This window comes from Numida meleagris, chromosome 1 (genome assembly GCF_002078875.1).
Source record: "Numida meleagris isolate 19003 breed g44 Domestic line chromosome 1, NumMel1.0, whole genome shotgun sequence".
In the NCBI taxonomy this organism is placed as follows: Eukaryota; Metazoa; Chordata; class Aves; order Galliformes; family Numididae; genus Numida; species Numida meleagris.
Genome location: NC_034409.1, coordinates 83306971 through 83378636, shown reverse-complemented (window position 1 = coordinate 83378636; position 71666 = coordinate 83306971). Strand labels below are relative to the sequence as shown.

Below are 71666 nucleotides of genomic sequence, written 5' to 3'. Positions count from 1 at the left end.
AAAATACAAAAAATCAGTTATAACATCCTAGGCCCCTTACAGGAAAATAACTTGATAAAAGCTAATACAAAGTTAGCAATAGAACTGAACTCCACTGCAACCTTGCCATTACACTAAAGACCACTGTACACATCCTTGGGGTCATGAATCAAGCCATATACAGTTATCAGAGAACATCTCTCCAAGTGTGGAGGGCATCAGCCCATAATGCGAAGACTTAACCTAATCAGAGGAAAAACTTTATCATTTAGGGACATCTCTATAGTAGCAGAGTTGGATGTTTTACAAGCAATCTCAAAGCTTTTAGATACTTTTTCTGCTTGCTCTGAGCCTAAAGCTAAGGTCAGTCTAGTCAAATATTTTTCCATCTAAGACTTTTTTTCCATTCTACAGCTATAAGACATTAGCAAACCACATCATAGCTGGGAATAAAGCCCTGCAGGAAATGAAGAAATGAAACAAAAGGAAGAGGAAGGCTCTAATCAGAAGAAAATCTCTCAAGATTAAAAATAAATAAATTAATAAATATATGAAAGGAAACACCAAGCATCTGTCTAACACAAGTATCAGTGAAATATTCCGTGCTTCCTCTTCCTCTAGATAAGGTTGTGTACTGACACTGGAGAAACAGTCTATTGAAAATTTCTTCTTATCAATTTTATTTTCATCACTGTTGACCTCAAGGAGGGGGTGGAAGTGAAAAAGGGAGCCAGAGTTCTAGCTTTTTAACCTATCATTTCTCATTTCTATTTTCCATCCCCCTGGGGACGTGGGGCTGAGAGGACTCTATGTCAACAAGTGATACTGAGCCCCATGAGAATGATGACAAAAGCGGTTTCGAAGTTAACGCTTGAGTCTCCAGCAAGCCACTCTGTTGCAAGCACCAAAAAAAGATGTCCAGTTAACAGAATTTCCACTAATTTGCAGTGCCTGGTCCTGCTTTTATTAGGAACCTGACATGAGAACCAGAACAATGAGCACCTGCCAACTCAAGTCAGCAGCCTTAGACTCTCCTTGGGAAGCAGCTCACCCATTAGGGCTCTTTGGGTTTCACTGGACTGCAGGCAATATGGGCACCCCATTCTGCTCAGCTGACCCCACTCACTGGTTGCACTGACCTTGTCTTTAGTGGCATCAATTAAAGGGAAGGTTTTGCCAGAACTACTTATTTCCCAAGAAAAATGGAAGCATAGCTATGCCAGAAGCTATCTTTTCATACGAAATTTAAAAAAAAGTCTAAAAAAGCACAAAATATGTCTATAGAGAAGCAAAACCAGCAATTTTTTCAGCAAAATAATAGAGCAGTTTCTTCCACTTCAATCCAGAAAGCTTATTAAGCAGAGGATGTCATACAAGGTTGTAGCTCCACCTCAAGAATTAACTGGATACAAATATACGTGTGTAAGTGTACATAAACACATTACCCAAGATGGCAGATGTAACTCATTTTCACACATTGTATAATAGTGTTACTGGCTCTCGGTTTCTTTGCCATTGCAGATGTTATGCAGAACTCAAATATTTAACTTGTTGCATGTTATTTCAGCTAAGGAGCTGATAGAAACATCCACTGCGGAGCACAGATGGAGTTTATTCATAAGCCATACAAGTGGATATTTTCCCTTGGCCAGATCACATATGCTGTCCAGCTGCAGAAGCAGACATGTATATCAGTCGTGTAAATGGCTGTGTAGCAAGTCAATAATGCATAGACTCCTAAGGCTAACGAGGAATTATTATGAACAGACAGAAATTAACTAGACTCATACTACAGCAAGAATTCTTAAAAGGCACCAATTTGCTTTCAGACTGGAAACAAGGTCAAGCCATCTATTCTCCACCTTTCCAGGACTATTCAGCAGCACTAGTTTTGACAGCATGGAAAGTATGTGGAGCAAGATCACATCCGCATTGCTCAAAATGTGAAAAGCTCACCCTGCAAGACATAGCTCAACCTCCTGCACTCAGTGATTCACCCCAGTTACAAAGTACAAAATATGTTGGCTCTATCGGAATTGTTCCAAATAAAATTCTGACACGCAGTCAATGGCAGAGCCAGCGCTCCAATGCAACGTTGCGGCCTGTGTTTTCACCAGTCAGCCAGATATTATTTCTGATGCATCTTTCTGAAGCCTCTACCCGACCTGTACATAGCAGCCAGAGCAGGGAGGGAAAAGCCATACTGACCAAGCAGAAACTTGGCGTGTGCCAGAAGCAAAGCAGAGCCCTGAGCCCTTGTAGAGCCACACAGTGGTGGCACAGAGCAGACAGCTTTCCTGCTGTGCCCCCAGCAGCATGACTGGAGGCACCCAAAACTCTCCACATGCTCTCCGGCAGCACAGGCATGAAGAGGAGCCGCAAGAGCAATGCCTTCCTCACAGCACAAGTAGGTGGAGGCAGGGGAATACCCAGGCTGGTAAGAGGAACATCACCCACCTACCCAGAGAAAGATGAATCACCTCTTCCTCCCTCTGTAAACAAAGCATTTGAAACTCTGGTTTAGTGGTAAATTGTGAGAAGCATTCTTGTTCTTCTTTCAACCAAGGCACTTGCCATTGAGGCCAACATCCTGCACGCTATTTGCAAGGTGAAGGCTCACCAGCGCAGAGCTGGTGAGCTCATCAGCAGGAAAGTTTCTTGAAGTGCGATTTTCTGCAGAGCAACTGCAATGCTAAGTTACCTTTCCTCTGTGGGCGCACTGTGCCTGTGTGGGGTGAGTCAGAGTTTAATAGATGCCTTAGGTAGCTGAGATAAGTCTGCAGGGCCAGGCCCAGGCAACAAACTGGGCATGCTCTGTATCCTCAGTTGGTCAGTTTACCCCATTCAGCACAAGCCAGTGGGACACCCTGGAGATCTTGCAGGTGCACTGGTGACACAGCACCCTGGTTTGTCCCAGCAGGCCACAAAACAAAGCCACTTGGGCTACTTGCAGTCGCGTGTTGAACTATGAAGAGCCTGCGACCAGTATCACCTCCTCCCCAAAAGCATCCCCACACCAGGAATGAGCTCACACATGATAATCCTGGTGATGCAGCAAAAGCTACATCTCGTGCAAAGAGCCTTTCATTTTCAACTGAATTATATTTAAAGCAGCTCCTTCTATTGCCTCCTGTTGCTTTTTACCTTGCAATATTCAACACCAAAGCAATCACAGAACGTCTGCAATTAAAATGCAATGGACCCAAAATCTGCTTTACACAACACTAAGAAATTATAATAATACATCACCACAACCTCTTAGCAAAATGGATAGTCAATCCTTGAATGAGAGACGCAGTAGGTTTGGAAAAGCTCTCCCATTTTCTTCGCTCACATGTGCCACATTACAGAACCAGGTTACAATGAATTACAAGATTCCCTCTGAAGCATCAGGTTTGCTCCCCTCCAGACCCACATACATGGGGAGCAGCCTGAAACAACAGATTGGTTTCGTAAAACACATCATGCATAAAGTCAGCTGGAAGAGGAGGGAAAATGCAAGTACCCCAATTTACTCCTTTTCAACTCAAGTGTCCTTCTCGCTCTTCCCCACAAGAGGAGGCAGTGGGATTCTCCAGCTATGTTCTGCTGCTAAACGCCAATCTTATCTGCCATGTTTTTCCCTGAAGGCAGTAGACCTAACACAGAGAAGAAATCCTGCAAAACAGAAGAAAATGCTTGTTGGAGACCTTGTTTTACCACATAGCTCAAATACCTGAAAATACTTGGAAAAATACTTACCCTTGGTTTTTTTTTGTTTTTTTTTTTTTTTTTTTTTTTTTTTTTTTTTTGTTTTTTTAACTTGCAGATAATCCTTCAAGGCTCAAGGAAAACTATTCAGTGTGCTTAGTTCTTCATCAAGTCCTTGAGGATTTTCCAAGCAAATCAAAAGGCACACACTATGTGTTTTTAATGTAGCCCAGTAATCTCTGTCTTAACGCATAAGCTGCCAGAAGTAAGCTGTAGCTTGAGAATGTCATCTTTTATATTTAATTAAAACATTCTAATTAAAGTTTCTTCCCTTTAGAGTTTCTGAAAGAGATGAGCTTGAAAGCAGGATGTGGGAACACCCTAAAAACAGAGGAGAAGAAACAGTGGTCCAAATTGCCTTCTGATGAAGTCACTCTTCTAAACCCCTCAGTTCAAGTTAACCCTGGATTAGCACTGGGTTGGTGAAAGCAGCACTCTGGGAGAGCAGTGAGTCTCCACTTATATTGGAGAACCAAAATGAGCCTATGGACGTGGTCAGATCTGCCTTAAGAAACCAACAACCAATTTTTTTTCATCTTCCACTTGGCTATTCTCTTCTTGGGTGCTCTTTGGAGGACACATGTAATAGCATTATCCACAGCTAGGAGCTCACAAAAATGAACACAAGCTTTGGTCAATGCAGAGGTTGAGAAAAATTGAAGCCCACACATAAGGGCTTTGACATGCTGAGATGTGACACCAGCCTGAGCAGCAGAGGCAGAAGCTGAAGGCACAGATTCCCCATTTCCCTGCCAGAGCAGGAGTAAGGGCTTCAGTCAAAATTTGCCCACTGTGCAGTGCACACAGGGACCAGCCCTATGAATCATGGCATGTGCTTTCCCAAGGGCTTCTCAGGAGATTTGCAAGTCTAATCCTAATCGTAGTTTGCTCCAGAATAGCCATTGGCAGAGCTGCAGGCACACCATCCCATCCTGTGCCACCCTCACACCCCTCGAGCAAAACATTCCTGTTCCTAGCCATCTCTTGTTACCCACATCCCCAAACTCCAGCCCAGCACTCATGCCCACCTCCACCACCTGGGACCTGGCACTGTCTCTTGCTCTGGGAAGCAAGAGCTGCATGCATGTCCCTTGCACCACCTGCCATGACCATCTCTGCAAGAAGGCCCTTATTGGAAAGGCAAAATACTACCAGCCTCTGTCTTGTATGCAGTCAGTCTTGCTGTTGGATCTACCAGTTAACACACTGGTGGAAAGCTAAAATGGCCCTCATGTGGCATGGAGCACCTCCCTTGCCTCCAAAACATGTGAGCATGGTGGTGGTGGCTTGGCTGACAGTTAGACTAGACGATCTTAGCAGTCTTTTCCAACCTTAATGATTCTATGAAAAATGGCCCTGGTCAAAAAATGTCTTCAGAGGTATATGAATGCTTGTGTGATTCTGAACCTTGTTGTCACCCTCTGCTTGGCCAGCCAGTTTGGCCAGAGCTACATAGCTCTCGAAAGGTAATTCAGTACAGTACAAAACTGAGAATAGAGAAGAGCTAGGAGCTCAGGAGTAGCAAAAATAGTTGCTGTAGTTAAGCTTTTCCATAGAAAAACAGATTTCCTTGTAGAAGACGGTTTCATCACAGCTCACATGCAAGATTCTCATGGCCTCCTGCTTGGTGCCATCATCACCTGCATAGTCAATGCCCTCCAGTCAGCCTGGCACTTCTTGGAGATAGGAAAATAACCCAGAGCACTGATGTGGCATTAAGACCTCTTGAACATTCATACAACACACAGCTTTGTGGCTGTTTTGGAATTCATGCCCTGGTCAAGTCTCAGCAGTGGCTACACCAGCACTGTTGAGGAGGAAGGGTCATCACTGAGACCAGATGCCCCAATCTTCAGCCATAAACAGCTTCACATCACCAGATTTGTGGGATGGGAGAAAATACTGGTACAAAGCACACAGAAAAAAAAATCACCCCAAGAATTTGCGCAGACCAGGAAGAGCATACAAAGCCTTTTTCTCTGGAGAAAAAAAAAAAAAATTGGTGTCATTTGTGGAATAACAGCTCAACTGTCCAGATTGTCACTGACCATTCCTATTTTTCAGAAGCATTAGTCATGCAGAAAATTTTTATACTTGAAAAGAGAACCACAGTCATCAGATTATCGCTCATCCAATTAAAACCAATCTAAGTATTTCACACGATACACACAGGATGGTATTCTCATGCCAAACAACAAGATACAGACCGCTTGGGAGTTTGACGTCAGTTTTTCACTTCAGTCAATATTTGCCTTTTAGGTCAATACATATTGATGTTTGCCATAACAGAAGCTAGAACCAACATGCTTATTCTTGCAACTATTTAGCTTAACCCTTTCCATCTTTCGAATAACACTTGCAAGAAAAAAAGGGGAGCTGAACAAAAGCATGCAGCCTCTGTGCACGGCCTTTCTCTCAGTTACATCCAGAAAAATACTACTGCAGTTGTGTTATCTGGAAGAATCGCGTTGTTCCTTGCCAGCGCTGGCACGGGGCAAGCAACAACACTGCCAGTAATATTAAATATCGCTATTAGCCCACCTGAATAGCCGGGAGACAAACATTCAGTTATTAAAAGTGACGGCACAGAATTGCCTAATTAAGCCCGGTAGCTTGCTGTTTACAATGGGCTGGTGCCAGAAGAACACAGTTTTACAGCTTTTATTGCTATTGTTTCAGTGTATTGAAAAAGCAGGCAGTTTCCAGATAACCTCCAAAAAATGATTTTAATCAATGCAAGGTATTTGCACTCCCCTGCCGTCACTTGGTTCAGCCACACCGAGATAAGCAGGAGAGTGAGCACCCGTGTGCTCATCTGCTCAGTTTATACAAGCAGCAAGTACACTGTTTGCTCATGCTCACTGTGTTCCCCTTGCCAGCATTCCCCAGTGCGAGCACTTGCAAGGAAAACAGCATCTGCCCTGCAAGGGTTTGTGCAATATGTGCCACGTAGGCAGATGCATCGCCTGCACAGATGGATGGAGAGACAGACAGCTTTCCCAGTGCTGCAACCATTCTGCAGGAATGCATTCTTGCCTGTGAACATTCCAGCTTCAGATGAGCTTAGGATTGCAGCAGGACACAGGAGTCAGAGCTGGCATTTGGGGTACAAAATGTGCCAGCACAGCCACAGGTGTCCTGACAAAAACATGCATGCACACACACACACAGTAAGCCTGTGGACAGACTCTCTCCTTCTCTCACATGTATATGTACATATGCTTATGTATGTGTATGTATATGCATATGTGTGCATATATATTTTTTTCTTTCTGGGCCACAAGTCTTCCCTGCAAGCCTGGAATTGCCAAAAACCCGCTCCAAGTGGTTAACAAGACCAACAATGGGATGCGTGCCAGAAATAACAGGGAAATGAGGAACAGGCATGCTCTACATAAGGAGGAAAGGGAGAGAAAACCATGGAGAGAATGGCAAACACACAGGAGAGGCTTCACCATCCATGGGTTAAACACAGGATGATGGAGGTGCAGTACTCTTGGAAGGGAGCATCCAGGAGTTTCTAATCTCCTCCTCACACCACCTGCCCCTCGCTCCTTGGACAGGATCCCATCTTCTGCACAGACACCAGCACTGGGCATCTCAGTGGGTGCCATGCCCCAGGCAGAGTCCCATTGCCCACTCCAGCGCTCCTCTGGTGCCATGCCTGCTCTGCAGCACCTGCACCCACCCCACACCAAAAACAGCTCCTCAAGGCAGAGGTGCAAGGTCAGCATGCTCCATCCAAGCCTAAAAACAGAGATAAAAACCAAGCAAAGCGGGCTATTAGTACATGAAAGACAAACACCATTTTCCTTGCTTTCCAGTAACCTGCTGCCATAATGGCAGAAGATTGGCAATTAATAGTGTGTCTTCCGCCTTAAATCGCATCAAGAGCTATGCTTTGAATGCACTTTAAAGAAAGGAGGGCAATGTTTAGAAGGCGTGAGAATTGTCAGGTCGTGCTATCCCTCCTGCCTCATGCAATTGCATGAGGCCTGATGCTGTAGAGAGATTTTAATGAAGGCCTTACATAGCTCCAGGTCAGGACATTTGCATTTGTGAAGATTACATTGAAAGCAGAAGCAGCAAAAGATTCTGAACAAACAGCGATGTTTTCATCTTTAAAAACAACATTCCCTCCGTGGGAACATGGCGCAAGACACTGGGAAACAATGGTTTCTATTTCCAGCTCTGCTGTCAGCTTGCAGGAGTCTGACCTTAAGCAAATCATTTTGCTCTGGAACCTCATTTATCTGCCTCGGGTGTGTGAGTCTCATTAGTACTCTTACTAATGAGCTTCACATAATCATATGCAAAGCATGGCGTTTTAGTAGATTTTGGAAGACTGAGATTTGTAAAGCCCTTTGAAATTCAAGATGACGAAGATATGTAAAGATCTCCCTCTCGCCCTCCCTCTTGCGCACACAAACAGGCACACACCACCCAGCCGATACAGACAGGTTCTGCTTCAGAACCTCCAGGACCCAAGCACAGCCATGCAGCTCAAAGTCCAGTTTTGAAGTTTTATTACTTCTTTGAAACAACACTGCTATGACACTCAGAGTGAACCCGAACAGTGGTAATTTACTGGAATGGTCGGTCTTGAGAGTGCAATAAAGCCTAAACAAAGCTGAACTTTGGACTGCGTGCTTTGTCCATTCACTGAATTTGATAGGTTAATTTATTTCTTTGGCCTGACTTACACGTTGGCTGTGTGTTGCAGAGCTCCTTCTGTTGAGGTGCTGCTCGTAAACATCCTTGTCCTGTTGTAGTGCTAATTGTACCAACACAGCCACCACCACAAGTCTCTCTCTTATTCCACTAATTGATACCTGTGGAAAAAAATTAGTTCTCGTGCCTCCTGTCCCAAAGCAAAGAACCACACTGTTCCCAAAGGACCACCTCAATTTTTTGCAGTGGCAGCTGTCGGCCTAATAAAGGATGTTACCTCTCCCTGCAAATCTCACCCAGCTGACGCCTTGTGAATGGCACACTTTTAAGAAAGCACCAGGATAAGAAATCTGACTTACTTTTCTTCTCAGCTGTTTCTGGCAGCCTGTGCACATCCACAAAGGGCTGGAAACCAGCAGGAGCACTTCGACCAGAGCTAACTACAGCTACTTATGCTGCTTCAGAAAGATTGAACTTTTCCCAAAATTGAATGTCATTGCTTAATGGGAAAATGGAAACAAAACTCAAGGTGGCTTTCATGGAAGGCTGCCAAGTGCAGCAACCTTGCATGAAGCAGGATTTCATTTCCCCCTTCATGCACAGCAACCATAAGATGTACCCTGCCAATTTTTGGTCTCCTTTGGTCTAAGCCAAGGCTCCCTGTGAGAGTCTCCAGCAGAGCGTGCAAGACTCCCCTGCACAGAACCCAGGATTCAAACACCTCTCTGCATTCAAGGAGCTAATTTGGACCCCAGACATCAGGGCAGAGGACCTGTGATCTACCTTGCACAACCAAGGGATGTGAAGCCATAGCACTGGTGCCACCACAGGTTTTGGGACACATGAAAGGCTGCTTCACCCCCACGAGGTGTCCTCCATTGAGTCAGGGCTGGGGCAGAGAATGCGCACACCTGCACAGCGGGCAGGGAGGGAGCCTGGGCATCAAAATTAAAGAGGATGAATAGTTTTGATTGACAGATAGGGAATCCACAAGTGAGGTTTGGTCAGGATGAGGAAGAAGCAAAAAGATCACCATTTTAAAGGAGATGAGATCAGATTCTTATCTCTGATCAGTTTTCTATAATTTGTTTCTCCACTGAACCTAATTGCATTGCTTTGCATTTATCCTTGGGTAAGGAAAAGGAAAGCATATGTAAGGTTCAATTTAAGAGAAATTAGGTAAGGTAAGGTAAGGCAAGGAGGTCAGAAGGCTTTAGTTATACCCTCATCTCACCCTGCTCACTGCTTGTACTTGGCATAACCCTTCAGAAGCACAATGAAAGATCTTTGCTGTCCTGCAGACAGCCCAAAGACCCTCAAAATCCCAGAGGAGCCGCATGGCTCCCTCTGGATTTCACCACATCAAGAGCAGATCTCCAACCATATCCCAGACTCAGAGAGTTGCAGTGCTCCACGAGGAGTCAGAGTTCTGCCGAGAGCATCAGATGGGCCTAAAGGCCCAGTGCCCAGTGGAGAGGGTGCTGCCAGCACCCAGAGGTCTCAGCCTCTCCCACGGGGGCAGAGCCCAGTGCCCAGTCTTGAGCTATCCCCATTAGGTGTTATTTACCCTGGGGGAGGGCTCTCACCCTATCCCCATGAGGCCAAGGGAATGGCTGGTGTAGTAAGAGATGTCAGTAGAACTGGCTTAAGGCATCTCAACCCATCAGCCAGCTGCACCAGCAGTAATCTCCATGCGGCAAATCGGACATGGACTGAAAGAGAGAGGCAGTCCCCTTTCCCCTCCAGCTCCTCCAGCGCAGGAAAGCATCCTTTTCCTCCCAGACAGGGATGAGCCAGCAAGGGGCAGGGCTGCTCATGGTTACAAGCCATTCTCCTTGTCTGCTTCCTGAGCCAGGGCTGATGCTAGGCTGTTTTCTGCCCTAGCACAGGCAGCCAGCAGCCCACCCACTGCTGCCTTGGCAGGAACACTTGTTCCCTGCCTTACACACAAGCTGGCTCTCAATGCATTTGCATGTCTCCTGGTAGTACCCCTCCAAAACCCTCAGGTTGGAGATACCAAGAGTCACGAATTCCACCAAACTTGGTCTCTTGCCTCAGTCACCACCCCACACACCTCCAAAGCAAGGTTTAGCTCATATGGAAGTAAGAAAAACAACATAGAGAGAGAGCAGGGGAGCAGTGCAGAGAGTAGGGCCCCAGCCTGGCATGGGGGAGCAAGCTGAGCCATGCCATGAGAGCTGCTGGGCACAGAGCCGCAGTGCCAAGGTGTATTTCCCCAGGTTTACCCATCCAGCTCTTCAGCTGTTGTGGCACACAGAGTACTAAGCACACAGGCATCAGAGTCAGGCCAGGCATGGATATTCACATAATATGTTTTTTACACTCAGCTCACTCATTCCTGCAGTTGGGCCATCAGTCTCAGCACTGCTCCATCTTCGGCCTAACTAGCCACAAATGGAGCTGCGCAAAGGAGCACCTTACCATGCTGCTCCAGAAATGGCTCTTTCTGAGGAGGTTGTGTGTCATGTAATCAGCATAACCGAGTGCTTCCAAACAGTTCTGTGAGGCCTTCTTGCCTGGTTAACAGGAAAGGAGAGAAATTAGAAAGCAATCTTGGACATCATTGGAGAACAGACCGTTATTGTGGCAATCTCTACAAAACCACACCGGTGATTCCTACCCTTCACCACACAGCCACAACCTTATCAAGGAAGGTACCAGAGGAGGTTGGTACACCATGCACTGGGTACAGGGGTGGCTATGCTGACTTCCCCCAAGGCACCTCTGCTTGGACAGAAGCTCCCAGCTGCACCAACAGACACAGAAGATTAGCTCTACTTAGGAGAACATCCCAACACAGGCTTCCCCCTGTCTTTCTGATAAGGATGTAACAACCAGGATCTGCACCGAGGGAGGTTCCCTGGGCTCACTACAGTCTGCAAGGTCCCTGCTGGCCTAGGTGAAGGCCTGCAATGGCAGCTGCACAGTGCAACATGAACAGAAGCTTCGGAAAACTGTGCATCCTGCTCCAAGACATTGCAATGTTTCTACATCTTATGTCAGGCAACGCATGCGTCTCAAGGGGACTTCTCTACAACCTGGTGACCCCAGATGTTAGCAAACAGGAGAGAGGAAGAGCAAAGGCAGACAGATAAAGGGACAGACAGATAAAGGGAATACATTGTTTATGAAAAAAAAAAAAAAGGCAGGAGAAAGTATAACGTTCTGTGGGAGACGTTCTCCCCACAGGAAAAAGTAGAGGCTTGTTTTAAGTGGGTTTATTTTTTTGTAACATTACAAGTATTTTGTTTCAAGGAATGGTGTTTCACCTGTAAAACCAGAGTTCATTTTATCTCCACCCACTCCTCATTAATCAACCTCAAAGCCTCTTTTTACAATAAAGAGATACAGTATTAGTTAAACTAATGACTTTGGCAGAACCGTTCCCTCGATCTTGCTGATGGCTTCGATCGAGTAGTCCTGAGAACCAACAGTTCTGGCCAGGCACAACCAGATCCTTGAAGGAGGCCGGCACTGAGGGGACGCTGTCAGCCTCCACTGACAGCATTGATGAGGAGCACAGCATAGACCATAAGGATGTGACATAGCAAAGAATGTGCTTCTGTGTGTGCACACAGCACAGCTGGAAGTATTCAATAGCCAACGTTAGGGAAAGAAATGGCAAGGTCATTGCAACTGCTGGACCCTGCATTGGGAGGCGAGATGCAAAGCATGCCTGAGTGGATACTGCTGAATATATCAGTAAAGCCCTGCATGAAGGGTGGCAGGAGGTGGGCTGAAGGCTATGTCTGGCCCCCAGCATGGCTGAGTTGCAGGGACAAGGGCTGCACAGGCCCAGGGGCCTGCGTACAGAGCACGGAAGCAGACACTCAACCTTTTAGCAATGGGTGATGACCATACAAACTTGGAGAGTAAGGTTGTAGGATGGATTAATGCTAGGTAAATCAGCAAGGTTTGGCTGTTTCTTCTCAGAAGGAGTAGTGAGGCACTGGCACAGGCTGCCCAGGGAGGTGGCAGAGTCACTGTCCCTGGAGGAGTTCAAGAGCTGTGTAGATGAGGCACTGAGGGACATAGTTATTGGGCACGGTGGGATGGGTTGATGGTTGGACTAGATGGTCTTAGTGGTCTTTTCTAACCTTAATGATTCTATGATTCTAGTTTTGACCACTTTTCTTTCCTGTTCGATTCAATTTCCCTTCTTCATATCCAGCACTTTGATATGAGCAGGCACGAAAGGAAATGCATTGGTGGTGCTGGAAAGGAAAGCTTAATCCAGTAGGACTGGCACAAAAGGGAAAACGGACAAGGGAGACAACAGCTTCAAAGGTCAGGCTGGGGAGGGATATGACAGGGAGCAGCAACACAGAACACTAGAGAGGGGGTGGTGCCTGAGAACTGAACGCTGTGGCAACGCAAAGCCTTAGACAGCAACAAATGTAGACAAGCAGGGTGGCCAGGATGGAGAAATGGGTCTGATGAGCACCCAGGTGGAACCAGCAATGGACAGAGGTGAAGACCTCAAAGGCAACAGAAGAGGCAGGACTTGCCTGCACGAGCACAGGCATGGCGCTCCAAAGAGACCGAGCAGGAGATGGGAAAAAGCAAGTACCATGGCTAGATATGGCTGAGTGCAACAGGAGAGCTCTTGGGAGCTACCCAGGAAAAGAGGCACCAAGGAGCTGACAGCAGCAGCCTTGAGTAGAAAAGCAAGTCTCAAGATAAAGTGTTGCAACAAAAGGGAGGAAATGTTGCAAAGCATTTCCACCAAAGTGAGCAGCACACAATAAAACAAAACAAACAAAAAAAATACCACGCTGGAAACATGAGAAGTAGGAGAGATGGGGGAAATTGGACAGGCAGAGGACATCAGAACATGCATAAAAGCAGAAAGAGAGAAGACAGCAGAAGAAATACACCAGCCCTGAGAAAGGCAGTAGGGTGCAGGCTGCGGAGGAGAGAAGAGGGATGCAGTGAGATCAGAAATGCCCTCAGTAAAGGATGGGGATAAGGCTCCATGATACTCTGCACAGCATCGAGGCAGGGAGATGTGGAAAGCAGGGCAGGGAGAGATGCAGCCCAAGCAAGCTGAAAGCAAAGCTAATGGCTTTAGCAAAGGCAAGGAGGCGTCTACACCAGTACAGGAGCAATAATTAAGAGGATGTGGCACCAAGATATGATGGCAAGTAATTAAAGGTTGGTAAGAGGCAGTAATTTAAGGCTAATAAGAGGCAGCAATTTATCAGGAGCCAACAAGAGTAAAGAGTCCAGGAGCAATACATTCAACAATGGAGTAAAACTAAACAGGCAGAGCAAGAACCAGAGCCATCAGTGTGATAACAAGGACCACAGCATAGCAGCATGCAGACTGTACAGAAACCAAGCCAGAGGCTGATGGAGGCCCCATGGGGCAGCCAGGCCTCCTCCCTCTCCTTATTCAGATCTCCCCATGGATGCCGGAAGGCCTTTTGGAAGAGTCAAGCAAGCAGCCGGGGAAGACTCATCTGTTTGATGCATGCTCGTCTTTGCTCCCAGTGTCTAGACCAAGAGCACTTCAGGGCAGAGGCTGTCACAAGATCTCAGCAGTGCGTGGGGGCAGCGGGAGATTGCAGGGGTGGGCAGCACCAGCAGGCCCCTGAACGGAGGTGCATGCTTCTTCCATAGAGAACCACACTACCTTCCCTAGAACTTTTGCTGCATTGTTCTCATAGCTTCCTAAAAAGCAAAAAGATGAAAAAAAGAGTTTATTAGTAGCGCCCCTGCCCCATCCATGCTGACAGAGGATGGCTGTCAGTGATCCTGCAGCAAGAATACCTCTTATTGGCAAAGGGCACACTGCTGGCTCTCACGGCCAGGACAACCAGGCGGTTGTGCTGTGCCCCAGCACATCCTCATCCGCAGCAAGATGTGGAGCTGGTTAGTGCCCAGCCACCTCAGACAGGTCCCCTCCGGCCCTCCCTGCCCGGGCTCTGCCCAAATGTAGGGCTGAGGCCATCAGGTGTGGAAAGGCAGTGCTACCCTAAAATCAAGGAAAACGTCCCGAGACACTGATGCAGAGAGCGTGGGAAAGAGGCTAACGACATTCATGCTCATCAGGAGACAGATAAAACCACTTTAGTAACAGAATTTCATTATGACAACTAAGGAAGAAGAAACAAAAGTTCTTTGTACTTTATTACAGACACAGCGAACAAAGGCATCTGCCTTTGCACTACTGGTTCATGGGCAGGCTGCAGTCCTGGATGAGGGCTGGAAGCTTCTGGATCGCACTGTGTCATGTTCCAAGCAGCACATCAGACCCTTGCCATTTTGACTCGGCCATCCCACCCCACCCCAGCCAAAATGTGCACACAAACCACCTTTTCTGGGGTCCTCCTCTTCCACACTGGAGCAGAGAGAAGAGACAGCAAGGCTTACCAACTCACACAGACTTACTCTATTTATGGAGGGAGACACAACCAAGAGGGAAACAGGGAGCACACGAGGGTCCTCACCAATCACAAAGGACACACTTCATCTTTGTCAGGCATGGGAGAGTCTACGTTGGCGTTCATTCTCAGGACAGAAAACCATTAAAAACCTGATGTTATTCCACATAGAGCTTTGTTATTTTGCTACAGGTTTTTACTAGTGTATTCCATTTGCAAATTCAAGAGAACAGTATGGGAAAAGTTTCTATTTTTAACAAAAGAACTTAAAAACTTCTGAAGTAATGAAGTAAACCTGGATTAAAAGATTAATCTTCTTGAAAGAGTTTTGCTGCCTTATGCACTCCCACACAATACATTTTACATACTTAGATTTTGCATGCATACATACATACAATTCTCTTACAGAGTACAAAAATAAATTGATCCATATTCTAAACTTACTCTACATATGCATTTTTCTTCTTCAGACATACGTGAGAAAGTTTGAAGAACTGTACCAGCCTTTGACTAGGGCCAGGGGCAAGGACAGAGATGGATAAAAGCTGCATATTCTAAGCAGTAAAGCATCTTCTCCTCCTGATAACTGTCAAAGACACTTATTTTATTTATTGTTAATTATTTTTAAGAGAGTTTTGTCTATCCTAAGCACCAGACCCAATCTCTTAGTGAGTCAATCACATCCTGAGCTGAATCTTGCCACCCCTGCCCCAAAAGGAAGACTTATATTATACAGCTGTCACAATATTCATGGCAATATTTTAAGCACATTTAAAAACTCCTATAAGCAAAACAAATGGTTATTTCTGTTTCAATCATCTCCATTCTTTTCTAAGAAATACATCAGTGACTAAAACCATGTTTTGTGATCAGCTTTTTTAAAATCATAGAAACATATAAGCTGGAAAAGATCTTGAAGATCATCAAAAGTCCAACCATCAACCTCACAGCACAAGTCCACCACTAAACCATGTCCTAGTGCCACATCCACCAAACTCTTAAATAACTCCTGGGATGGTGACTCACAGCTTCCTCATGTAGCAGCCTATCCACCCTTTCCATGAAGGAATTCTTCCTAATACCCAGTCCAAACTTCCTCTGGTGCAACAAAGTGGAGGCCACTTCCTCGCGTCCTATCACCTGTCACTTGAGAAAAGAGACCAATTCCCACCTTGCTGCAGCCTCTTTCAGGCAGTTGTGGAGAGTGATAAGGTCTCCCCTGAGCCTCCTCTTTTGCAAACTAAACAATCCCAGTTCCTTCAGATGCTCCTCCTGCCTTGTTTTCTAGTCCCTTCATCAGCTTCGTTGCCCTTCTCTTCATACACTCAAGCAAATCAGTATCCTTTTTTAATGAGGTGTCCAAATATATGATTTCACCTAACATAAGAAAAAAGGCTTTCACACTTTTGCCTCCAAAATTCACAAAATGCAGCAACAAGAGACATGGGTAAAGCTCAGAGTTCTCTGTAGCTGTTGCATGCTAGATTTGCTTCAGTGTATTTTTTCCTGTTCCAGGTCTGCTTTTTTTCTTCCTGTTATGGCTACCTGGGTTTAACAAGATGAAACTTTCCTGGAAGAAGTTCGCATCTCCTTCCTGAGCTTTTGACCAGTGGCTGAACAGTCTGGCAATCCCAGCCATACCACTGGCAGGGTCTCTCAAAACAAGTGGAAAACTCGCATTGGCATGACATGAACTAAGCATGAATGACTTATAAAAGGATCATGAATGATCGACAGATCAGTCATTGCTCACCACATCATTCAATAAGTTCAGAAAGAGCAGGCAACTGCAGGAATAACTGCAAGTTTTCACTGCCTTTAGATGAGGTTCTTGTGGTTCTCTGAGTATCTTCAGGCAAGCTTCTTCTTTCTACTTCTGGTTTCTTATCTAGGCGATAGGATAAACGTCTGGCTGCCCTTTGAAGCCACCTGGAAATCTACAGATGAATGATGATAATAGCATGCTGCTATACTGATTGCTTTTCCTCCAGTTGCTCCAACGACCACTCTCAAGATGTATGCAGAGGGGCTGCCATTGGTGACCCTGTTCTTACTCCTACATGCTACACCGAATTTCAACACAGTGCAAAGGACAAGGTCACAGGTAGCACTCTAAGCATCTATTCTCTCAAGATCATTCACTGCTGTGACATCAAATTTCCAGTTCTTCTTACAAGATCTCCAAATTTATTGGCATCGCTTACTGGCTTGTTTTTGTGGAATGAAAGTTGTTGAGAAAAGGCCTGTGGTCGGTCTGAGGATAACAACATGTACCTACCCAGTTCAGCAAAGCTAATTGGTTGACCACAAACTGCAGTGTTTATGCAGTTCCACTCTTCTTGGCAATTTTATGGTAAGCCTGAGTTTGACGTCTATGAAGTGTAAATGTTCTTCTGTCTCTCTTAGTCCAGGGCAGCTCTGGGCCTTTCCAGAAAGGCACCAAGAGACACATGTGCAACAACTGAATGCCATCCCAAGGAGACACAGACTGAGATGAAGCAAGCTCTGCCTCTTTCCAAGGATACGTCAATGGAGAGAGCTCTGCACTGCTGATGAGATCTTTTAGTTGGGGCCCAAAAAGTAATCCCAGGCAGCATTTGTACTGTGAACTATACATACATGACTGAGACCAACTGAACAGGGCTACAAACTTTCATTAAGCGTATGTGAAAACATCTCTGCATTGCATTCATGTAAACATTTCACCAAGACCCACTGTCAGTCCAAATCACACTCTAGGCAAGTTTACAGAAGCAATGAGCTTCCACTCTTAAATCAAAATCACTGCCTTTGTCATTCCTTGAGCTCTCTGACTTGCAGGGGAGAGGAGACGTTTTACCAGAAACTAAGAGGAAAACCACAAGTGTGGTTGTTGCACTAACCAATCTATTTTCTCAGAACAGCTTAGATCAATTTTTCAGAGCTAAGAGGAAGGTTTACCAAGTAAAACCCAAAGAGTTACTGAGTCATTCTCTTAATCAATTCTAAGTGCTGAAAATACACACTAAACAAACACAGGTCCAGATATATCACCTTTCCCCCACAAAACCAAGATATGTGCCTGAAGGTGAAACAAGTGCCCAAATCAAATAATCTGAAAAGAGACAACCCCACACAGCATCTCTACACTACTGTGGTTCCCAATTTCATCAGTGTGATCTTGAGTTTCTGCTAACAGTGGGCTAATCTGAAAATAAACAAAAATAAAACACTAAGATTTGACACAGGTCCATTAGTGAACAAGAGTGTGTAAGTTGTGCCAGGAATCACAGTTGGGCACGTGAGCTTTGTCTAGAGATTAGCATTCCCACGTACCAAGGCTGGCTTCAAACTCCTTCAGTTAAGGGCTAGTTCTGTCTACATTAGAGGCAAGGATATCAGCAAGTCCATCCCTTGAGCAAACTAAACTTCTGTCTTCTCAAACTGGCATACCATTTTCTGGAAAAAGTTCTAAGGTGCTAAGAGAGGCCTCCTCTCAAAGTGGAAGAACACAGCCAGGCGAGCCCTCACTCAGCCCTACAGATATGGAGGAAGGGAGGCAGAACACTTGCTGAAAGGTTCTCTGATTAATGGGGGTGCCAGTCGCATCTCTAAAACTAAACATAGGTCATTCTCATCACTGGCAATGTCAGTCCTTGTCCTAATCACAAGAAGTAGTAGGTAGCAGTGTCAAAATGCTGCCTGATATTAAGCATCCCCATGAGAAGTCAGAGGTACAAGTCATCAGTACCTTGGACAAACACCACAAACACTCAAGAAAGGTAGTAGAGCAGGACAACAGGAGAACTTGCTTTGAATGCTCTAAAAGATTTGATCAATTTTTGTCAGATATTTGATTGCAGGAACCTGCTCTTGAGCTTCCGTTTTTAGGGCACTTGAATCATCCTGCAGAGGAGAGCATTTATGCTTTTTAAAGAAAGGCAACCAGATAAGCAAACAGTCAGGCGAGAAGAACAAGCACTTCATGTTGTATCTTTGAAGTCCCTTCCACCACACCCAACCTCCCTAAGAATGCACTTCCTGGACATGCTTTCTTTTTCTGATAAAAATATAAAATGAGCAATGAATGTGGGAAATGTACTTTTTCCATCCCCAGAAGCAGAATGCATTTCTTGTAAATCATGATTTGCCACCTTCCACAGCTCCAGCCAGATAAATAGTCCACAAAAATCAAAAAAGAACTCGTTCCTGAGGTTTGGCTTACTTAGACAAACAAATCAGAAACATCCTGGGAACAAAGCTCCCTGCATCTTACGATGCTTACTCAGACCAAAGCCAGAGTTTCTTTTGCCTGTATTCTAACTATAGAAACAAATTGCATGCCTACATCCAAGTCAACAAAAGCGATTCTGCACTTTCCCAGCACCACAGGTTTTCAGGTAAACACTACTGGCCTGCTAAATATTTAACATCACTTGCCCTTCAGTAAAAGAAAAAAAAGGATCTTTTCAAATAGCTATTCATGTCACAACAGATACGTCAGAACTTAGCAATACTATAGGACAGATAAATGAGTCAGTTACACTTGAGGTGAGGAAGCTTTCTTGTGAAATTACCTACTGACCTCAAGACAATGAATTAGACTCTGTGCAGATTAAGTTTGTTCCAAACACTTCTGTCTCCCCTCAGGATTTTTTTTAATTTTTTTTATATACTTTTTTTAAACATCGAGTGCCTTCAAGAATACTTACAAATCAACAGCACAAATATAACTGAAAGAGCAGCTGCCGCTTGTTAAATGCCTCTCACCAGCAGCACCTATTTTATGCATAAGCACAGAGTGCATGCTTATGCTTTGCCAGCCTTAGAAGCCCAAGGTGCTTCTATCCCTTTGTTAGATGACTCAGTCAACAACACCCAAAAAGGAGTGCCAGGCAGGCAGATTGGGCTGATGTGAAGGACCAAATCTCATCAGCACTTTTTTCCTTTGTAATCATCTTTTATAAAGAAGGCGAAAATGCAGAAAGCTTACAGTTTGGCTCCTCACAGAAAAAGATAAGCTCACTAGCAGTAAGAGGTATGTTCAGACGACAGCATATCCAGTACAGTCTCAGCCCAACGGGTACCATTTTATCTTCACATAGCCTAAGAGAAATTCAATCCTATTACCACTCTCCATCATCGTTTCATACTCTTAACTACTAAACAACACACAGCCTCCTCTTTCTGGCATTTTTCAGCACAAGCAGCTATTTTTGAGGCCTTTAGGAACCACTTTCTGTACAGAGCAGGAGCAGACCAAACAATCTGCTGGCCTTCCCTTGAAGCACTCAGTTAACCACAAGATGAATTTCCCAGATTTTCCTCTCACACAGATGCAACTGGAATCAACAGAGACAGACTGAAGCTGTGAACCAACCACCAAGACTCCATCTGCAGTGACTTGGAGAGAGGATACGATCTACTCCAGCGTCATATCTGCAAGAGTGACCATTAGGGAAATCCCAGGGGAGATTTAAGAGCAGGGCAACCTTGTGCAATACTACAGAACTTTATCAAGTAGTCCTCCCTGTGTTGAAGGGTGCTGGGAGAGTAACTGACACAGTTCACCTGCTTACTGATCCTTCACAAAGAGGTCTGCCTTTTCAATACGCACCCAGCCCCTCCCCACATCATCAGACATCTTGCTTCTACATTTTTCATCTCAAATAATCACATCCTCTTGTCTGTTGTGCTCTTGATACCTTCATTAATAGCCTGTGGCTCTTGTACACTGGAACACATACTGAGCAGCTAATCCCAGTGCAGTTTCTCTGGCCTGACAATAGCACAGGCCTGTGGTACCTGCTGTCAGTCACCACTCCTGCAGCTGAAGAGTGCTCATCTACTCTGCTCTTCCCTGCAGGGAGGCTCTTCTACAGACCCATACCTCTTCCAATCCCAACACACACTTATCTGAGCAGATACCTGCACTGCATGCAACAGTGGAGGCGGGGGCAAACAACAGGTTTATTCAAGTAGCATAGAAATGATCTTGTTCCCCTCAGTTCCTTTCCTACAGAAAGGGACTTTGTGGTTCACCTGCTTTTTTCACTGTTGCTGTCCACTAGCTCAGTGCTCAGCAAGAACAGTCTGTCATAATAGTTCTCCCCCTGAAAGATCAGTTGCAGTCAGCTCAGAGCCCAACTTTTTACTTGTGAAGTGAGGACAGTCTTTCCCCATGCATATAGCTTCACTTACTTGTATAGACTTTCATCAGTGTTAAACTGTCTGTACCTGAGCTGTCAGAATAGAAGGCAGACAAGAAAAAGTAACGTGGAAAACATGAGATTTTTACAGAATTGATATTCTTTCATACAGGGACAATAAAGGAATAAAAGATCCTCTGTGAGAAATTGTTCAGGTATCAACTTAGAATTTGGGCAACTTAGTGACTAACTCCTATTTGAGGCACAGCTACCAAATACACAGGCAACACAACCACACGGAGCGTGACCCAAAACACATTAGCATCACCCACAACAAAAACAGCATCAAAAGTAAGCATTAACAGCGGTACAGAAGGGAGACTCCATCTCATAACTCACAGAAGGACCTTCACAAATCTCACAGTATTGCTGTGCTCTATCAGTTTTATCTCAAGCTTGATTTTGCTATCAGTATTTATACCACAGACAGTAATCACCAAAATGTGTAATTAACATGTTTATTCAAACACAAGATACATCAAACCCTTCAAGAAACACATCACAGCTCAGCCTCAGCATATTAGATTTTCCCACTTAGCTTGCTTACAAGACATACTTTGTCACAACAGCACAATCAGACTAAATGATTACGGCAGAGAATCACATGTGATGTAAGAACAGGATAAGAGCAAAGACCACAGGGAGAACATATTGCTGGATTATAGCCCAGCAGGGATTGTTCTGAAATTGATGAGAGGAGGAAGCTTTCTCCAGTAGAATACAAGTATACAGTATAATTAGTACACATTTTGCATTAATATTTATAATTATTAAAAATAGAAAAACATTAGCTTCAAATATTATTTGGCTCTCTACAGTACCTATAAGGTAAAGCCATAAACGGACTAACTCTGCTTAGGTGAAAAATGCTAAATCTCTAGAATTGACTAGAGCCCAATTCAGCAGACAACTTCAGCATGTGCTCAAGTCCTACTGACACTAGTGGGGCTTGCAAACATTTAACTATCACAACAAAGAGAGATTTCAACGTGCATCAAGAGCTAAGTACATGCTAATTATTTCCAGTGAGTCAGGATCACAATCCTTAAAATATGACAAAGTTATATACACTATGTAAATCACAATATTTCTCCCTCGATCTACTGTCCAGTCAAAAGAAAAGCCCTCTGCTGGGTACAAAACCGCCCGATACTGTCCCCTAAATAAGCATGGCTCTCAGGCTTTATTAACAGCTCCAAAAGCATGAACACATCAGTGCTAGGGACAATTCATCTTAACCGTTCCTTTGGTCCTCAGTCTTTCATAGTAACAGAACCTGATTTGCACCAGTACAGCGTTAAAATGTCATACGTGATTTAGAATTTCAAGATCAACAAACTTGTTTCTTCTTCAGCTCATTCCCAATCTATTGATAGATGCTCAGAACTATACAACTGTACAATAACACCAATAATTATATACAATCCTGCACAGGATACTGGAAAGAAGCCACAAAGGTATATAAATAAAATTTCCACTTGAAAAAAAATATCTGATTTCTCTTAGACTTAATATTACAGTGTTATCAGAAACACAAACAAAATACTCTGCAGTGTTGTCATGTGTCAGCCCTCTCCAAACAATATTGACAGTAGAATTGTCCTTGTCCAGAAGTTAGTTTGCCGTAGCTATGAAATCCACGTATCCAGGCAAAAGTTTCACATACTTGGGAATGAAACATTCCCATTTGCTCAGAGGAATTTGCTGGTTTGTTAGGTTTCTATGGGGTTTTTTTGTGTGTGTGTGTTTTGTTTTTTTATTTCCTAAACTTATGTAACCCACTATATGATAGTGAACGAAATACTTTTGTTTCATGGAAACAACTAACATTTGCCAACACGAGGCAAATGGTCTATTTACAGATACATTAGGACTGCCTGACTGACAGTGAGTGTACGGTAACTCCAAGTAACATGGAGCTCAAAACAGCGACGCTCTCTGCTGAACTGTCTTCCCTTTTAGAACACGTCTTATCTAGACAAAAGAAGAAGACAAAACCATTAGCATTTATCATCCTCAAGTGAGCCAATCTAAAACAAACAATAAAAACAACACTAGAGGTCTAACTCTGCATTCCTCATTTAGCTGAGTCTAGCTTCCAAGTTCAGTTATACCAGAATGGATCCAACTTTGCAAGATTTGAACCAACAGAATTACTCAGTTGGCTAGGTTATTAGCTTCTTAGCTCAAGAGCCATCTTTTTTTGTTACCTATTTGTACAGCAGCTAGGAATAAGCCATTTCTTCATCTGTTATTCAGGCCTAAGAACTGCCATTCTCATTGCTTGTTGTAATTATTAACATGATCTTACATCACACTGAGACCAACACAAGAAGGGAGGTGACCTCCCATACGCTGCACAGTTATGAAGAAAATACTTCTAAATACTAGTTTCATGGGAAAAAAGCTTCTGAGATGGGGAAAAAAAGCTACAAATTAAATCTGTAATTTCAGGATCGGGAAGAATATGCAAAGACCTAACATTAAAAGATCCCTGAAGAAAATACCATAGGCTAAAAGTTTTCCCTAGAAGTTACAACAGCTCAACACGTGGAAAATTCTGAGAGAAATATAACTTTTGTGCAGGTGTGGGAGGATAGGGGCTAAGAGTTTGGGTTTTTTTGGGGTGGGTTGTTTTAATTTTTTTTTTAATTTTTTTTTTTTTTTTTACCTGTTCTCCTACAAGGCCATCGGGAACCAAGTGAACTGGCTGTTCATTTTCCAAATTTCTGGCACTTGGATCAGCTCCCTTTCGCATTAGCAGGCGAACTGCATCCAACTGACTCACCCGATACTGCAGGCTGGCAGCCACATGGAGTGCTGTGTTGCCATTGTAAGCCTGGAAAAGACAAAGTAACACCGTGAAGAAAATGGTAAGGGGCATGAGTCTCAGTACAGTCACAGTGACAGGTGTACGCATCCTGGATGATATGTACCTACCTTTGCGTTAACAAAAGAGAGGCAGTTGGGCAGCTCCAAGAAGAGACGAATGAGCTCCAGGTTCGCTTCCTCTGCTGCCAAATGTAAAGCAGAGCGACCACTCTTGCGATCCTACCGGAAAAGAAACATTTAGTGTTTCCCTACAGTTGCTTCTTCTACCCAGGGTGAGCAAACAGACCGAAAAAAACAGAAAGGAAACAATGTTGAACAAAAGTACTTATACTATATTTCACTGGAAGTCAGTCTGGACAGGAAGCAATATTTGACAACAATTTACAGTTCAAGAACAGGGTATCATCAGCACCCTATTACTACAGATACCTCATAAGGCTCCAAACATATTCTTAAACTTAAGGCACAACTAATTTCAACCGGCGCAGTATCATTCTTAATCCAGAAATCAGACTGTCACCTCCCTTTTCCCATGGTTCATTTGCATTGATAATACCTCGTTCTTAATAAATGCAACATTCTTATTCCACTTAGGTAAATTAAGCTGTAGGTTGCTTAGGAAGCTTTCAAATGAGTCTACTTCCTCTCTGTTAAGTGGGCTGAGATGTGGCGTGGGAGAAAGGGGTATGATCCGCTTCCATATTTTCTTTGCATCTGGCATTTTACAAAAGTTGTTCTACTTACTTTTGCTTCAACAGAAGCTCCCATTTGTATCAGAGTCTTGATGGTTTCCACCAGGCTCTTGTTTCTCAGCAGAAGCTCCTGAACCTCAGGGGAGTGAGGTGGTTGACAGTTTTGTAGTTCATGCAGCACAGCATTATGGGCCAGAACAGCACAGTGTAGTGCTGTCAAACCTTAACATGAAAAATTCATCATTAATGAATGAATGCAATACAGAATTATTGACTGGCTGTTTGCTTCCAATTTCTAGGTGATAACGACTACACCTGAATGGCTCAGGATTTGGGCTGTTAGTCACTCTAAGTAATAAGTCACAATCAGCTAGCGCATCAGGATCTCTTTTAAATATACCTCTTCAGCAAATTTACTTGAGGAAGATCTATCGCAGGGAAAATAGGTTCAATTAAAACAACTCTACGGTTCTAGAGATTCTGCATTCTGTATCCACTGATACGCCACTGGCACTCACATTTTAAACAATAGCGCATTATCATCTATACTCTCTCCATTACAAACACATCTATCACGTGTAAGAGGGAACAGGGAAAGATCACAAAGGCAGAGGCTGGCCATGTTTTTATTTGACAGACATGCCAACTGCAACGCAATTTCAATTCTAATTGTGAATTTGAATCTGGCAAAGATATAATCCATTTTATTGCTCTTCTCCCAGGATAACATTCATATCAGCAGCTATAAAACACTGCATCATCCAGTAAACTGTAAGCCATAAACTCCAAACTACTCACCATCATAGTTTGTTGCCTCAAGGTCCACGTATTGATTGCTTCCCATGGCTCCCTTTTGGATTGCCTACAGAAGTGGGAACAGGTATGCATTTAGGTCTACCCAAACCACATACTGCCTCCTCAAGCTTGTATGCAGTCTTGCTGTAATGAAGTTGCAACCAATAATAGTATTAAAGATTAATTTATTATTTTCATATACTACACTACCAAATTACTCACTGGTGGGAATCTTACAGCTAGAGTCAACGTCACTTTAAACCATTAACGCAGAGTCTGAGACATATCAAAAAGGCTACACAGAAGATAGATAAGGAGAGGTGCAGTATTTTTGGAGTTCTCCAAAATTGCTAATAGCAAGTTAAGAGCTATGGATAGGGCAGAGCTATGTCTGCCTCTTCCTCACCTGGAGGACCTGGGCATGCCCCTTCTCAGCACAAACATGCAATGGCGTTCTACCCCAGCAGTCTGTGGTGTTGACTTGAGCCCCCAGGCTAACCAAATCCTGCACAATGAGATGCTGGTTGGCAGCCACAGCAACCTGGAAAGCGCTCTGCAAACATTGAGAAGAAAATTTCAACTATTAGTCATCTGATCTCTAACAGGAAAGAGCAACTAAAACAAATAAAAAGCCTAGCTACCCGGTATTATTTAAGCAGTGATTATGAATACCAGGAAGCCAGGACAAAAAGTCGAGTGTATAGTTTTACCAGCTCAAGGTGATCCCAAGAAGTATTAATAGCTCAAGGTTAATATTAGTATGCACACTAAATCTCGGGGTTAATATTAAATAAGCATTTCACCACATTTTCCTCAGGGTCCAGACATCAGAGCACTAAGGTGCTCAGAGCGGGTGGAAAGAGTTAGAGAACCTCACCTGGCCATTGTGCTCTTTAATATCCAACATATGCAGAGCAGCCATTTTCCTCGCAAGAACGTAGGAGAGTGCTCGTCGGCCCTGGGCAACAGCAATGTGAAGGAAGCTGAGGAAAGAGGGAAAATGGTTAGACAACCACAAAGACTGAGGCTCAAGTCACAACACAAATCCAAATGTACATGGTGGGAAGGGCGTTATACTGGCAGTTTCAGACTTCATCTGAGTGACTAAGATTGAAACTTGGGCACCATCTTCCCAAGGCAATTTAAAGCATCTAAATTGGAATCTTCTTTTCTCTCAATCTACCAGATAAAAATCTAATAAGTACCTGAAATGATACAACTGTCTTATCTACTAAATATGCTGCAACTGCATGCATCACAGCCTATCGGCAAGAGCACGACTGGTGAAACTACTGTACTCATGACACAAGCACCACTAACGAACAGCTTTCATTACAACTCAGTGGTCCACACCAAAACGTGAACAGAAGTATTCTGCAACCTTCTACTTCAGAAACAGTGAGACAAGCACTACTCACGTATCTCCATCTGAGTCTTTTGCGAGGAACTGGTCTTGAGAGATGTTAGCCAATTTGTTTTCCTCCTGCTCCACTTGCCATTGGAAAAACGACTTGCCCAGTTGTGTCGTGTTTCTGGCAACACTTTGGGGTGGCAGAGAGACATTCAATGTCGCCAAAGAGACACTGCGTTCAAGACTACCGCAGACACTACTGGGAGCCAGGCTGAAATTCTGAGCAGGGGAGCCAACGTTAGCCTGCGGGTGGGCACTGGTCAAGGACTGGAGGGGAGCAGAGATGTTCTCCGAGCCTTCAGAATCGTTCAGGAGGGAAGAGAAACTTTGAGATGGGCAATACTGCAGTTCATGGCTCTCGAAGGTGTGCTGGTGGTAGCCTGGAGACTGGTCGTTGGCAGAAAATGGCCTGTACTCCAGAGATGCATCTGAAGCGTAGCTCTGTGACAAATCCTGGTTCTGCGATGAAGGAAACTGGTAATGCTGAGGAGGATCAAGCATATTCTGGGAAGTGTGATCTTGGAATGCTTGGTACTTTTGGGATGGGGAGAAAGCCTGTGTTCCCGGACTGTCGTGGTATTGCTCGCCAGGTGAGTTGTGGTTGGAAACACCGTGCAACCAGCTAACCTGCACTGTATTCAAGGAAACGGGGCTTGACTCGTTCTTAATGTTTATGATGTTCTGAAGCAGATCAGAACTGCTGTCGTGCTTTGGTTCATTTTTATGCGTCTCCTCCATGTTATCCATAGAAGTTGGGGTCTGGGGCGGCGTCTGTCAGAAAAAGAAGCAAAACAAACCCCAAAGAGTCAGAGGTACTGTGTCAGGAGGCAATCTCTGATTACATGAAACAGACACAGAAAAAAATACTACTTCAAGCTTACCAGGAGGTGTGGGTGAACATTAACTTGGCGTTTGAAAGGAGGTCCATCAGAAAGGAGTTCAGGAGCCTTTCTTTTGCCCCCCTGACCTAGAACACTCTTCAACTCTGCTAAAATAAACATATAAATAAATTAATGTAAAACCCCCTCAGAGATTACTCTTACAATCTATTTTTAAAATACTATTGCAGGGTTTTTAGAAGAGTTCAGGTGGGTTTTTTTCTTACCTGTGTATGGTTCGTAGTTCACCAATCCTCCTTGTCCCTTTTGAGGGGGAAAAAAAAACCAACAAAATCCAATTATTCCATCATTACAATGCTATTTCAGTGAAAACAAAGCAAAAGAGACAAACAAAAGCAGAGGTTTGCTTCTATAAACATAGAATACGTCTTAGAATAATCCTGGTACATGACAGTCAAGCCCTAATTTAACTGTTTTTAACTGAGGTTAGAAAACATAACGAGTTCTACGCAACTTAAATGAAAACCACAATTTTTCTATAAGGCTTTTTAATAAGCTATTTGTTATAATACCACGGAAGTCAAGAAAACGTAAAGAAAGATGACATTCCCTAGCAAGGTCTCAAGATTTTTTTTTTTTTTTTAATGTAAATAAGCCTACCAATTTTCTCTAACGCTGTGAACTTTTTTATGTGAAAAGTTTCCAGTGGCAACACTAGTCTAGGAAACTCGAACACGCTCTCAAAAGGCAGACTGCAAGGAAAAACCCTCTCTAATCTTCTCAGCATTTCTCACATCTTCCTGTTTTCCAGGCTGAGGTCTGTCCACCTTTACATAGGGGAGAACGCCACAGACTGCCAAGCAGCTCTCTCTCCTCAGAGAAGACTCTCTGCTCTTAAAATGAACGACCTCGTGTGAGATAACAGGGGTTGTCAAAGCGTAGAATGGAAACCCCATCTTTATCTTAACTCTCTCCCAAAAACAGGGCCCAGTGAGACGCTGCGGTGCCCCCCATCCTGCAGGAGCCGTCCCGCCCGCCTCCCCCCAGCTCATTTCTTCCACGGCTTGTACTGAAAAGGAAGGATTGTGACTCCATCCACATCAGATAACATCAGAAGCCAGATTACCGCTTTATCGCGTGCCTTCGTTCGCCAACCCCAGACGTGGTTAAGCCCCATTATGTCAGCCCTGAAAAACGCCCATTACCTTGCCTTCATCCGCGGCGGGGCCCGAGGACATCTGCTTGCTGCTCCTGAAATGCAGCAGGAGCTCCTTCACCGAGTTCTTCACGCGGACCCCCTGGAACGGCCCTCTGTGCTGCTTTCCTCCCCCCATGTGCTGCTCCACTGTTGAGAGAGAGCACGGGAGACAGCGCTTAAGCCGCGGGGTCGGCTTTGGCAGCAGCAGACAAACCCGTGGGAAGCCACCCAAAGTCGCAGGCGAGAGCTCCTTCGGGCCGCGACCCTTCCACAACCGCCCAGCATCCTCCAGCTTCATCGGGGCCAGCCCAGCGCCCGCTACCGAAAGCCTGGAAAGAACCCGAACGCGGAAACCTCCGCCGCCGTGCCCCCGCCACCCCCCGCAGCCCCGGCCCCACCGTACCTTGCAGCGCGGGGCGGGCGCTGCCCCGGCCGTCCCTCCGGCCGCCGCCGCGGCTGCTCACCGAAAGGTCCGAGTCGGAACCCGGCGAGCCCGGCGCGGAGTGCGCCGGCGAGCAGCTGCCCTCGCTGGAGTGGGGCGAGGCGCCGTAGAAGTAGGCGAGGTTGATGGGGCTGCTGAGGGCCCCGCCGTCGCCGTCGGGCGCTGCGTCCCGGCTGCTGTCCACGATCATGGCGGTGCCGCGGGGCGGCGGGCGGCGGAGAGCGGCGGGCAGCGGCGCGGCGACGGGCACGTCCAGGGCTGAGCGGGCGGCGCGGCGGGGACTGGAAGGCGGCGGACGCAGCGCCGCGCTTATAGCGGCTCCGCCCCGCCGGCAGAGGCGGGACCGGGCGCGGGCGGGGCCGCGCTTCCCGTAAGGGCGGCGGGGGGAGGCGGGACGCGGCCGCGCCCGGGCCGGGGCTAGGGCACGGAGCCAGGCCGAGTCACCTCGCAGCGGCTGCCCAGCGAGGAGCAGGCACGAAAGCTGTTTTGTTTTCGTGGAGCCAGAGCACGGCAGAGAGGGGAAGTGAAGCTGCGCGGTGTTTAAACTAAGCCCAAGCGCAGAGTCTCGCTCGCTTTTAACATCAGCAGCATCGCTGGTCGGCTAGCTGTATTCACAGGGGACACCTCTCCCCTTTCTGCCTCTCAAAAAGATGTTTCTGCTGTCTCAGCTGCCACCGTACTCACCGTCACACAAGCCCGTGTTTGTCCACACGAGGTTGTGATTAGGATGTTGTTAGCGCCTGTGGCTGCCCCAAAAATATGCAGTAAAACACCACTGTATTTCTGAAGTATATTATGCAAATTGGAGGTCTATAATTTAGATTATTATACATGTTTTAATTGTGCTAAAAAAACATGGGACAGGTGCAACATGAAATTATATTAATCAGCTGAGAGGAGGGAGGAGGGAATTACTTTGTATTATTCAAACGTATTGTCCCCCGTCGAGTGAAGAAAGAGTTTCACTTGGCAGTATCTACAGTTTCCTACTCCAAAAACTCTGCTTTTGAGTCACAGATCAAATTTATGTAGTGACAGTAAAATTTGAAAAGGTAACGCATAAAATGAAGTCAAACACTACGCAGCACCAGAAATAGCATAGTCTAATGAAGGAAGAAGTTCATTTGCTCCCTCATCAGCAGCCATCGCCCAGCGCGTTTCAATGAACAGCATTATACAAGCACGGATTTCTGAAACCAGGCTGTATGTTTTAAACATGTGAGATTGCTCTCTTGTTCTCCAAACCTCAAGATCTCAATCACGATACCTTAGCTTTAGGTAGGTACTTTGACTATTTTCCTGCTAAAATGCACTCACTGAGATCCCTTACCTCTAGGACACGCTTTGCACACTGATGGGAAGATTCATAACACGGCTTTCTGAAGACAAATCTGACTGATCTAACCTAATTTTTGCATTGCTGCTCCATAGATGGGAAGCAAATGGTTTTAGTCTCTTCAGAAGGGTCTCCAACTGCCACAGCAAACAGATCTCCTCTTTCAGCAAACAATAGCATGAATCTGAGAAGTATATAGCTGAAAAAAATTAGATTTAGTGTCATAGTGGTCTGTAATTCCCTTAGAAATGCCAAGTGTAAAAGTGGATGTCAAACCAGAAGTGGATTTCACTCATTTTAGCTCTGCTAGGTCACGCAAGGTCCTTAAAACACATACAGGCAGAGTGAGTAACACCTTTATCGCTGCTATTCAGTAATCATTTTGGATCTGATTTAATTGAAGATTAGCCTCTACACGTGAACAAAAACTATCCTTTAAAGCAATATAATGAGGTTTTTACCTTAATGCAAAGAGGTTGCGGAATCTCTATTCTATTTCAAAGTTTCAAGTCTACTGAAGGCTGAATTGTTGACTTGCTCTCATTCTACCACACAAAATCCACTTCAGGCAACGCTCTGATACCTTAGCTCTCGCATGTTTCATCAGCAACGTCTTATTTATCAGGTCTCCTGACATAAATCTGCTCCCCATCAAAGCAGATTAAGACAAGTCTAATTCCACCAAACTCTGTAACAAAAGGCTCTTTCAAAAATACACACACCCATGTTGCACAAGATGAGCCGGCTCCCAACAACCTCTCAAAGCACTCCATGCAAGTTACTGGCAAATTATTGCTACATTTACAAATTTTAATTATTAATACTGCAGACCTCGAACATTTCTCTTGGCCCAACCGCCACGTAACATTTGTGGTGACCAAAGCCCCAGCAGATGTCTTCAGCCTAAGGAAATTCCTGCCAGGCAAGGTAGCAACCAGAAGGGCTCATCACCTCTTCTGCCAGGAGAGCTGGCAGAGCCTGTATGCATGGCCACGAGCTGGGAGGAGGAGGTCAGCAGGGAAGAAGCTGCGAAGGCGCTCACCAGGCAGCTTTGGCTGGCTTTGGCCAAGCAGTAACCCAGCAAAACGCATGGAACTGCAGAGCCAAGAGGACTGTGTAGAGGTGGATGCCTCAGCTCCCTAACCCATGGCCTCCAGGTTCTCATCGCACCATCTCTGTTCACTGTGATGTATCAATAATGCCAACTAGCGGCCAATATTAGCAACATTTGTCCCGAAACCTGTCTTGAACACAGCAGCAAATAGTGAGACGTGCTTATATTCATATCTCAGATAGCTGCTAAAATGGGACGCGGTGTATGGGTTTTCAAATCAAAACCTCAGCTTCTTCCCTGGCTACCAATTAAAAATGCAGATTAATCACTGCAGCCCGTCTCCATGTTGCTATTTATTCACAACCAACACTGAGCAAAGATGCACTGGAGATGCTGTACTGGGCTTTCCCACAGACAAGGCCTGAAATAACTGTGTTCTTGACTCAAACAGCTGACCCACTGCCCAAAGTTGAAGCAAACCAAGAAGCCTGTTCAGTGCTTTGAGGTTTCTCTGTTAAAACACATTTTCATGTTTTCAACACCCTTTCTAATCATAACCATGAGGTTTTCTCTCATTTCTGGGTCCTAGTGCTGAGAGCAGCACTTTAATGATGATAACATAACCTCAGACCAAGAAGGAATTTTTCCTGTCCAGCTTTCAACCATCTCTGGCTTTTCCTTTCACAGAAAATGTTTATAGCCTGAGCTGGAAGGGGAAGGAGACTTCCAGGCCATATTACAACGTGGCATTAAAGAAACCAGGAGGAAATTTTCTGTGAAACTGCATCAATATGGGATGGGGACAACTGATGCAATGAGCTCTGCAAGGCCCCCAGCACAGGAAATGGAGGGGATTGAACACTCCCAGCTCTGAAAAATCTGGGCTGCACAGCCCATGCAGAGGTTTGTACATACTTGCAAATTACTTCCTCCTAGCACCCTATATCATCCTCCTTAGCTTCATAGGTAAGCGATCACCAATCCAACGAAACCAGCCCCTACTTCTATATGGTCAAATGATGTGGCCCCACAGGGTACCCTCACATCCTGGTCCCAGGACTGGTAACAGTGCACATTCGTGAACTCATTTCCGGGATCACCAACTCCTGTGGATGAAACCTGGGCATGGTTTGCTCTAGGACTGCTCCCTACAGGCAGTTGTATGGGCAAGGCTGTGCCAGTTTGCCTCCCGCTATTTTGAATGACTCTCCAAAAGGCATCCTTCCTCATCTTCCCCCTCAGAAAAATCCCCTGGAAGCTGTAGCTCCACGTCAAGTATGCGGCAACAACTTGTTTGAAAAGCAGCACTGTGTTGGCAGTGACATGTTATTTCAGGCACTCAGTGTTGAGAAGGAAAAAAAAAGAACAAAAACAAACCACGCATGGAAAATATATCCTGAGGAGGCCACACGGGGCTCAGAAGAGATCACAGCAAAGGGTTATGCTTTATGAATACGGCCAGTCTGCTGCAGGGAAATGGACAGCCTGTACAGCATCTGTGCCTGCACTGCTTGGTCCCTGGGGCACACACTGGGGTGAATGCAATAAGGGATATCAACTTAAGCCCAGAAAGCAGAGCTTTGCTCTCACTGCACGGCAGTACGCAGTTGTCTTTGCCAGACGTATGACCACTCCAAACAGACTGGGGAGCAATAGGAGCATGCCAGCCCCCAGAGCAGCTCATAGTTTGGTGGGAATGAGAGTGGACTAAAGTCTCCTCAGGCTCTCTTGAGTGGCAGCACAGAACAACACAGAACAGCATTTAGGTAAATTGGCAGGGACAAACTAATAGTGACAAGAATTTGGTTTTGCAACACATTTCTGGAATTGTATGACCTCTGTGGTATTTCTTAAACTGAAAATAAAAATGGTAGTTCACTGTCCAGTTGCTTAATGCAAGTGAATATTTGCTGTATGGATGTCAAATGTTGCTTATTCTCAAATAGGTATAATTAGCCTCCTGCTAGAGGCTTTGAGTCAAGGTGTGTGAATACAGCTGCCACACCTCTGTGCGCCAGGAGCATTTCTATGCAGCACACAAATTCCAAACAGTCCAGCACAACACCGAGTTGGCTTTTAGAACAGCACCCAGAAAACTGGAGATAAAAGCTTAGTAACTACTTCACTCCTCAAGACTGTTCTCTAGGATCAACAAGCGTGTTTGGCATAACAACTTAAGAGACCACGTGTCAGCAGATTGGAAATGGGCCATGATGCATTTTTTCCTCTAAAAGCTAGTACACAGGAGTCTGTGTTCCTTCCCTCTGCTCTACTTGTATTGCTACATTTTTCCTCGACGTTGGTCTCCATGACTGCCATTCTAGGATTAGCCCAAACTTCAAAAGGGAGCATGTATAATTCTTCGTATAAGAGAAAAACTCAGACTATTTACCATGTATCTTCTGGGGCTTGCTCCTTTGATCTGAAGAATGCCCTCAGTTCTGCTTTCTATTCTCACAGGTTGTTTGATATTTAAGAAAAAAAAAAAAGTTGGTTGCTCTCAAGTAGATTCCTTCACACTGTGTATATAAAGCAACTGAAATCAGAACAGAGGGAAAAAAACACCAAACCTGTAAGTGTTAAAAGCTACCTAAGTTGATCTGATTTCTTTACAAGTAAACAGTCTCCCTTGTACGCCTTGTATTTGTGGACATTCCTTTCGGCATACTCACTGCCCTGGTTAGTCATGTTTTCTCATAAGCTGCTCTATCTCATTAGGGCCATGCAGTAGGAACTCATCACTAAGACATACACGCACCACTGATGTCACAGCATGTAAATACGAAACAAAATGCTGTTTCCCCATAGCAAGGGGCAACGTCACATGTCAACTGGAAAGCATACTGGTGTATACATAGATGAGGTAAATAGTGCACGTTCCTGTCTCAAAACACCTTGCTCGTTACAATATTCCAGTTTAGAAAGGGAGTTAGTGCAGTTTCTCGATGCTGTTGAGACCACTGTGGGTTTAAAGATGCAAGCATGAGCTTTCCCCATGACTCATGCTGAAGGTCTTTTTCCTCCTAACTCATGTGACCAACCTAGGACAAAACTTATCATTCTAAGCCCACATTCATTTTCGTTTTCTGCTGCCACACACGGGAACAGTGCTACAACCACAGCAGTGGGTTAGGCTCCAGTGGGCTTGGATTTCACTCTCCTTACCTTCCACAAACAAGGACAACTTTAACCACCACTAGAACAGAATCACATTCTCATATGGGATGCAAAGTTGTCTCCCAGAACGCAGTAGCATCATTCAACTCTTCAGTGCAGGAATATGAGGAAAAAACACTTTATCTCAGCGAGGTTAAACCAAGAAAAATATACTTTTCAAACTGTACTTTGCCCAGGACCTCTCAGTCTCTCAATTTACACATAGTAATGGGCAAACTAAGGCTAAGGTTACTGTACACCCAGGCTTCCCAAACATGTTTTTCTACTCAAAAATGTTGCCCAGGCAGATTTTTAAAAATTACTCACTTCTTGGAGATGATAACCTAGTCATATCTACTTCACAGTAGTTCTGACTGGGCTGACACCTGGCCAGAAATCCCAGTCACAGTGGCAGCATACATGCAGATCAACTGTGCTGTAGTTGTGCAGCGAGACTAACACCTGCAGGGAGCCTCAGCATTGATTTCCACCATCCTACACAGTTTATATGCACGATCTGTTCAGTCTGAGAGTGTGTATCAGCATGCAGGAAATCCCAGGCAGAAACAAGACAATGCTGAGTGTCTCACATCACTGAGACACACACCACGTTAGCAACTCAAAACTCATGGCAGCAAAGCCCTTGCTGTTCGCACGTCTGATGTCTTGACCTTATTTCACTATGATTTTCATACCGTAGATTTTAAATACCTTTAGTTCAGATTTCCAGTTACTAGAGAAATCCCGGCTTTCAAATCACATGGCTATCTGACCCCAGGAAAGTCCCAAAACTCAGCTGTAGAACTGTCCTCCATTAGTCAGACAAAAATTCAATAAACAGGAAATTTTCTCACTTTTTTAAAAAGCACCTAAACCAAGGCAGCCAAGTAAAATTTTACTACTGTAAGGAAAATGTTGGTTTCTTCCAAGCAGTAATATAAAAACTTCCCCGATGCTTGGGATGAAGTTCATAGTCTAGGGCAGGATATATCCACAGTTAAATGTGTGCAGTCATTAAGTAGGACAATATCACTATCAGAATTTCTGCCACGTGTCTCAGCAAAGTAATTCCTACACCTGCATAAAGGGTACTAATATAATGAAAAAAATATTAGTGCCGTGTCATCTTTTGCTGCTATGAGCTCAACAGCCAATTTCTACACATTTAGAAAGAAATCCATGAGAATGGATAGTAATAACACATTACAGTAATATGCAAGTTGTGCAGCAGTTAGCACAAAACAGCAAGAAACTTGAAAAGAAACCCTCTGGATTTAGTGGGGCATCATGCAAAACTCTGTTCTCACACCTTGGCTCTTTCCTTCAGTTCTCAGCTGGGAAGATGTACCATCTGAAGCCAGACACATCCTGTCTCACAGGACACTGCTTTCAACGGAAGCTAGATCATGGATTTTTAAGTTTCCTTTTAGTTTTCTGCCAATTTCTTGCAAAGAAGGCAGGGATAAAAGGCAGCTCTAGACCAGTCTTACATGTTTTGTCTCCTGGAGCTGGTGACCAGGGATGCAAAAATTGCACCTGGGTTTCCTGGCAGCCTCATCAGAAGTGCATTTTGCTGTCCACAAAACCCTGAACTACAGCAGAAGGGAGGACTGGGGCCACCCGTGCCATCCTACTTCTCTGGGAGGCTGAGGATGGGAAAGACATGCCCAGGAAAACATCAAGTAGGCCCAGAGCTTTGCCAGTGGCTAGCCACAGGCACTTGGAGACAGAGGGTGTTTGCTTCCCACACACACCCTCGTCCTATCAACTTCCATTAAATGCAAAGGAAAACGTGTGGCTTTCTGTAAAGAAAGTCAATAAAAGGTTTCAGTAGCCAAAAATTGACTGCCTCGGGAACAAAGATGATACAAGAGTTTAATTTGGAGCAGAAATATGGCTTTCTTCCCAGTGTCCCTAGGTGACATTTGGTCCCCACGAGCTGGTCACACAGGCCGGCTGAAAAAGTAGCCAAGGTTTGGCCCTTTCTCTGGTCCCTAGGTGCCTTGAAGGAAGCCAGGATGTCCCAGCTGAAAATACTCAGCTTCCATCTCAAGTACTCGCATACCTCCCATCCCCAGCCATGCACCAGTCTCAGGTGGCACTGTAGTAATTGTGATCGTACATTTTGTTCTCTCCAAGAAGCTCAGTGCTGAGCTGCCTCCCAACCCACAGACACAGGCACAGGTAGCAAACCAGGATACTGCATAATCAACCTCATGTGCTAAGCCAGAGAAACCCTCAGCAGGCAAAGAAAAGGAGCTTATGGCTTGGTTCATTAAAATTATAGTGTACTGGATTTTAAAGTGAAGCTGAGGTTCATTAAACATACTTCTTTTTATTCCCACAGGTTTTTGCTAAATCTCAAAAAAAAGTAAACGTACATCCCTGCTTTCACACATTTTGCTGTGCTGTCACAGTCTAAACACACCATGACAAGTTTACTCCTGTCCTACTGAATCTGGCAAACTTGTATGCTGATGACATTCTGCTATCCCAAAATTACTCATTAGATTAAAAACAAACAAACAAAAGAACCTGTAATCAGGATACCCAAGTCACTTGCATCCATTACCAATCTCTCTTCCATTCAGAGCCCTCAGAGTTTAGCTGCCCATCTGTCCTAACTCTAGAAACTGATTACACTCTCCCCTTAAAAAACAGATTAGATTCAGGGAGAATTGCCCAGAACATCAAAGCTGTTTTGGGTTAAAAACTGCAGTTATTTCTGTTTGCATTTGGACCCTAGACCCACTGTGGGCTTCCAAAATCCCACTATTTCTTGTGGTTTCTTCCCTCTTGATTATCACCCATTACCCATCCAAAACCCAACCCATCTTCTATACCCAACCCCAATGCAGATGTGGGCTATATGCACATACGTAATACGTAAGTTCCAATCAATCACATTTTTTAAAGAATAAGGCAAACAGAAATAATAGAGTACCTTCATGTCAGAAGAGCGACGTTAGAGCTCTGTGGAATACAAGCCATCTCCTTGTACCCCACTGGCAACCAATCGTCCCTTATGGCCACGTCTGTGAGAATGACTGAAAAGTTCCTCTGAGGTTTAACAATATGAAACAGAGAAGCAATAGCAGGGGAACTACCCTCCAAACATCTCGCTCACTCTGGCTTTTTAGTCATGGGGAGAAAAAACAGTTAAAAAAAAAAAGACACCCTAAATACCTTCCCCCCCCAAGTTTTACAGCTCCAGGCTGACTACCCACAGGGCTGTTTTTATTGCAGCACGCAGGCACCATTTATCTTTTAGCTCCAGTTAATTGGGGAGGGCTGGGGGGGGATGTTATGACATGTGAGAGGAAGCGGGAGGGTGGAGGAAGGCAGCGTGAGAGTGGCTCCCTGGACTTTTTCTGCACAGTGGAATTTCCCAGGCAGGGTGAGCCCCATCAGGGACATTCCCCTGCCAAGGAGGCTGGCAGGAAACCCCAGGCTGGCGTAATCCTGCCAAATAGGGTCTAGAACGTACTGACGTAAGTTTTTACAGCAAGAGCAATGAAAGAGGTCTGTTATAACAATGCAAGGGAACAGAAATCTGCAGTGTGCAACTCTGCAGGATTTCTTTCCTCATGCAGTTTCGTTCCACCTTCTATTTTCAGCACAGAACGTACATCCACAAGCAATTGAGAAGCATTTTGTAACCCTCTTCTGTCACTGCGCTACAGGGTAATATGTACAAGCAGGTGCCTGTACAGCAGCCACAGAGAAAGCAAGTGTCCCATGGATTTAAACAAAAAACTGAACAGCTTGAACCCTCACGATACAGAGCAGGGAACAATACCTCTCTCCTTGGTGAGCATTGGGATTTCAGTGGGGTTTCGCCTTCAGAAAGGCGGAGATGAACTTCACAGAAGCTACTGTCACTTACATCATGCAAACTCCACAGACTCAGAAGCTTGATTAAAAAAATAAAGTACTTCCCCTTAGTCATAGATGCATTGGTTGTAAAGCAGTCATCTGCTTCAGTAGATAAACTAATCTTGAAATCTTCATAATTGGAGCAGTTCAGGATTTTCCTAAAAGGAAAAAAGCTCCTTAAAAATCATTTTGCTTTTCTTCTCCTTTCACCAGTAGCACATGCCAGAACTCTCCTTGCTCATCAAACATCACCAACAAGGAGAGGACACTTAAACCTTCCCAGACCAAACATTTCCTGGCTTCAATGTATTTCATTCACCTTTCTCAAGCACAGTTAGCACACATTTACAAACAAGGTAAGAACATTTAACCCCTAACCCCCTTGTATCCCCTGTGCTTCCCACATCGTAAAGTAGATGTTAAAAAAAAAAAAAAAAAAAGAGTAAAATAAAAAACACACTACCCCACCTTCACCCTGCCTCAGCAAGCTGAAAGACGTAGGAGAAAACTTTTTCTTCCCAAAGGTGATAATTTTGAAACCTTCCGCCTGCAGGCAGGAAATGCTGCGTGGGCTCCATCTTCCTGTTCTCAGTTGTATTATATCACTGGAACACGTTCAACTGATAATCTCAGTGGGCTCAACACTTTTATTCAAAATAAGGGTATTTTCTTCCAGCCAGGGCAAGAATTTGCTTGGCAGCCTGTAGGCCTCGAGTACCCTCAGCCTTGTGTAACACATGGCAGGGCAGTACCCTAGACCAGGCCCTCACCCAGATCTCTCCCACTGCAGCTTTACAGCAAAGTGAGCTGCAACTGGAGACCTGAGTGGCCTCTCAACACCTCCCCACGACAGCAAGATCTCTCTTCACAAAGAAGGGACACGGATGGACCATCATCACCAGTACCTGGAGCACCACTCAGCTCATCCAGCTCTTTCCCCACAGATGTAGCTGCCTCCCAAACCACAGTAGCTCAAGTGCTCTGTGTCCTACTGCCATTATCAGACACTCATTATCAGTTGCAAACTCACCAGAGGTCAGCCCTAGGAGGAGGGCTATCCACTCATTCTAACTGCTGCTCCAAAAACAGAAAGTCCAAATGGGACAAGGAGCAGGAACTGTGGCACAGAAGGGCAAAATAACAAAGCCAAGCACAAAATGTGCAGCAGAACAGGAAGAAGAATCACAATTGTGTTCAAGAAACATTTAGATATAGCGTTGAGAGACATGGTTTAGTGGGGTTATTGGTGGTAGGTGGATGGTTGGACTGGATGATCTTGTAGGTCTTTTCCAACCTAGCTAATTCTATGATTCTATGATTTCAGTCAGAAATGGAAATATCTTCTTGTAGCAGTATTTGTTGGACAGATAAATCAGGGCAATAAGACATTAGGAACAAATCTGTTGACACAAAACCTACATTGAAAATGGTGGATATGAAGTTGGTGGGATTGTAAAATACCCATTTATTGGACACAATTTACAACAATAAAAATAACTGTAGCATTTGTTTACTTGAGTTCTTGAATTTTTTAAATTAGATTGTGAAGACACATCTTCTTTCCTTACTTTTTTGTGTTACTTCTCAAAGGCAAAAGAAAGACACAGCAGAAGCAACTAATAAAACACACACATAAGACAAAAATGTTAGAGATGAACCAGAAAGGAAAGACAAGATCAAGAGGAAGAAACAGCTAAGATAGAAATATCTGCCTTGCCAGGAGCCAATCTGATTCAGGTAGAGAAAAGGGGCAGGCGGTTCTGGGAAACGTGACTCACCTGTCCCAGGGAATAAGAGAGAGGAAGAAGGATTGGAAAGAACTGAGTGCCGAATAGCAAGGGGAAAAAAAAAAAATCAGCATGTCCTGATTATTATGCTTTATAGTCAGGTACTTTTGTGATACCTCACACCTGGCGAGCCCCAAAGGGCAAGTTCCACCTTGAAGCTCTTATGTGATATCCTTCAGAGCAAGACGCCATTTTGTGGCAGAGCAATAGCACTCATCCCAGTTACTGCAAACAACCTGCAGCAGACATTCAGACAGAATAAGAAAGGAGAACCCTGTATCAGGCTGAACCAAAAAGAAACCAGGCTCATACAGATGTACAGAAGGCCCAAGTATAAAGACAGGAGGTAAAATACACTTGTCTAACAAAGGCTGCTCTGGAAATAATGCCTTCTATTTTATTATGGTGGCCCATGACATCAGAGGTGGACAGTAGTGGTACGGCAGTAGAGGTTGAACATCCCCAACAATATTCCATTACATGTTGTTGCCGTGCGACTGATGGCAGCAGATTGCAGTCTGACAAAATGGTGTATAATATGGAAGTGTGGTTGATACAAAGGTGTGTCACTGAATTCCTCCACAGGGAAAAAATGGCACTCACTGACATTTCTCAACACTTGCTGAAAGCTGACAGAGACCATACAGTGGGTGTGAGCACAGCAAGGTGTTAGAAGGTGAATTTCAGCAGGGACAATCAGCAGATCGCCTCCACTAGTATAGACTTTGACAACCATAGCATGTAGGCTCCTGTTCATCGCTGGCAAAAATTCAGAGCTAATGGTAGTGACTGTTTAAAAATAGTGTTGTGTAGTTAAGAATTAGCTCTATCAAATAATGTTATTGTGTTCTTTGTAGCTGTTGTAGTTTCCATGGAAATAAATGGGAGGCACTACTTTCGGAGTGACCCGCATAGAGTATCACCCAGTGGGGTTCGTACCATTCGTTTTTAAGCCTTAGGAATTAGAAAATGAACCATTATCAATGGCAGATTTAAGAGAGCTTTCATTTGAGAGTCATCGCAGGCTCTTTTCCAGTGCCTCAAAATCCCCTTCTAGGTACTTTCATTAATGATTCACTAATCTGTTAAGCCCATCCCAGCTGACACAGCTAAAATGCAGGGCAGAGCGTACTATACTTTCACTTGGGTTTAGTTACATGCTCAGTCTGCATTTAGGGCTCACAGAAAGCTACTTGAACGCTGTTGATTTTCCAGCATCCTCCCAAAAAATCCCTCTGCTCCACTCCAGGCAGAGAAGTTCCTGTGCAATTCACTCTGACAGGATCAGAAAACAAGCCAGTTTATTTTACTCCAAAAGACTATATGCAGTAAAACCAGCAGTAAAGGAGGACAACATTTGAGAGTCACAGCCCAGAAACAGACTGGGTAACCAACTAACATGAGAGCTCAGATCTGTGTGATAGGCAGCAGAATTAACATTTCAGGAGAGACTCAAAGATCCAGTTTTGGAGATAATAAAACATTTGTCTCATTTCAAAGCTTCCTGTACTGTAAGTAGGACAGCTAATGTATTGAAAAATATGCAGAACTTTGCTAACTAAGGATGCAGTGATAAACCATGGAATAAACACAAGACGACCCATATCAACAGGATCAAAAATGCTAAGGTCTCATCTCTTTACCAGACCCAGTGTAGCACCATTGATCTGAAAGTACTAGGCTCCGGCCTTAGTGTCAGAAATTCAGGTTCCAGTTCCCCTTGTGCTAAGCACTTGTGTCATCTCAGGCAAGTTACAGACCCTCTCTGAGTCACCACCAGCACTAAACAGCACATGACATATGATTAAAGCCTGCCTGTGCAGTGCTCCTTATTCTGGCTATATGTTGGGTTTAGTTTAAAAAAGCTCCTCACCTCTTATTTATCACATCTACAAACATGTGACAACCCAGTACACGTGGCTGTATAAACAAACCCTAAGCAGAAGGTTTTACAGCAATGCCTAACAAACGACTGGTATTGCACTACTGTCAGGAAGGGAGTAGAGAAAGAGGTGGCTGAACAGCCTGAGTGAGGGGAACTGTTCATTTTCAACACATTTGGAGAGCAATATATGTATTTCAGGGTGTTATATCCAAGGAGTGACTCCATCCCTCACAATTGCTATTATTGTCAATGAAAACCTTGTCATGACCAACTTCCTTCCTTCCTCTCCTTAGTGCCACAGAAGACCCTTGCATGACGTCCTTCCTTTCCCTCAATCCTGTTATTTTTGCTTCCCCTCTTTTCTATCCCTTACTCCCCCTTTCCTCTCTAAGCATGTCTGAGGCCTGATCTCACATCACTCTGAAAAGCATCTTATGCTTTGCAGCCCCCCCAACTCCTTTTTTGGCTAGATGAGCAGGCAGGACAAGGGCAGTATGCTTCACTTTTTGTTTCCAGAGCAAAAAACAAGTTACTTTGCCATTGCCCTGTTATCTGGCAGCTGTCAGGTGGCATCTCTGAAAGCAGGTGGGGGCTGGAACTCAACTCTGTTTTAGATGAGCAAGCTCACAGAAGAACAGCAGCTTGAAATCACTCCACAGGACATTGCCTCAGACCCTGCCTCCTTCTGGGGTCAGCATCAAATGAAAGGGAAGACAAAAAAACAGAGAAAACACTTTGCAATACTACCTCATTATACTCACTTCCATTTACCAGGAACTTGTAGTTGAGGGATTTTTCCAAGTAAAACAGGGTTGTTGGCAGCACACCCTGCTTACTTGCTTCCCAGCTGTGAATCCTGGCTGCAGTGCAACCCCAAGGCAACCTGATAGCAGTCCCCCACTTCCCCATCCTGGCCCTCAAGCCAGGGGAGGACAAGCACAGCTTATATCCTAACATGGCAGCGGGCACATACCTAGACTACATGATTTCATCCATTACTTGAAGTAATGAAGTGGCTAAAGGATTTTCCATTGGCCAGCTGGGTTTTCAAAGCCCTCGGAGAAAGAAGTCTACATTACATAGAAAGTTTTCTTGTATGTCAGGACTGACACACTGACAACTGGAAACAACATGTTTCAGCATTAGGTTTGGTGCCAGGCTTGAGCCACTTGCGCAGATCACACCCCTCCAAATATACATCATCAGCAAAAAAGTGATTTTAATCTATAAACCACTGTATAAAACTTCTACCCAACACGCAACACAAAATGTAGTAGCTAGGTAAAACTAAGGGAAATGTGACACATTTCTAAAGGAACTATAAAAAGAAGGAAAGTTAAATGAGGTTAGGGCAAATAAGATAAACTGATACCAAATCAGATCAAACATGTTTTGTGCACAAGCTTGCCCATTCTAATAGGGACTTTTTAATCTTCAAGCTTTCTGGCTATTTGAATGGCTTTTCCAATCACATCAGACGATAATACATTACAGCCTTCATTGTACTGTAAGCATTTCAGTATAATACACATAATAGAGAAAAGATACCTGTAAAAACAATCTTTTTTTCAAACATACAGAGTACTCCACTGCTACCAAGAGCCTTCTAAACAGTCTAAATGTGTGGCGTGAGCTAAGTGTGAAGAAGCGATCTGGACTTAGTAATTATGAGCTTTGCAAGTTAAATATGCATTTTGTGACAGGCATTTTTTGCTGTTACTTAACCATGAGCGGAAAGAAGTTTTAGCTCATGTTTCTACAAAAAAAAAGAAAAAGAAAAATGCAATACTCTTACCTTTACCAGTAGAGAACTTCAGATGTTTGTGTTTGTCATGTGTGCATGGAAATTTTATCTGTAGTACATAGAGTCATGCAGACCCTTCTAGTATGCAACGTCCCCATTTTTAAATGCTTACCTTTAACAACAATAATGAAAAATAGTCATTTGAATCTCAAAGTAAAGGTGCAGTGCTGTTGCAAACAGAAGGAATCAGAAACAACTGAAATTGAAAAAAGTTAGGACAATTACTGCTTTTTATCCTCTCTTTCATGAAGAATTCAAGTAACATTTCCACTAATCTTCTAGAATTAAGAAGTCTGCCTAACGTGATTTATGAAAAGGTCAAACCATCGGTAGCAGAAAAATCACTGAGTATCAAACTAACCTGTAAAATGAAGACTATTTATTTTTACAAATTCCTCTGATATCTTCTCATGATCGCCATAAAAATACAAAGTATTTTTCACTGGTATTTAAGTGAGCTGTGCATGGAATAAATAAAGTAATAATGTAAAGAAAACCCCTGTACTGAAAGATTAATAGTCAAAAGGTTCAGGGTTGGGAATAAAGATATCCAAAATAGTAAATTCTCTTCCCTTCATCTGAAGGGAATGGAAAGAAAAACAGAGCTTTGAAAAAGTCTCATGAAAGAAACTTCTACAAGTATCTTCATTTACATAACTGACAACTGCAAAATTCCTTTTGAGTCCCGTTTCGTATTAAGTAACTTGAAAAAGAACCAACCTCTTAAGTCCTCATTAAAATCCATTTAGAAGCTTAAAGGTTTAAAGAAAGTGATTTAAAAATATTTTATTGCTTCTGATTACGCTTCTATATACAGTACATACACAACCAGTGCAACTGGTAGCAAAAGGAGAATAGAAATGAAAATAAGCTTACAGTTGAACTGAATAACAAAAGCATTCTGCCCTCAGTCTTCATCTTTTAACATCAGTAACTCCTCAGTATCTCCCTGTCTATTCCAGAGCACAAAGAAATAAACTATCAGTCCTCATCCCACATTAACAGGCAATTCCCCTCAAGTTCATGACCCACACATTAATCTGTTGTTAAAAAATTAACCTAAAAGGCAGAGTTTCTACCAGGAGGCGATGAGACATCTTCGCTAATAGCAATCCAGTTCTCTTGCTTTTGATTGTCATAACATCCAAGAGAATTTTTCCTCTCTATTTTTTTATGGCTAACAGTGTTGAAAAACTGCTGCTGAAGAGCGCTAGTGAACACCAAGAGAAGAAACATGCTGTCCCAACGCTTTCACACAAGGTATGGCTTTTTTGAGGAAAACCAAATGGCGAGTCCACAAATTAAGTAGTTTCCTTCAAAGTAAAAGTTTGAAGCCTTATTTTCATTAACGTTATTTGGATAGATTTCTTATTCAGGATGAAAGCTTTGTACTCTACCCATTTTAAAAATGCACCTAGAGAAGATTAAATGTCATTTTGCATTGTGGTGGTTTACCTTCCCATGCCTGAATTGGTGTGGTCTCTTATTAGCAGAGGATACATTGCTATTAACATATTAAAGTAAGAAACACTTACCTAAAGCTAATATATGCACAGACACTAAGCAAGGCAGTTGTCAGTAGCAACTGGCAAACTGGACATCCTGAATTCTGATCTGAAAAGGTAAGATTAAACGCTATTTGGGTGTATGCAATTCCTACAGTGATTTTTAAACTTTTTCAATTTAAGCTTAGTGATGGATGCTATTGACTTTTACATGCTAAAAGCATTTACATTTGGTTTTAAGACAGTGTTCCTGTAGCTAGCAGCATGAGCTCTCTTTAGTTTCTAGCAACAAGAGAACAATCTCTCCAAACGTAGCAACAAACCTAGCAGAGAGCAAAACACTTCCGACACAAATACATTTCAGTTACTGCACTCTGCAACCTGCCCCATTTGTTAATTTTGATCTTCTCAGTTCACTCACAAAGAATCGACTCTCACATTCTCTCTAAGCATTATAAGCTTCTTCAGAAGCACTCTACTACGTGTCTTGATGCATTTCTCAGTAAAGCCATGGGTAAAGACCAATTTTGGCTTAAGTGGGACCAGAAATAAGGCAACACTGAATGCTTCCCTACTCTGTAATTTCAGAGCTGAATTTAATCAAAATATTCAGAGTGCTACTTATTAAAACTATAGGCAGGTTCAGTCAAATCAGCAGCAGTGAAAACAGTTCCAGGAAGCCCAAGAGCCACCTGCTTTCACACTGGCAAAACAGCAAACATTTACCAAGCACCTGTATGAAGGGCAGTCCTGTGTGTTTGGTTTGCGGGTGGGATTTTCTTTTTTTTTTTTTTGGTCATCTCTTCATTCAACAGCTCCACTGTTGCCAGCATAAGCAATAAAACTGCACAACACAAGAGGAAAGGAGGATGTCAGCACACAGCCTTGACACTAGCTTATGCCAGACTTGTACAGTCACCTGTTTGCAAATCATTGTTAAGGGCATTCAGGTAACTTGGCTTCTCCTGACACAACGTATTATGTCTAAAAGCACATAACAGAAGCCCAGCTTTGCAGGAGCATAATGGAACATGTTTATCTAACAGGGAAGTAAAATGATTTCATTAGGAAATGCCTCAAGCAGGTAAGTCTGCAATTTTAACGTGCAGAAATTGCCTGAGACAGTGTCTTCACTGGAGGTCAACATACACAGGTTACTTCGTTACAGATAAATCAAGTAGACAGCGTATCAAAGCTCAGAAGAGATTCGGTAGTATAGGAAACCCAACTGAAATACTGGCCATTTGCATTATTTAGCAGCTATCTGTAAACACCAAGAGTGCCTAACTAGTGTGCTCTACTAAATTTCAGCCAACTCTTGATGACTTTAATACTATAGACATTGTGATTGAGCTTCCTTGACTGATAGTAGCAGCTTTAGGACACACACTTCACATTTCTGATTAGGACTTTGAAACAAGAATAGGCATTGTGCTTCTCTGACTGACACAGGACTGGAGAGGATGCTCCTTCAACTCTGAGTTGAGAGTTTGAAAGAAAGACTGCTCCCAAATAATTCCTTACCTAGATTCCACCCAGTTTTGAGCAGATTCCACATTATGTGGATTAAACATACAGTGCAGATGACTAGTAAAGCTAATAACCCACATAATTCTCTATTGAATCTTGTCAATTTAAGGTGCCTGCTAATAATCTGAGATCTAAGTAAGACTGAAAGGAATCAACCTTACAGGAAAACATGGCCTGAACAGCTAACTCTTCTCCACTATCCCTCACAGCTACTAGAGTTACGGCCAGCCTGCTTACACTGCATGAAGGTACAATAACAAGAGTTCTTTCACACCATTCAGCATTAACTTAGCTCTGGCAGAGACCAACTTTACCTCAACTGCAGCAAAACATGACATAGGGATTCCTACTTGGGCTAAATTTGCAGAGGGCACACATAAGATAGAAATGCATCTATTTGATTCCTAACAATTACTTCTTTTGGGTGCAAGTTATGTGGCAAGTAATGAGCCAGAGACATCTCCCAAGCATCCACAAAGTGCACAGCAATTCCTGAGAACATTTTCCTCATGATAGAATCAAGCTGAAAGGAATACCAGTCACTGTTAAAGAGGCTCACTTCTGGGCCAAGCTCCTGAACGTTTGCAGTTCTGATGACAATTAAAGTCCTGGGGCTGCGATCCAGCAGTTGAATAACTGCCCTCCGAATATTCCTCAGCCGCCTGATATACACTTCCACAGGGAAAGTGCTGAAGTGGGACCATATAGTTATGGCTATTACAGTGTTTCTCCCCCCAACAATGCCATTCAGTTCGTTAGCAATGTAGCGCAGTTCACTTGTAAAGACTGTTGTAAAGCGAATGGGCGGTCCGTGACAGCGGAATTTCAGTAGGATGTTGTGCTTCAGATCCACAGACATAAAAGGGCCAACGTTCTTAGGACTCCCCAGATTAAATTCCACTAGGTCTGAAAACCCAAGAGCAAATATTAGTTAAAGACAGCAAAAGACAAAACTACTCCACAAGATAATAGGGCAACAGTAGCAGTAGATAAATGAATCTATACACAGTTCTAAGAACCCTAAAAAGAAACAAAAGATAAGCACTATTATGGAATGGCTTAGGTTGGAAGGGACCGTAAAGATCATCAAGCTCCAAACCCCGTCATGGGCATGGTTACTACCTACTAGATCAGGCTGCCCAGGGCCCTAACTAACCTGGCCTTGAACGCCTCTGGGGATGAGGCATCAACAGCCTCACTGAGAAGCCTGTGCCAGTGCCTCACTATCCTCCAAGTAAAAATATTACCTCCTGATATCTAAGCTAGGTCTCATCTCTTTCTGTTTAAAACCATTCCCCCTTGATCTATCATTACCTGCCTGTGTAAAAAGTCAGTCTCATTCCTGCTTACAAGCTCTCCTTAAGTACTGGCAGGCCATAATGAGGTCTCCTGCTGCAGACTTCTCTTCAGAATGAAGAAGCTCACCTCCCTCTATCTTCACAGGAGAGGTGTGCCAGCCCTCTGATCATCTCTGTGGCCTGCCTCTGGACCCACTCCAACAGCTCCACAGGCATATTGGCTACATATTTCAAAATGGAGTTTATCAGTGTTGAAATTTGCAAGACAGCACACTTTACCTTCAAAAGATCATAAACGTTAGTGCTTTCTCCAAGTTTCCAAAACTGTTTTTTTGTCAGGTAAAAAACCCAACAAATTTCCCAAATAGATCTCTTCTTTTACCAGCAGGCCTTTTCCTTGTCACCCTATGAACCCAAAGTCCACTTTAACTTTTCCAGCAATTTCATGACTCCAATAAATTTAAAGAATTTAACTGGTTAACATGAAGGGGTCTCAGTCTCCATTTCAATGTGATTTAACTGCTTTAGAGTTGGGGTGAAGAAGGAATACCTATCTAACTGGCTACTGAAATTCTGTTATTTAAGAAAAAGTTGAAATAAGGGAAACAGAAGGAGGATCTCAAAACCAAATCAATAGTAGTCATCTGCTTCTCGAAGTCATTTTGCTATTTCACTTCATTCCAAAATTACTTACATTACAATCAAAGCCTTACCCCGGCATTCTCTACGAGTTTTGGTGTGCCCCCTTGTGGCCACATAGTAACTCATAGTAGCAACAATGTTCTTAACTGGTGAAATATTTTATAATGACAGCTTCACAGATAGACTTGTGGCTCTTTTTCTCCTAAGGCCTAGAAGCTTCTAAAGTTTGCTCAAACATTTGAACGATTGCCTTTTTATCAGTGCTTCTGATGGTGTTTTGCCTTTCCACTCCCTTTTCTTTTGGCATTACTATTCAGTAAGATTAACACTGTATCTGAGATGAATGAAATAAAGAACTGCAGAGGTCTTCAAGGTCAAAATCAATTTGAAAGAAAAATAATAACCTGGAACGGCTGCGGTCAGATACTCAAACCACTGCCTTATTGTAGAGTCTCCAAACAAGTGGATTACTTTTCCTTGTAAGCACTTGCTTATATCATCTGACTTGTTAAAGTGATAAATCCAGTGTGTTCTTGGCCTCCAAAGGTCTTCGTAGTAATAACCAGAAGGGGAAACTGTGGGATCCTCAGCTATACCCATATTGCTTGAATCTGGAAGAAGGAAATTCTGAAATTAACATATAACAAACACACCTTCCATAACTTGACTGGACACAGATACATTTTAAAGTGAAGTACTGTGATGTACAACACACATTAAAAAGCTCAACACATCACAGTTCTGTAAACTCAAGTATTTTCCCCAATATTTCCGCATCAAAACCTACTTTTTTTTTTTGAGTTTCCAAGCCTCACTATCCCTCTGCTGTCAACACACATCTGCAATCCTCTGCGCCGAGGTACACCTCCTCCCTCTAGCGGCCAGCCTGCCAACAGGAAGGGACGGCAGCAGCTGTGTTCTACAGGAGCAGCATCTTCCACTGTAGCAGCAGACACCAACCCGAAGGTGATAACTTGCAAAGGACAACTTGATACCACTTGTATTTGCTTAAAGCATGTAAATCCATCTACGGAACAGCCCACACTTACACTAATATTGGCCCAACCACAGATGCTGTAAGAATGAAATCTGAATTATAAGGTCTCCAAAACCAGGAAGTGCCAGAATTAAAGCTATCGCCAATAATTTTTATGTGCCTTTTGAATGTATGAATTATGTTAATCTTTAATTCCATGGGTTTCATACTTTCTGCTGTCTAGCTCCTTCCTCTTTCACTGCCTGGCATAGGTTGCCCTCTGAGGGGTAATTAGACAACACCAAGGAAGCTCTGTTCCTTTTGACTCCTCTTTGGCTTGCAGAAGTTGGATGGTATGTTGCAAACTGGGGCCAGTGATTACAGGAAGAGAAGATGCAATCTCGAGGTTACATCAGTCAAACATTGCCTTATTTCCCATAGCATCCAGTGTGATACTAGCACATTGAACTTTCATGAGGTCATTAAGTACAGGTTCCTCCTTTACCATGCATCCGTTCTTATACTTAAGGGCCTGGAAATGGGCTGACTCACTGCTGCAAAGAAACTCAAAGCCACAGCCTGAACAGAAAAGTTGTTGGTGGCAGTGAACTGAGCAACCACAGAGCTGCTCTCCAGCACCAAAGCCAGCTACACAGAACAGTCACATCCATCTGTTAAAAAACACTTATACCCACCTTGGCAAGGAGATTACCGGTCCCTGGCCTGTCGTAGCTTGCAGCTGTTTGAGAATGCACGCACACATACACACAGCTGAAACCATGCCAGGGACCATTCTAACTGTGGAAAACTAGAGACAGTGGAGTTCTAGTGCCCAGAAACATCCTCTGGTAGATGTCTCATTACAACACATCAGTAACTAAACTCCATAAAGACTCAAACATACAAAGAAACTCCACAGTCATCTTTAAATACCCATCCCTAATAGTTATTTTTGGTCTTGCTATTCCTATACAATATCCTTTGTCTCACATCAGTAGATTTTAGCCCCCTTAGACTTTACAGGAATGTTCTCAGAATACAAAGCCTATAATCTTGAGAACCACAGGAAAAGCCATTAGAAAACCTTACATTTGGATAATTCCTTAAATAATACGTAGCAAATAAGGCAATAGGGCCAATGAAGGAAGAGAGAAAAAAAGCAGTCAACTAATAACGTTGACTAATCTAAACCATATGAAATAGGACTCCTACAAAGGAAGCGAGAAGGCCACCATGTGGTCACGTAACTAAAGACAAACTCATTACGTCAATTCATAACTTAAATTCTTTTGTTTCTTAAGTTTTATCATAGAGATTCAGCCAACTTTTTCTTTTTTAACCTTTTTAGTTGATTCTTAGACTAAGCACATAACCAGGATTCTCTGAAAGTAATGCTTCCTTTTTATTTCCACAGAAGCTACAACAAATACAGCTACAAAACACTATCTTTCAGCATGGTCACCACCATTAGCTATATATTTTGCCAGTGATGAATAAGAGCATGCATGCTATGCTCATCAAAATCTACACCAGATGAAGTGCCCCACTGTTGCTGTTGCCACTGCCAAAATGCGTCACCCACACAGCTTCACTGTGTCCGCATCCACTGTTCCATCTCCAGAAATGCTCTGCAAGCGCCCATGAATGTCAATGGGTGCCAATTTTTACACATGGAAGAATTCAGTAACACCCCCTTGCTTCATATGCACTCCCATGTCAGACACCATCCTGTCAGACTGCCCCTCTGCTGCCATCTGTCACATGGCAACAACATGTAGGGGCATATTGGTGGGAAGGCTCAACCTCTACTGGCATCCCACCAACATCTGCCTCTGACAGTGAGGGCCAGCATAATGAAATGGGAGGTATTACTTTCAGAGCATCCCTTGTACAGACATGAAGTGAGACACGAAACCAAGCTGTGAACTCACAGTAAACCTAACATCAGCATTTCAAACCTGTGTACAGTAGCCTACCTGTTCTGCTCCAGAATTCAAAGAGCCATTACTTCTGGATTTTATGAAAGAGGGTAAAAGCTCTGATCTGAACAATTACAAACCAAGACTAGAAATAGAAGCTTATAGTTCAGAAAAATGAAGTTTTAAAAATAAACTTTATCTATGTTTAACCACCATATAAAGGAATGCACAAAACTAAAGACAACAAGATGAGGAATGTAAGTAGGCATTAATCCTAAACCATACATCCATCATCTCTATTCCAGAGTATTAGATTTACTTGTTCAGAGACTGTTCCTGTTAAAAGGAATTTCCCTGAGGAAACTGCCGCTCCTATCAACCCTTTCCAACCTATCATTAAACCTCAGGAAATAAAAACACACTTTGATCATCTACCTCCTGCAAGAAGGGTGATATAATCAAATCTCAAACAGTTTCTACGAGAAAATATTTTAAAAGTTAAACAACAGAAGACATCTCATCTAAAGGGTCTGGAGACAGAAGGGGGAAAATGCTGCTGGCCCAATAGTGGTTTTTTTGTTGTTGTTGTTGTTGTTTTTAAGAAAGTGGCAGAACTAAAAAGAAGTGCTGTAGGCTGCTTTGTTTTACGATTCAATGCTCAGGTCAGGAATTCTACCTTTAAGATTTCCTACAGCATATTAAAAAAATCTGGAAAGCTTTCAGTTCAGAAGTAATTCTCTGTCTACCATATTTTTACGCAGTGTATTTAGAGGCATTAAAAGCATGCAGGTGAATTTGAATTAGATAAGTTATTTCAGTTTAACTTCGCACAGATGTGTTTTTCTGTGTTTAGACATGGTACAGAAGAATTAGGTTCTAGTCCAGAACTTTAGGTTATGACACTGTGTGGTAACAAAAGTGATACTAATAATTTAATGCAAGTTATCTGATATCTATTAAATTTCTTAGAAAAATAAATACGTAGTACTTGGAAAACACCTCAGCCAGTTTTGCTAGATTAACCTGAGTTTGCTAAGCAGTTAATTTAAGACATTTTATTTCTGAGTTAATGTTAAAAGAAAACAGTAAACTTTTTTTGCTAAAAATTTCATTTACATGTTTTTTTCAGATAAATTTGCTATTAGTCCTTAGTAACACCCAAAAACTTCCATCTTCAACATGAGAGATTTAAAAGACTATTTCTATTCCAACAAAACTAACCAACTCATTAGTACCTCGTGCTTCTTGCTCTTTTATTTAAATATGAATTTAAAATAAGAACTTGATAAAATTCACCATACCTGGAAATGCCTTGGGCTTTACAATCACTGAGTCAGGTCCACTGGAGAGTATTGGCATTTTGATGTTCACATCACTTGAACAAAAATTAAAATAGTTATGTGATATTACCTTCAAATTTTACAGCCTTGTCTTTTTCTTAATCCACTTCATGTAAGAACACAGAATAAGAATCTATGTTCCTTAGGTTGACTCCATATAACTGAATTCATTATTCAATTTCCTTAAGACCACCATCACTGTTTCCAGTCAGAATTCAAGATTTAAGAGCATGAGGACACAAACCTTGTGCAAATTCTTACTGGCACAAACCTAGACAAAACCATTAAGGTATGAGAAGTCTGTTATATGCTTTGGGGGATTAACCACAAAGATTGGAAGTTCCCAGCTTGCGGCACACAGACCTCTGCCAGCAGGCAAACTACTTGAGAGGATGCTGCTACAGCAGCTCCCAGCTCTGCCCCATCTCAGTAACTGCTTACCTCAAGTGGAGGTGGCTGCTGCTTTCAGCCTCCTTAGCGCCACATCCTGCTCCACAGTACACACAGGGTTTCTAGCAGTCCAGCACTATCACCATCTGCATTTTTAGCTCTACACTATGCTGTCAGTGGTGACAGCAGCATCGGTTAATATCCAACCAGCCTCAGAGACCCCCAGCAAGACAGCAGTTTGCTGAATACGGAGGCAAAGCCCACACCCCTACACACAATGAGCCCCCAGAAGTGCTTGTTTGTGGACATGAAGAACTGTGATGATTTTGCATTACACCCACATCACTACTGTACAAGTGGGACAAAGGTAGAGATTTTCTACTATGCTTGTTTTGACTTTTGTTGCTGTTATAAAAAGAATTCCCTTTTGATACTTTTTCTCCATTTAAGAAATAAACTATAAGGAATTACTATGGGTCATTTCAGTCAAGGATCTGAAAGCGGAGCAAAACAAAAAAGCCAAGGAAATTTTGCACTTTTATTTGGAAACATCAATTGATCTCAGCTACACTATACAGGTCATATGTCTGAGCCAAACAAAGTTCCCCTTACAGACTTGATAAGGAATTGTATACACATATACACTCTCTCCCTCCCCTAATTGAACTATTTAGGGCTGCTATCCTAATGTCTATCCAAACTTCAAGTCAACATATTGCTTCAAGTTTGCTTCACCACCTTTTTTGGAGAGCAAGGCAGTAGCATACAACTCCAATTCTGACACAACACAGTAGCCATCTAATTTCATCTAACTTCATCTAACCCCAGGAGGGTTCTGTCACTGAACCGTACTGGTAAAATACAAGAGATTCCCACTCTTAGAGAAGGTGTGTATATTCAGAAGCAGGTGTTTGATGTGAGTAGTTGAGCATTTTCTTCCCCTCCATCCTAAATTTAGTCTTAAAAACCAAATATATATATATATTTTAAAAATGACTGAATACATATAAAGCCAATAACATACCTTTGGAAAAAGAGGCTTTCCTCATGTGTCAAAAGGCCTTTTTGATATCCACCCTTGGCATGGCTGATTCGGCTGGCACAGGACAGTTTTCGTGGCTTGTAACAGAACCACGGCTCACCAGTATAGAGATCCGTGAAGTTACAGACTGGAAGATCTCCAGGCAGGCATACATTGCACTCAGTAGTTTCTGAATACCTCCCAGACTTGAATGAGCTTTTAAAATAAACCCTGTCAGGCCTTTCATCTCGTAAACGCAGGAGGACTTGGACTGCTTCACTTGGATGGACGAGAGTCACGGATACTTTGACCTCTCCTGGCCAAAGCAAAGTAAAAAAGACTTTGTAAAGGCCATTGTGGCAATCTACAATCCTTCCTGTTGCTCCAGCTTTCAGCAGAGGAGAGTGGATTCGTGCCTGTAGATAGTCTCCACCATATTGCTTGGGTTTTCCTTGGAAGTCCCTCACACGAACAATCACCTCTAACTGGTCACCCACCTTGAAGAACCCGCTGGGCTTCACAATCGCAAAGTCACTGTGTACCGGGTCAGTGCTTTGTAAAAAAGCAATTTTGCCATCAGGAGGTTTTGGCCATTGTATTGCAGCAAGCAATGATTCCTGTTCCACTCGTTCTCTTTTGGACAAAGTCTGCTTCTCATAACCACAGTAAGGCTTCCTGGTAGTTTTAGTTGTCTGTGATAGGGAAGGCTGGTCATTGTTCTCTGTTATCCAATTTGATCCTGAAACTGTGTAGACATCCAGGTGCTAGAGCAGAAAAAAACACAGTACTAGATACTGGGCTGTTAAATGAAACAATGAATTACAGACATTGTCTTATGGAATGACCCTAAGAATTGGGAGTTTGCTTTACACAGCTTTGAAGCTGATCAAATGAAGCAACTTTAATAAAACATACAAAGCAACTACCTTAACCATGAGATGTCTAAAGAAGCAGTGGTGCAACCTGTGGTTACCCAAAGGCTACTTTATTCCTGCTCTGGCCAAGAGGCTTTTATACAAGGCATGCCCAGCATTTTCTGTGGTAGCATTTTGGCTACCAGCGTATGCTGTACATATCAACAATATGAAAAAATTATGGAAGGTCGTAATTAAATAGAAAAGTAACTCATTTAATATTCGTACTGTAATCAGATTTCGATCTTAAAGCACAACGTTGATTTTGGCTGGGATAGAGCTAATTTTCTTCACAGCAGCTTAAGTAGTGCTATATTTCGGATTTGTTATGAAAATGACGTTGATAACACACCAGTGGTTTAGTTGTTGCTACACAGTGTTTTTTTTTCCAGTATTACCTAGCATATATATGTATTTAATAAGTAGCTCCCCTGCTACATGTAGTATATTAGCATATTCAAATTAAAGAAAAAGAAATAAAAAAAATTTCATGCTGTTCAAGTGTTTCTTTTCTAAAAAAAAATGTAAACCTAACAAGAAATAGAAACTTACAGGTTTTGAAGGCCACTACATAAGAAGCTGGTTTTGGTTTTGATCAGCTTAGAATGAGAGGATAATGAGCACATTGTGATGGAGAACAGATATACATAATCTTCAGTTTGATATCCATGTTAACTATAAAATATGAAATCACAAATTGTCAATTTACATTTCATAGTTAAAATGAAACAAGTACCCATGGATACTTTTTTTTTTTTTAAGATTATTTATAAAAGAACCTTCTGCCTCTGTTTTACTTTTCCATCCAGGATTTTCAAGAAATTCTCCAAAGCCCATTAATGGTAATTCAGAATTATTTCTATTTTCCATTGGATCAGGTGAAAATGTGAACATGTCTCTGCACATTACTTTTTCCAATCCAGTAAATTTCAGGCAAAGCTGCGAATGAATCTCAAGCACAGTTCAACTTTAAATCTTGCCCATATACATTTTTAAATTAAGCCAAGTTTTTATCTTTGGATTCCTTCACTGCTTCCTCTCTTTTGCTCATGCATATACATGGCACAGAAAACAGTGCATGGCAAGATTTTTTTTTTTTTTAAAGTTAGTTATATATTTGAACACATCCAACAGGCTGGTAACTATGCCTGAGTCTGCAAAAGCATTTAAGAATCTTCCTAAGCAGGAATGTGGGGGAGAATAGGGGTGTTTGTAAAGCTCTCACAGTCAGTGGAGATTCTCAAGGGAAATTTTCTTCTTTTAGCTTAATTTGTCAAGAGAAGGTGGGCTAGGGGAGTAAGATAGGAAAAAAGCATATAGATCCTTTCAAATGAAGAGCAGAGACACAGCTATCTAAGAAAGCCTCAAAAACAGGCCTATCACTGTTTTAATTTTCAGTAGATTTCTTCAGAGTTTTAACCTATTCCTTCTGTCAGAGATTCATTTGTAAAGATGATGGCTATGACACAGCTAACCTTTCTGAAGTATCTCCAAGGGAATATCTAACTCAGTGGAAAAGGGTGCAGAGAACACTAAGCCAATTCAAGTTCACAGAACAAAGTAGAGAATATAGTTCAATGTTTCTAAAACAGTATACCTAAATGGCCTTTTCAGCACAGTGTCAGGCCAAAGCTCTTCACTTGCATGCAGCTAAGTTCCCAGACAAGCACTTGTCACCTTAACTCAAGCACCTCCAGGTTATGATAAAGCAGAACTGACCACACCACAAATACTTCCTTAAGCAACCTTCAAGGAGAAGGGGAAAAACAAAACAACAACAAAAAACAAACGATCAAACCACACTCTCTCTACAAAGAGAAATGCAAAACTTTCTCCATACCATGAAAGACCATTCTTCCCGTAACAACCTCATTCATCTTTATGACTTCTTCCAAGCCCAGATAAGACTACATACTACTGCATTCTTCCAAGCCTAAATAAGACCATATAGTATTGCAAAATTATAAGCTAAGGGATGAAAGCACGCTACAACACATGTGGTATTCACAGGAGAAAGTATTACAGAGATTAGCTTTTCCAGTCAAGGCACGGAAAGCTTCAGAGTCAGTTCATATACAGAAGATCCTTGATTGGAATTTCTAAACCACCTTCCTTTCTGAAGAGGCTCCCAGGCTCATTTCCAAACAAGTGTTCAAACTCTCCTATCCCAACAAATAGGGGAGGCTTGCCCTGAAGTGAATCGATTGTTTAGTCTGCCCCAACACCGTTCCCTAACCCCACCTTTCCCTGGGATTTTCAACTCTCTCCAATACTCACTCCATTCGGGCAGAACCATGGGCTCTATAATCAGCAGGAAAAACAAAAATCAAGTTTCTCATAGCAGGCAAAAAAAAAATCTTGAAATGCTTCTCAGGAATCCTCTTCCTAGATTTTATGTCAGATTATTTTATTTTCCAATGTAATCTCCATACTGAATAACGCTTGTCCTGCTTTATTTCCACATATACTCCATTCAAAATGTCTTGATTTTGAATGCAATTCCTCACATTTGCATATTTGCTGCTTTCTGAAGATAATCAGAACCCAAATCTGATCATAAAGTAATTTAATGGATGTCCACCTAGTAAAGCAGGCAGGACAGAATAGGTTACATGTCAATTAAGCACAAACAAATCTGTGAGCTGTTCCTGGTGCATGAGAGCTATGTCATAAGCAAGTGAAAAAGGAAGCTGTATTTTCAGCTTCTAGAATCCTTGCTGCTAACTAAGTGAAAATAACGTGTAATGTATAACATTATAATTCCAGATAGGCAATCACACTCTCAAAGATATGCCCCTGCCCATGGCAAAGGAGTAAGAATAGTCGATCTCTAAAGATACCTTCCAAATCAAACCCGTGACATTCTAGAAGGATTACTGGTGACTTATTAGATCTGCAGCAAACACTCATCCTCAGTTAAATGCAACAACACAGGTCGTTGCTAAACATGAGGCTAAATATTTCAGTTGCTGCTGAAAAGGTGGGTCTTCATCTATATTTCAAAGCCCAATATCCTCCATGAGTTGTAACTGTTAGATTTATGACAATTGCTCCAGATGTACTACGCCAAACTGTCCATGTCCCTACAATGTTAGAGCAGGAAACATCACAGGAGATTCCTAAATGACATGCGTGGAAGTAAAAAAGCAGTTTAAGTTCACCCAACAGGGCCTTAATTCATACAGTAAACAATATTTGAGACTGAATACCCAGTTACTGAAAGGCCAGTCGTGTTATCTTCAGTCATTTTACGCTCCAAATACTTTAGCCCTCCTTGTCATCTACAACAAGCATGAGATCAGCTCCATCTTTACTGTCTCACAGCACTGAGTGGGTGCTAAATAAATCCAAATGTCAAAGCCGGTTCTAAAAAGCCACCACCTGACACACAACTGTTCCAGCAATAATCTGAATAAGATGATGCAGTTCTCTTCTGCAAAGGTCTGCAATTTAGCAGCAACAACAACAAAACAGCTTTGACACGTAAGTTCTTTTGTTCAGTTCCAGCTGCCTGCTTTCAAACACCCTTCGATCCCTGCAAGATACTTGCCCTGACCCCACACAGTCTCTTTTCTAAGTGCTTCTAAATAAAGGAATGCTCACAACCAATGCAAGCATCTCTAAAATTAGACAATTGGTATGCTACACAAACACACTAGTAATCTAGAACTGTGATGTTGCTTCCTGGCAACAACTTGATGCTTTCAATCATTTTCTAGGTTTCTCATCTGCATAATAGATACTTATTGTGAACGGGGTCAATAGAAAATACAGAGTGAATATACTCTTACTGCATTTTTCTCTCTGCTCTCAGAGGTCCATCAGAAATGCAATTTAAAAAGAAAGAAATCAAAGTCTGTTTTGAAATATCATATCTGTTCTTCATTCGACCTTAGTGAAATAAAGCAGAAAATCAACAAGAGACAACAAAAGAACAGCTATCTTCTACACCACACAAAAATGGTCATACTAACTCAGATCAAAGGTCCATCAAATGTACTATCTTCATTTCCAGTAGTTTCTGACTACACATTGTGTTACTTCCCCTAAAGACTTATCCAGTGTCTAGCATTTTATGGCTTAGTGAGTTCTTCACCAGGGTTGAGATCCTTAAATGTAATAACCCCCTTAAGCAATGTTTCTTTATTGATTATGTTAGGAAATACTTCTCCAAGAGAGCAGTCAGGCGGTGGAATGAGCTGCCAGGAGTCACCGTCCCTGGAAGTGTTCAAGGAAAGTTTAGATGTTGTACTGAGTGACATGGTTTAGTGGGAAATACTGGTGATAGGTAGATGGTTGGACTGGATGATTTTAGAGGTCTCTTTCAACCTTGGTGATTCTATGATTCAACCTGACTTTTTGAACATGTTTTCAAGCAGCTACTCAGTCTTACTGTGAGGACTCTTGCTGGTCCGCACTCCATTTCCTCTAAATCTGGCACCTGCAGTTTTTATCTCCATGTCTCCATTAGTAGTGGAACAGGCAAGAAAAACATCCATTTGTTAGTCATTTTTCCTATGCTATGTGTTATTTTATATCTCAGATATCTTCCAAGCCAACAATGTCTTTTTAGGCATGAGAAGGGATTTCAGAGCCCCTCTTGGATCACTTCATTTGGGCATCACTAGCCAGGAAGATAAAGACTTTGCAAGCACGATATATGCAATTTAAACATATAACACATTTATTAGCTAATGTGCATGGAAGATAACCAGGATTTACTATTAGAGTAAGCATTATGCTCACCTGCCAAATGCTGCATTGGAAAGTCTAGGCAAGCAGGCAGCCACTGGGAAGGGTCAGCCCCCAAGGCTTCCTGCAATGGATCCTCACTGATGTTATTTAGCTTGACTTCAGTAAGACTCCTATAATACCTTCATGTACTTCATCAGTTTGTCCAAGCTACGTAAATGCAGACTAAGGTGGATCAAAAACGGGCTGAATGAAAATGCTGTTGAGATCAACAGCACGAAGTCCATCTCCAGAAACAGAATTAGAGATTCTGGCAGACAGCAAATTGATTAAGTGGAAACTCATTGCCTTGCTGCAACGTGTTAATGAAATCATATCCAGTGAACTGAGGGAAGTGTTAACTCCCCTCAGCACAACCACAGTGAAGCTGTATCTAAAGCACTATACCTAGTTTTTGTACACCTACTACCACAGCTAAAGTGAAGAGACCAGCTAAGAACATCTAAGATGACTAAATGTTGGAATACATGACATACCAGGAGACACCAATGGAAGGAGACTTTCAGAAGTCTGGAGAAGACCAAGAAGGAATCAAACTAGTTTTTTTTTTTTTTTCCCCCGCACTACCCAAATGGGAGTTACAGAGAAACTGGAGTCAGAAGCATACAGTAAAAGGACAAGAGGCAACTTCCACCTGCATGTAAACATAATGTTCTTCCCTACATGCAGCACTGAAAGGCTGCCCAGGCATGTTGTAGAATGCCTCCTTGCTGAAGGGGATCAAAACTCAACTCAAGAGCACATTGAGCACTCCAGACTAACTCTGGAGTTAGCCCTTTGACCACAGTGTTGAAGACCTCCATACATACCTTCTGCTCTGAAATTTTCTGCAATTCCAACCATCCAAACCACCTCCACTTACCTCTAACTGAAAAAAGTTATGGACCAGCACAACAACAGCCAGTATTGCCATAAGAAGGCAGAAGATTTGCAATCTGAATGAGTCACGCCACATTGTCCATTCATGTCTTTTCCTCCCATGTTAGATGCTGCCATGATTTCCATTCATCACAAACACAAATGTCATTTCGTCTCAGTAGTGCACAGGTTAGTTCAGCTGACTTCCACTTCATTCCTGTAAATGCATTTACAATAATTGTATAAAGTCCCCAAATATTACCAGAAGCAGAGTTGAACACAGAAAGCATATAAATGGCGGAACTCTTCACTACAACAACTGGTTCAGTAGACTTGGTAAGTCCATAAACAGATGTTTGTGGCAATCTGAACAGCGCTATCTATAATTCTAATGGGTATATCAAGGCAAAAATACCATAAAGGCAATTTCACCTGTATTTGACAGAAGGAAAAATAAAAAGAAGAATGTGAGATTTCTTTCTGGCAACTAAGAAAATAACCATCCTATTTACCTATTAGGCCACACTGTCACCATCTGGCCATTGTAATCCCAAGACTTTTAGCAGAAACTTGTGTTTTTAGGCATCTCCACATTTACCTGATTGGAGACTCCAAGAAGCTGTTATCAAGGACTGAAGTCTGAAGCAAGTCTCTGTAAGTAAGACAAAAAGTATGTCAAGCAGCAGGCTGAGAGAGGGAAGCAAGCAGCTGTAACACCTATCACTTCAAGAAGAGATGTCTAACAGAGCTGGATGCATTAGAGTGAAAACTTTAGAATTCTTTTAAACATTAGACTACCTCCTCTCTGATTTTTATCATTCCTTTGATATCATGTATTTTTACATAGATCTAATGGTTAAAAACACTTCTTGAAGAATGCAAGATTGTTTTTAATGAAATATAATATTTAATAGCCATGCTTTTATAAAACCTAACTTTCAGGAAATATGTTTCCTTGATACCATTTGATAGCTGATGAACAGCTGTGATACATAACCGCAGACTTATCAATTGTTAATAAACTGTTCTCACAGCTTAATGCTTTTTAAATTTGAATTTTTTTTGTCTTCCTTCTTTTTGAAAGGCACAATTTCAAGGCAGTGATTTTGCAAGCAAATGGGTTTCGTTCCTACAGAAGGAGAAGCTCTGAACTTGGAAACACACAACAGATGGCAAGCAGAGGCAGTCAAAAGAACGCAGTCCCTTCAAATCCAATATTCTCAACACAGCATTACTCATACAAACATCTACCAAGTGCATCAACATCAAACGATTAGATAAACTTTGCACAACCTTCTATAAATAGTTTAGCTGAAAAGCTACAGTATTTATTTGGACTGTATGAAGAATGCTGGGTAAATTTAAATATAATGATATATTGAATACCACAATTACCTAAATCCTTCAGTAGAGGAGCATGGATTTGAATCCTGAAATATACTGCTGGATAACCAGGATAGTCTCAAAATAGACTGTATATGGAATTGCTTTGTAAGGATTACATGGATTATAACTGCAGTTGCTTTGCAGAGAATTACAGAGAACATATCTCTGACTGACAAACAAGCATCAGAAGAGCAAAACCACCATTAAAATAAAAGTGTCAAACTGACCAAATGTAACAAAAAGGCAGACTTATTGGAACAGCTCTGTGTTACTATAAAGTATTAAGTTTGGATAAAATATCAGCTAGGCTTTTAAGCTATCCTCCACATAGTCCATGAATTTCCTAGACTGTTTCCTCTCTACTGTATTGTATTTCCAGAAGATATCTGGGAAATAGCAGTCCCTCATGAGAAGAAAGGCTAGCCATCCTGAGACTTCTTCTAACTGCACGCAGAATAGTTTATCTCTTCATCCTGGTTGGGTAACAGACTCCCACTTTAATATCAGCCTTACTAGCCTTTTCCCCAGCTCCTACCCAGAGACACACAACCCTTTCATCATTATTGCCAAGCTCCATGCATACAAGGCATGCCCTAACTGACAGGGCTACCCCCACCTCCTCTCCTGCCTCTCTTTCCTAAAAAGCATGTAACTATCAACTCCAGGCACATGAGTAGTTCACCACATCACACTGAGGCCAATCACATAGCCCAGAGACTTGACTTTCAGTTTCTCTTGTTTCTTTCCCACACTGTGAGCATTTGCATAGAGGCACTCAAGCTGGGCCCCTAGTTAAACTGTTTTATTGGATGAAGCGGCTGGAATTACTTCATGCTGCTCTTCAGATGCCCTCCTGGAGATCTCTGATCCCTTTGTGGCACTGAACCGGTAACACTTTGGTGGACTGAGGTTCCCCTCCTCTGCTAATTGTAGTTTAAAAGCTCTTTCCACCAGCTTGGCAAGCCTGTAACTGCAGATGCACTTCTCATACATGTTTCATACCTCTCTTGCTAAAAAAGAAATTTTGCTCAAAATACTACATTTCTGTAAAAGTCACATGTTCCAAAACAAGAAATAGCCTGCTTTTAGAGCTTTCTTTAGCAAAGACCTCAACTTACTTCCAGTTTCATCATCTCTGAAGAACAGACCTAGTTCACCTTTTATATAACACAAGCCAACTAAGCAAGACAAAAAGCCTTAAATTCTTACTCTATCCTTGAAGCAGTCTCTGGAGCCATCCATCCACAAGACAGAAAATATCCTTGGAAAAAATAAAGAGAAAAGAAAGATAAAGCAATATTATATGCATGTATGTGTGTATATATACATATATATAAATAAATAAAACTGTAGGGGTTGGAAGTGACCTCACTGAGTCCAACCCTCTTCTAAAGAAGGCCCCCTTCGACAGATGGCACAGGTAGGCAATCCAGGCGGGTCTTGAATATCTCCAGAGAGAGAGTCTCCACCACCTCACTGGACAGCCTATGCTAACAGTCCCTCACCCTGACAGTAAAGACCTTCCTCAAATTTACAAGTAATGTCCTGTTGTAACACGATAATATGATAGAAAGTGCAACAATGACAGCAAAGTAGCAAAGTCCCAGACTACAGCAAGTGAGGACTTGCTCAAATACAACAGCCAGGGACACAGAAATAAAGAAAAGAAGCTGCTTACCTTCAGAAGGCCTCAGGCACACAAGAATCTCCAAGGAGATACCCCAGTCTCCACTGCCAACCTTTAAGTGAGGCCTGGGAAGGGATAGATCCTGGCTCCACCCCTTCTAGTCACTCAGGTGCACTGCATGCACCTGAGCTCCCCTGGGTTGGCCCTGCCTTGCTACCAGGTGCTCAGTCACTGCTTCAAGCCGTGACTCAGCATTTCTGCTACACCTGTGTTCCAGTTTGTGTCCACTGCCCCTTGTCCTACCGCTGCACAGCACTGGAAAGACCCTGGCCCTATCCATTTGACTCCCACACGTTAGATATTTATAAAGAGTGATTAAATCCCCTCTCTGCCTTCCCTTCTCCAGACTGAACAGTCCCAGGTCTCTCAGCCTTTTCTCATATGGGAAACGCTCCAGGCCCATTTTATATATATTTTCTTCCAGCAAAGTTTCTTATGCTGGTGGTTTGCTTCCAAAAGTAAACAAAATACAACAGGCAGTTAAGATTTTTTAAATGATATGATTATTTTTTTTCTACAGCAAATCAGGGATTATTTTTTAAGCTTTTCACTTCAGTCCTGTACTTATTTTTCTCATTAAGCATTACTCCTGTCAGCTTTTCACCACTTCAAGTTATTATATACATCATTTTGTCGAAGGCTATAAAAAACACATGAAATTAATGATATTTTTACGACCAGCCTTGGAATTCTCACCTCTACGTCCAAATACCTGTGAGCGAATAGGGCCGCTAAAGCACATATCAGCGCAGCCACCTCAAGGAACTGAGATGCGCATCCCTAGGATAAGCATCTAATTCTGGCCATGGCTCTTCTATGCTAGGCACTCGGTTGCTGCAGTCGCGGCTGAGGAGACGCGCTGCCGTTTCTCCTAGCCGAGGCTCGCTCCGCAGACAGCAGCGCAGACAGCACTGACATTCAGAGGTCATCAGAAGCCACTGGCAGGAGTTCGCTTTGCTGCAGCTTGCTGCAGCTCCTCCAGCCTGGGTAAACGCGCTACCACAGCACGGCTCCAACGCTCCTCCACACGCAAGGCGGATGCGTGTGGGGGGGGGGGGGGAAGCAAGCAGAAAGCACTGCTTCCCGGAATGCAACCGTCATTCTGTCATTAAAAAGCACTTTTTTTTTACCTCATTCTTCCGGCCCGGAGCGCACCTTCCCCTCGGTTCACAGCCGCCCGCCCAGCAGCGTGTGCAGCCCCGGAGGCCGCGGGCGGAGCCGGGCAACCCCACACCGCCAGGAAGCGCCCGCCCGCCTTCCCTCAGCCGCCGCTGAGACAAAAACCGAGCGACGCGCCGGAGGCAGCGGGCTCCGCGGGGTCGTCCTCCGCTACAGCGCCCCGAGACCGCCCCGGCCCCGCACCCACTTCCCCGCCGGAGTTTCCCTTCCCCACACAGCCCCGTCGCTGCAGGCCTGACCGCGGTCCCGCCACCCCCCGCCGGCCCCTCACCGTGATGCCGGCCGCTCCCCCGGGCCAGGAGACGACAACTCCCTCTCCCTCGGCCCGGAGGCGGCACGCCGTGTACCTGCCGACCCCGCCGCGGTCGCCCCCGGCCCGACCCGCCGCCGCCATTGCACCACCTCCCGGCACCGCCCCCCCGCCCCGCCCGCCGCCAGCGCCTGCCGCTCTGCCCGGGCCGTGCACAGCCATCGCGCCGAGAGGGTCTGTGCTGGGTCTGGTCTTGTTCAGCATCTTCGTCAGCGACCTGGATGAACGGATAGACGCCATCCTCAGCAAGTTTGCTGGTACAAAGCTGGGAGGCGCGGCTGACACGCCAGAAGGCTGTGCTGCCATTCAACAAGACCTGGGCAGACTGGAGAGTTGGGCAGGGAGGAACCTGATGAGGTTCAACACAAGCAAGTGTAGAGTCTTGCACCTGGGGAGGAATAACCACGTGCATCAGCACAGATTAGGGGCTGACCTGCTGGAGAGGAGCTCTGCAGAGAAGGACCTGGGGGTCCTGGTAGACAACAGGTTGGCCATGAACCAGCAGTGTGCCCTTGTGGCCAAGAAGGCCAATGGGATCCTGGGGTGCATTAAAAAGAGCATGGCCAGCAGGTCGAGGGAGGATCACCTCCCCCTCTGTTCTGCTTTGGTGAGGCCACATCCTGGAGTACTGTGTCCAGTTCTGGGCTCCCCATTTCAAAAAAGGCAAAAGAGCGACAAAGATGATGAGGGGCCTGGAGCATTTCCTGTACGAGGAAAGCCTGAAATAGGCTGCCCAGATTGTGAAGTCTCCTTCTCTGGAGATACTCAAGACCCACCTGGACGCTTACCTGTGCGACCTGCTGTGGGGAACCTGCTTTAATGGGAGAGTTGGGCTAGATGGTCTCTAGAGGTCCCTTCCAACCCCTACAATTCTGATTCTGTGATGACGCTGGGGAGGATGTAGGCCAGCTGCAGGAGCTGTGCTAGGGACATGGCTAAAAGCACAGCAGAGAGGGCAGTAGGGCAACAAGCCACGTTCAAGGCAGGAATTCCAAGAGTTTGGGGACACACATACAGCACTGAGCCTAATGTCCTGCATCAGAGCTGTATAGCATGCTCAGTCTGCTAACAAGACACCTACAGTTGAGTTTGCCATCATAATCACTGTGCACATAGGGAAATACCTCTGTCCAAAACACTCACATGCTAGCTACTGCTTCTGTGAGTACAGGTTAAAGCATGGGTGTCCAAGCTTTTGGCTTGCCTGGGCTGCATTGAGTGAAGAGGAAATGTCATATATAAAATAAAATATTATATATATAAAAATATATAGTGTGTATAATAATGTATATAATATAAGTAACAAAACATTTTTAAAAGAAGAGCAACAAAAACAAACTTCTGGGATATTTGACCTTGTGACCCTTGTGAAACTAACAAACATGTCCAGCTGATTCGATGGCACTGGCTGCAGCTCTCAGTGAGCTCTCAAGGTGTTTGTCAGAGATTCTGGTTGAAATTTTACTCTTTCTGTCACTCATCCTTGAAAATAGTTGTTCACAAATGTACGTACTGCCAAAAGTGATGACATGAATGAGGCGTGATTGTGAAGTGAGGGGTATTTCTCTCTGCTAAGAGAAGGTTTATACAGGTCAGGTGAAGAAACATGATCAGATTGTTGAGTTGAATATTTGATTGCAACTCTGTACATTCCATTTGAAAATTTGTAGGTCGTTTATGTTGACTGAAAATGGAGTTGCAAATGTGCCAAAAAATTTGATGATTTCTTCAGCACTCTTGGAACCTACTCTCAAATCCCTATATGACAACAGAAAGCATGGCTGCGTATGTTTCACTGTTGACAGGACTGTGTTCAGCCAGTGTACCAAAATGCATAATGTTATTTGCTGTCACCTGAGTCATCACCGCACTGAGCCCTGTGTCCTGGTTTCAGCCCATACAGTGCTGCTCGCACAGCGCTGTGTGGTTGTTGTGAGCGATGGCTACATGCCCAGGGCCGGGTCAGGCCAGGCCACTCCACAGGGCAGAGCCACCACCATGATGGTGTGGGGCAGGAGCAACTGCAGGGCGGGATGGGATGGGCCACGGGTGGGACACGGCTGGGTTAAAGGCTCAATTGTATGTCTCCTAAGGAAAAGGTAGCACCCTCACTTCTTCAAAAAGAAGCTGAAAACACACAGAGCAGCTGAAACATTACCACGAACATAATATTACCACGAGCATGTACTTTAGCTATTATGTTAACAGCTTGATCACGCACTGCCCCATCAGCCAAATCTATTTAGAATGAATTAAGTGACATCGCTTCTACTTCTCCTTTTCCACACATTACAGTGGTGATTACCTCGAGATGAAAAGTAAAGTCTCAACAGACACTATCTTTTATTAGTACTATGAGGACTGCTTCAAAAGTAACATCTCCTATGTTATTATGTCAGCCCATGATGTCAGAGGCAGATGGTGGTACGGCAGTAGAGGCAGAACCTTCCTACCAATATTCCTCTTTAGCTTCCAAAACCTACAGCTTCAGCAGCTGTCACTGCACTTTGTTACACCTTACACCTCTCCTGGTTTGTCATAACAGAGGGGTGTAACAAATATTTTGAGATAAGTACTGACAGATAACTAATGAAAAATAACTAATCTTTCCCTACTTCTTTTTTCCTCATTACGTGCAGTATGATGAAGTTATGCTGAGCCCCTGTCCCTATTACTTTTCTCTCATCAGTAATATTCAGTGCATCAAGGATTATTGAACTGACTTAACTGACTTAACTCCATGCAAGTGTCAGGGAATTGTTTGCTTTACCCCAAAGGCAAACAAAAACATGCATTTTTGCTCAAGTACGATGGGACTGCCTGAGCAATGCATTAGTCTTGAGCAGAGTCTATAAAGAACACAACCCAATACTGGGACCAAGCAAGCTGCAATGAGGAGAGGACAAGTGAAGGAGCTCCACCCTGGAGAGGTTAGAACAAGAGATCTGTGGAGTCTATCTTGAAAATATGGACTGCAGCACCACACACTTGTGCCTTCAACTTCAAGCTGAAGGTGCTAATGATCAAAGACAAGATTTCAGGCCATAGAAGTTCTCAGTGTCTCCTGTTTCTTCTCAGGTCTCACAGCCTCTTCACACTTCAGCAGTAACTTCCTAAGCTCATTTTCCATGCAGTTCTGACATCAGAAAATAAAGCAACATGGAACAGGTGAACTTCAGCTGATGTAACAGAAACTGATAGGCAGAGACATCAGAAAGATTGATGCTTGAATGCAGTTAAGCACATTTGCAATTGTCTTTCTTTTGATAAGCCTTAGGAGCAGAGTTCCCATCTCTGGAGCTATTTAAGAGATGTGTAGATGTAAGAGACACAGTTTAGTGATGAGATTCAGTCAGTCAGGTTGGTGGTTGGACTTGATCCTGAAGGTCTTTTCTAACCTAGATGATTCTATAATTCTCCTTGTAGAGAACTCTGTACGTAATACTGCCGCATATTTTACTTTAAATATAGACAATTACCAACATGAAAGAGAGGGCTCATGTTTGAACCAAAGGGCTGCAAGTAATGAACCCCAATTTCAGTGACATCTGCTAGCAAGCTGAGTTTAAATACAGTACTCTTCTGTCTTTAGCACAGTGGACTATTAGATGCCTCAGCTGTACCAAGTCATGAATGCTGATGCTTACCTTGTCATCATTATTTTGCAAGTCTGAACAGTCTGTCTCTAAAAGAGCCCTCCAACTGTAAGACAACAACTAGTAGCCGTAAGAGTCAGGATAAAGTACCAATTAACATTTTCAATAAACATACAAATCATTTATTTAAAATTCAAAACTCATAGGTACAAACAAAATATATAAGAAACAAATTCAGAAAATGTAAACACTTATAGAAAACATATGAACTGTACCAATTTAATGACCCACCAATCTTGACAGAAAATAGTTAGAAGTAGAAAGACAAATCAACGTCCAATTGCTATTTTTTCAGATTCTAGTTTAGAGGTAGAGTACTACTGTGAAAGACTCAACAAAATTTAGTTCAGTAGAGTTATGCTACAAGTGAATTTGGCTCGCGTATTTATAAATGCAATGAAGTCATACAATAAGTTTCTTATTGAGAGCTCTTAATTTATACAACAAAATTTGGCTTGGCACTTTCCAAGAAATAAAGCACCTTTCCTGATGAATGCTGTTCTATGATTTTGCAAGTCAAGGATCCTGTGCTTTTTCCATTACTGAAACAAAGAAAGCATTTAAACATAGGCTGAAAAAGCACTGATTTTTTAGCAGGTTTACAGGAAGCAGTATTTTTTTTTTCCTCTGGTGTTTTGTCCTACAAAGACAAACGGGGAAAAAAAAATCCTGTAACTGCAAAGGGAGATTTTGAGACCTCACAAACACTTCGTGTTTATTTATTTGGGTGGCACAGTCTTCAAGGTTAAAAAAAATAACAAAAAGGAAAGAAGCTTCTTTTACAATGGTTAAAAGCAGGGGAACTGAACAGTTGTACATTTTATTATCATTCAGTGAGTCTCGCTATCTGCTACAATTCTACCTTCTCAGGAAAAAGTATGTGTTGACAGACACACTGTAACTTCAAGTCCAGTAAAAAGTTCCCAAGTAGCCTTTAAGGAATGTGTACCTTCAATTTTTCTTCAAATAACCTGCTGCAAGTAGAAATTAAGCCTGGAATTCTTCAGACAATATTTACAAATTCATAAAAAACAGGAATAAATTGCAAACTCAGTAACATACATTATTCAGGAAAACCAGGTATATACAGAGAGACTGGCTGCTAAGTGCATTATTTAAATTGGTTCATGCAAGTAGTAGAGTCTGTGGTGGCTTAAGGAACTTAACTATAACATGTTAAACTTTCATCATTTAGTGTAGCAAGGACTTTCTCAAGTATTAGCTGAAAGATATTTGTGTTCTAGAAGCAACAAAATCAGGTTTGGAGCCTTAAAGCCTTCTTGCTTTGTGGTATAAGAACACTTCCGAAGGTGTAAATATGGTAAATCCCAACTTAGACAGCCAGTTCACAAGCACTCAACTGAAGCATGACCCTGTTTCTTTTAAGTAAAAGAAAACAGAGTCGGGTCAGTGTTCAGAACCTTTCAAGTACCCCACCTTTGCAGCACATGCTTATGATGTTTATAAAATAGCACCACACAGTAACGGTCACCACAATAAAATGTCTGAGTTGCTGCATTCATTCAGCGGCTAAATATTCCATGAGAGTTTTAGGTATGGAGAACAGAGTTGTGACAATTAAGTACAGTTCGTGGAAGAATGCAGAAACACAAGCTCACCTGCTTTCATTAATGATGCACTGCTTTTTGTTTTTCTTTGCAAAGTTACCTAACACACAGAGGAATCAATACAATCCAAATACCCTGAAAAAAACAAACTTGAAATATAAAGCGTGAACATGCTTGCTTCAATAATATTCTACTTTTCAAACTATCATCTGAACAGCATCAAACATTATATACATTAGAAAAACAGCACTCTTGATTACATGGAAGATTGCAGTATCTGTAAAATATAAATGGACTTGGTAGAAAAGTGAAACAGCAATGAATTGATGTTACTATCAATCACTCAAACATTAAACCTGAAAATACATTTAAATGCACTGCCATCTTTGTCCTTGTGCCCCTCTTGAGAAAAGCAAGTAAAGCAGTTACCTCTGCCAGACTAACTGAAAGGTTTACATGAGCCAATTACCTCATGTGGGGCAAAACTAGTTGCATTGGTTCATCATTCTAAACTGTTAGCTTAAGCTCCACTTAGCCAATCTTTACAAAACAAATTAACAAAGTGCTTAAACCATACTCACAGAGCAGACAACATTGCCTGACAAATAACCAGTAGTAACCTCTTCCATCAGC

General features: G+C 43.1%; 3 protein-coding genes across 11 annotated transcripts in view; all 3 read right to left on the bottom strand.

Annotated features, from left to right (window-relative positions):
* NFKBIZ (NFKB inhibitor zeta) lies at positions 21438 to 37928 on the bottom strand. 3 transcript variants are annotated; one of them, XM_021400406.1, is made up of 12 exons: positions 37695 to 37928; positions 28770 to 28909; positions 27831 to 27867; positions 27607 to 27713; positions 26733 to 27496; positions 26192 to 26297; positions 25721 to 25867; positions 25318 to 25381; positions 24572 to 24741; positions 23936 to 24046; positions 23667 to 23834; positions 21438 to 22969 (listed from the first exon to the last, which is right to left on the bottom strand). In XM_021400406.1, the coding sequence occupies exons 2-12, from the start codon at positions 28896 to 28898 to the stop codon at positions 22916 to 22918; spliced, it is 1857 nt and encodes a 618-aa protein (XP_021256081.1). In that variant the 5' UTR covers positions 28899 to 28909; positions 37695 to 37928; the 3' UTR covers positions 21438 to 22915. The 3 variants fall into 3 exon arrangements, with proteins under 3 accessions (XP_021256081.1, XP_021256064.1, XP_021256072.1); XM_021400389.1 differs by lacking the exon at positions 37695 to 37928 and adding an exon at positions 29166 to 29486; XM_021400397.1 differs by lacking the exon at positions 37695 to 37928 and adding an exon at positions 29166 to 29486 and having other exon boundaries at positions 27607 to 27710.
* NXPE3 (neurexophilin and PC-esterase domain family member 3) lies at positions 44467 to 65917 on the bottom strand. Of its 6 annotated transcripts, XM_021400449.1 has the most exons (9): positions 65771 to 65911; positions 63843 to 63894; positions 61846 to 61899; positions 61252 to 61464; positions 54727 to 55487; positions 53274 to 53347; positions 49482 to 49688; positions 47697 to 48043; positions 44467 to 46451 (listed from the first exon to the last, which is right to left on the bottom strand). In XM_021400449.1, the coding sequence occupies exons 4-9, from the start codon at positions 61342 to 61344 to the stop codon at positions 46416 to 46418; spliced, it is 1518 nt and encodes a 505-aa protein (XP_021256124.1). In that variant the 5' UTR covers positions 61345 to 61464; positions 61846 to 61899; positions 63843 to 63894; positions 65771 to 65911; the 3' UTR covers positions 44467 to 46415. The 6 variants fall into 6 exon arrangements, with proteins under 6 accessions (XP_021256124.1, XP_021256096.1, XP_021256116.1 ...); XM_021400421.1 differs by having other exon boundaries at positions 44467 to 48043; positions 65847 to 65917; XM_021400441.1 differs by having other exon boundaries at positions 44467 to 48043; positions 61760 to 61899.
* CEP97 (centrosomal protein 97) overlaps positions 69572 to 71666 on the bottom strand; it is a 17067-nt gene continuing 14972 nt past the window's right edge. For both annotated transcript variants that reach the window (XM_021400265.1, XM_021400272.1), the window contains exon 11: positions 69572 to 71666. This exon is cut by the window's right edge and continues 3915 nt beyond it. The gene's annotated coding sequence lies outside the window, so the exon portion shown is untranslated.

Excerpts from the sequence above, each read along its gene's own strand:
- NXPE3 (XM_021400421.1), bottom strand. The coding sequence starts at position 61,344 with ATGTGGCGTGACTCATTCAGATTGCAAATCTTCTGCCTTCTTATGGCA. Across the intron at positions 55,488-61,251 it reads ATAACTTTTTTCAGTTAGAG|CACCTGGATGTCTACACAGT; the intron begins GTAAGTGGAGGT and ends TTTCTGCTCTAG. Across the intron at positions 49,689-53,273 it reads AAAGCCCAAGGCATTTCCAG|ATTCAAGCAATATGGGTATA; the intron begins GTATGGTGAATT and ends TCCTTCTTCCAG.
- NFKBIZ (XM_021400389.1), bottom strand. The coding sequence starts at position 29,394 with ATGATCGTGGACAGCAGCCGGGACGCAGCGCCCGACGGCGACGGCGGG. Across the intron at positions 28,910-29,165 it reads CGCCCGCCCCGCGCTGCAAG|TGGAGCAGCACATGGGGGGA; the intron begins GTACGGTGGGGC and ends CTCTCTCAACAG. Across the intron at positions 27,868-28,769 it reads CCGCCGCGGATGAAGGCAAG|GGACAAGGAGGATTGGTGAA; the intron begins GTAATGGGCGTT and ends CCCCCTCAAAAG.